The sequence below is a fragment of the Sorex fumeus genome, unplaced genomic scaffold (genome assembly GCF_029834395.1).
Source record: "Sorex fumeus unplaced genomic scaffold, SorFum_2.1 ptg000129l, whole genome shotgun sequence".
NCBI lineage: Eukaryota > Metazoa > Chordata > Mammalia > Eulipotyphla > Soricidae > Sorex > Sorex fumeus.
In genome coordinates, this window is record NW_026606186.1 from 1,865,445 (window position 1) to 1,937,533 (window position 72,089).

Consider the following 72,089-nt stretch of genomic DNA (forward strand, 5'->3'; position numbering starts at 1 on the left):
GGCAAGCTACTGAGAGTATTCAGCCTGCATGGCAAAGCCTGGCAAGTGGCTGTGATGTATTTGATATGCCAAAAACACTAACAACAAGTCTCACAATAGAGACGTTACGGGTGCCCAATCGAGCAAATCAATGAACAATGGGAGGACAAGTGCTCCAGTGCTCCAGTGGCCCTCCAAAATTAATATGTAGAGGAGCACTAAATGACAAGTACATAGATAGATGTATAAAATATGTATTTTTTTAGCTCACCAATTTGTGGATACTCAGGTTTTTGACAATTGATCCTGGTAATATAATGACATGCGTGATATTTCAAGCATAGCTCCTTCAATTACTCTTTGGGAAACCTGAATAGAGTTCTCAACTTATTTTTGTAGGACCCAGGTCTCTGAGGCATATGGTAATGCAGGAAGAATGGTGGAGTCAAAAAGAAACTCTGTCAATAAGCCTGAGGTTCTTCGTCCTCTTAACAACTTCTTCAACGCTCTTGAAGGCGTTCCACGCTGCTCTCTTCCTCCTGTTCTGCAGTTCTGGTGCCAAGTCGCTCATCAATGATCAAGGATCAGAGACGCTGCCTTTGTTTGCCAAGGTGTCGAAAATCTGATGGGCCGGACACGTAATGCGAATTGGAGACAACCACTGGACTAGAGTCATACCAACTGGATTCAGTCAAAAGAATGCCTGACCGTCCACCTATGAGATGGTCAGACTTCTTCGTCAAGACCCTGCAGGACAGTTTGATGCTCTTCGGGTTCTGGGAGCAAGCAGATGCCATTGGGCTATACTAGCACACGACAGGGACGAATGGAGACGTTACTGGTGCCTGCTCGAGAAAATCGATGAACAACGGGATGACAAATGATACAAGTGATACAAGTGAATATAATCACATAATACAAATGAAATAAAATTCTAATAACTGAAATATAAAAACACATCAGATTCAGCATTAAATATCTCTAAATATTATTATCTTAAATTCTGATATTTGCATATACAATAAGAAAATATTTTGATATTAGCTGAAATGTTAGTTTATAAAGTCTCCATATAGTAGATTCATTTGAAATAACAAATGCTTATATAGAAAAGTAACTCATACACAAAATCTTCCTGAATTAACTAGACAGAAATTATTTTTTCCTTAGACATCCTTCACTAAGAAAAACCACTTTCTTATTCTGTTGTACCAACTTCACTTGATAACTGACTGTGTATGTAATATAGTAATATCATTCAAATTCAGTATGACCTGATCTTGAGAAAGATGCAATAATAGTCTTTGAAAGATTGATGGAAGTGTATCTCAACAATTGCTTTAAAAAAATCATAAAGTGGGGTGCTACAAATCTTTGAGTCTCAGAAAAGAATACTAGAAGAAAGATGCTACTAGAAATTATGCTACTAAAAACAAAATAAAAAACAACCCCACCAGGCTGGGTCCAGAAGAAGCAGGATAGGGTATTTGCCTTGCATGCAGCTGACCTGGGTTTGACTGCTCGCATCCTATCTGGTCCCTGAAGCCCCATCAGCAATAATTCCTGAGTGAAGAGCCAGGAGTAACTCCTGAGCATTGCTGGATGTTACCTTCAAACGAAAAGAAAGACCAAAAGAATCATGATACTGCTGATCATTTAAGAAGATGGGAAAATTATTTTTTGGTAACTAATATATCACAACACCTATAGCAGTGCTTTCACATAGGAGGTTCTCAATACATTTGTTATATACAAAATTTAAAATGACCACTTTAGGGGCTAGAGCAATAGCACAGCTAGTAAGGCATTTGCCTTGCACGCGGCCGACCTGGGTTCGATCCCCAGCATCCCATATGGTCCCCTGAACACCAACAGGAGTAATTCCTCAGTACAGAGCCAGGAATAACCTCCCTGTGCATCGCAGGGGGTGTGACCCAAAAAAGCAAAAATAAATAAAAATGAATAAATGAATAAATAAATAAAATGACTACTTTATATGTCACATTACAATCATTTTACAAATCATCTTTTACAAATCCAGTTTCTTCTAGGATGAAAAAATATTTTTCCTTTTGACAAACCCAACCCACAGTTAAACCATACTTTTCTTCATGTCTTTATATCTTGATGTCATCACCAATCACGACGAAAATTTTAGAAAAAAGTTAGCTTAACTGACATCAACTGCTCCTCAAATTCCTCCTGAAGTTTGAATGCTTGTCTAGAACTTTATGGCATACATATTATCAATAAACATGAAAGCAAATAAAAACTCATGAATAGTTTTTCTTAAAAATTGACATTCTATGTTTAACTATTTACCCTCATGCAAATTTCATCTTGGACATATAATATTCATTTTTATTTGAAACCTTCATCGTTTCACTGTATTTCTCAAAACTACAATAGTGTTCCCCATACGCTTTCAAAGCTGCTTCTTCAACATTTACTCTTTTTGGCCTGGAAATAGCTCAGTGGCAAAAGTGCCTATCTTGAATCTTAGGCTACTTAGATTTTTTGTTTTATTTCCCAGACCTCCCCATATGTCTAAGTGTGAGCCCAGTAGCTCTGCTGTTGGGATACCAGATGCCATAGCAAACTGTGCAGCATCCAGCAAGCCACAACAATGTGTAAGCACCCCAACAAAGATGTGGCTCAAATCAAGCATGCAGTCGCTACAACCCTGTTACTCATGCTGTGAACTATAGCGAAGGGAAATGAAGTACATTTATTTTTCTTCACTTAATTAAACTAAATAAATCAAGGTTGTAAGTGGCTTCATCAGTTTAAATCTTGTAGTTTAACTGCAGTGATCATGCTCTAAGCGGTTAGTTTGGATTAGTACAAAATGGCTAATCAAACTTTCTTTTATATTTTTTATTCCCCCACCCACTCTCTTATTTTTATTTATTTATTTATTATTTTTTGGCTTTTTATCATCACACCTGGTGATACTCAGAGGTTACTCCTAGCTCTGCACTCAGGAATAAATCCTGGCGGTTCTCATGGGACCATATGGGATGCTGTGAATCGAACTCAGGTTGGCTGCATGCAAGGCAAACACCTTACCCACTGTGTTATTGCTCCAGCCCCTCTCGCTCCAGTCCCTCTCGCTCTCTCTTATATTTTTAAAGGCTAGTTTTTCTGTTTATCTTTTGGGTTGTTAAGCCTGTAGAGTGTCAGCATGGATGCTGATGCTGTCCATGCATTTGTCAAAATACTAAATTATTTCTTAAATGAATTTAAAATTTTGGCATTATTTTATAATTTTGATTAAGAATAGCACATCAACTCCTTTATAAATATTTTTATATAGTTGCTTATATTATGACATATTTTTAACATTTTAAAGTTTGTGTATTTTTTCTGTATATTTTCACTTGAAAGTTTTTACTACATTGCTACCACTAAACTATTATCCACTTCAAGCTTTGTTTTTGCTCATTGAGCTTAGGGGGCTTCTGTGTAACTTTCAAGTTTTAATCTTCTGTGTTCCTATTGGGAAGTAGACTGTGAAATTTGGAGATGCTACACAGTCCTAGTACACTACAACATTTGTGTCACTATGGTGATTCAGCAATAATAATTCTAATTATTGTTCATGAACTAAATTAATCTTTCAATTGTATTAATCCAGTTAGGTCAAACAGTTCTATTCTACTAATTCTACTTTATTCTATTAATTTTTTTTGAGAAATGTGTACAGAATTAAAAAGACTGCTCAGTCACATAAAAATCAATATGATGATCATGAGTTGAACTCAGTGACTTTAATGAAGGGCATTTTCATTGACCTTGTCTCACAGTATATCTTTAATTAGCATTACCTGGTCTTCATATTTTTGAAGACTGAATCTCCCCTAAAGAAATCCACTGATGTCCTCAAAGGAAAATCCCTTTAGCATCTGACAAAAAGTTTAGCTTTGTTGAAGAAAACATAATTAATGATACTGACCTATTAGTAGTCCTCTAGATACTCCTTCTTATAATCCCAAATGTTTTAAAGACAAAGCTTTATTTATTGCAATTCTGTGAGACCCAACATCATAGAGCAAATATTGAGGTCTTATAAAATTCTCCTCAGTGAAATCTAGGTAAGGAAAATATTTCATTTTATTCTTATTTTTAATATTGTCATCCACAAATACTTAATTATCAGAATTATTTAGAAATTTTTTTCTTCATAACATTAACTTAGTTATCTTTATAATAAATGCATGGGAAAATCCTATGCCATACTATAGTCACTGCTGATATTTCCTGATTTTAAGGCTGAATTTTAAAATACATAGGTAAGGACACAAATTAATTTTCTTAAATACATCAGATTCACACTCTGAAATATATGTATGTCTCACTCAGTGAAATATAGTGACTAATAATTTTATAAAATAAAAAAATCTATAAAATATTCAGCCAGTGCTTTTATTTTTATCTATTTTATTTAAAATAAACCTTTTGATCATCAAATTTTATATTTATACAAAGTAGTCTAATTATGCATATAGCCTAATTAATCACTTAATAATTATGAAGTACAGAATTTTATTTATTTTTATTTTATTTATTTTTTTGCTGTGCTAGAATTGTTACTAGGGCCTCATACATGCAAAGCAAACACTGTAGCACTGGACTATGAGTATGATCCCCAAAAGGAAATTTTCCAAAGTAGATAAAATAAAATTTCAAAAAGATTTTCTTTTTTCTACATATTAGAAACTAAAGTGAAAATGAATTTATTTTTATTTAATGGCTTTAGTCTACTTTGATGGGCCAGAGCAACAGCACAGCAGACGGCATTTGCCTTGAACATGGCTAACCTGGGTTTGATTCCTCCGCCTCTCTCGGAGAGCCTGGCAAGCTACCGAGAGTATCCCGCCCACACGGCAAAGCCTGGCACACTACCCGTGACATGTTCCATATGCTAAAAACAGTAACAACAAGTCTCATAATGGAGACGTTACTGGTGCCCACTTGAGCAAAGTCACGGGACAACAGTGCGACAGTGCTACAGCCTACTTTGATATACTTCAGAAAATCTCAGGAAACAACAAAATATTAGCAGAGTATTTTAGTTAAATGATACCTAAACTTTCATTGAAATATGTTTCTATTGACAAGTATTGAAATGTATTTGACATCATACATATAGCATATTGATGAAACAGTCACATACTTTAATATTACAGTCATTCAGTGTTGGCAATCACTCACAACAGATCCTTTCCTTTTTTGTGTGGGAATAATTAAGTTTTAGTATTGGTAAGCCTGATGAGTATAACACAATATAGTCTATATACATTATGCTGTGTATTACCTCTCCAGGTTTCTTCCCCTATCAGAGGCAACCTTGCATTGTTAAATTGCATCTCTGCCATTTTCTCCACACTTTCAGTGTCTGATAGTTGCCATTTAGTCTGTCTCCCGTTTATCTCACTTGCATAATGTCCTCAAGCTACTTGCGTATTATCACAAAAGAGATCACTTCATTTATTTACATTATTATCTACACGGCTGGTTATATGATTTATATCTAAGTATCATTACCATGATCATCATTAATAATCTTTTGAGAGTCATTTTGTTTTTTTCATACCTTAGCTATTGTGAACCATCTCCAATAGACATAGAAGTACAAATATATTTTTGAGAGTGTTTCAATTTATATTGCATGCATACCATGAAATGTTAGTTAACTTTATTTTAATTATTTTGTAATCTGTTTTTTCCCTATGACTCAAGCATAGCAGGTAGGGCGTTTGCCTTGCACGCGGACGACCCGGGTTCGATTCCTTCACCCCTCTCAGAGAGCCCGGCAAGCTACTGAGAGTATCTCGCCCGCTCGGCAAAGCATGGCAAACTACCCGTGACATATTCAATATGCTAAAATCAGTAACAACAAGTCTCACAATTTATTGTGAGACGTTACTGGTGCCTGCTCAAACAAATCGATGAACAACGCGAGAACAGTGCTACAGTGCTACAGTGCTACTTTTCTTCCCCTATAGTAACTAAACCTATTTACATTCCTACGTGGTGCACAGGGCTCACTTACCGTTTACTTAGTCACCATTTTTTGCTTCTTGATTATAGTGATTTTAAAATGTTTGTGATGAAATCTCCGTATCATTCTGATTTGATTTCCTTAATGATGCTGGGAAATTTTTTATGTGTTTGGTCATTTGCATATGTTCCTTAGAAAATAACTATCCAGTCTACAACTGTACCACATGGTGTTTCACTAATTAAAAAAAAAGTCACCAAAAAAAAAAAAAACTCTTAAAATGTGTAGAAGAAGTTGTAGAATTTCTTTTTTACCTGAGAGTAGGAATTATTTCTTAATACCAAATTGCACAAGTGAAAAAATGAATGTTTGTCAACATAATTTGGTAACCAAGCTTTTAAAATGTTTCACTCTAAATAGAATATTAAATATAAATTTTTATATATAATAAGGAGTGATAGCACAGCAGGTAGGGCATTTGCCTTTCATGCTGCTGACCTGGGTTCAATTCCTCCTCCCCTCTCGGAGAGCCCAGCAAGCTACCAAGAGTATCTTGCCCACATGGCAAAGCCTAGCAAGCTACCTGTGATTTATTTGATATGCCAAAAACAGTAACAACAAATCTCACAATGATGTTACTGGTGCCCGCTCAAGAGAATCGATGAACAACATGAGGACAGTACAGTGCATCTTTAATAAGAATACTGGGGGAATACTTATTTTAGAGTCTTAAAGGAGTTTTAATAAATTGTTTTATCTAAACATTAAAAAAAGAAAGAAAGAAAATAACCAGTTCCTCTTTCCATTTTTAATGACATTAGCTTTTACTATTGGGTTGTGTGAGTATTTTAAATATTTTGGATATTACATTTTTAAGTAATAAGTTTATAAGTTTAATGGGGCTGGAGTGATAATACAGTGGGTAGGGTACTTGCGACACACACGGCCTGCAGACAGAGGTCAGATTCCTGACACCCCACATGATCCCCTGAGCCTGCCTGGAGTGATCCCTGAGCAGAGCCAGGAGTCAGCCCTGAGCACCACTGGCTGTGGCCTCAAAGCTAAACAAATAATGAGTTTTAAATTATTTCTTTTACAAATTCTTCATAGTTTTCATATATATATATATATATAACATTGGGTTGCTTCCCAAATTTTACTCTAAGAAAATAAAATATATATCCTTAAATATATAGTATATATACAGTTGCAACGTTTGCCTTACACACTGCCAACTGGGCCAACCAGGGTTCGATTCCTCCTCCCTTCTCAGAGAGCCCGGCAAGCTACTGAGAGTGTCTCGGCTGCACAGCAAAGCCTGGAAAGCTACCCATGACCTATTCGTATGCCAAACATAGTATCAACAAGTCTCACAATGGAGACATTACTGGGCCCTCTGGAGCAAATCGATGAACATGGGAGGACAGTGCTACAGTACTACAGTGCTACAAATTTTTCAAAATAGTCTCAATTTGCAGTAGACAAAGAGGATCGCTGACAGAATACTAAAAAGATGTTTACCCATTCTAAGCATTCAGGTGGATGTAGGAAAGGAAGGAATCACTATTTCCATCAAAACGCTGCTTTCCTAAAACCACTGCATAGACCGAACACAAATGCCACTCAATGCCAATTTTGCAAACCACAGCACCCAAAAGGAGAGAGAGAACAAAAGGGAATGCCCTGCCACAGGGGTGGGGTGGGATGGTGGGGTAGGGGCGGTGGGAGGGATAGTGGGAGCATTGGAGGTGGGGAATGGGCACTGGTGGAGGAATGGGTATTTAATCATTGTATAACTAAAACCCAAGCACAAAATTTGTAAGTCTATAACTGTACCTCATGGTGTTTCATTAATAAAAATTTAAAAAAAAAAGAAGTCTAAGTTAGAGGCTGGAGAGATAGTTCAGCAGGTAGGGCATAGTTTTATCTCCTTAATCCTAACAATATTCAAAAAATTTAAAAAGATGAATTTAAGATAGATTTCATATGCTATTTTCAAGCACCCACTCAACTGCAAAAACAAAAACTTTTTGCACACTGCAAAATGACATATATACATGTATATTTTTACTTATACAGAACTTAATTAAAAAACAAAAATTATTGCCATTAATTAACAAATTTCAACCAAATATGTCATCCTAGATTTGTACACAATATTTGCAAAAGTTCATTCAGGGAAACCTTTCCTACTTTAAGCATCTGGTCTTAAAATGTGAATACTTTTTGTAATACTGAATTTTACATAGAAGGCTATAAAAGCAATATTTTAGAAGTCTCTTATAGGCTGGGTGCCTATATTCAAGAGACTAAGATCAACTTAAGGAAGCACCTTCATGTATGGTAAAAGGGTTGTGTTATGGATGAAAATTATACTGTACCAATTGCAATCTTTTTTCTCCACAATTGTTATCTCAACAGAGAAGACAGAGATGACCAAGGATAACTTGACAACTGAATTTATCCTCATAGGATTTACGGATCACCCAGAGCTGAAGACCTTTTTGTTTTTAATATTCCTTACCATCTATCTAATCACTATGGTGGGGAATCTTGGCCTAGTGGCACTGATTCTAATTGAGCGTCATCTTCACACGCCAATGTACATCTTTCTGGGCAACCTTGCTCTAATGGATTCCTGTTGCTCCTGTGCCATTACCCCCAAGATGTTAGAGAATTTCTTTTCTAGAGACAGACTGATAACCCTGTATGAATGCATGGCACAATTTTATTTTCTCTGCCTTGCCGAAACTGCAGACTGCTTTCTCCTTGCTGCAATGGCCTATGATCGCTATGTAGCCATCTGTAGCCCACTGCATTATCATACAAAAATGACAAAGAAGCTCTGTATTCAAATGACCACAGGGGCCTATATTGCTGGTCATGTGCATTCCATAATTCATGTAGCATTTCTATTTAGGTTAACTTTCTGTAAGTCTAATCAAATTTATCACTTTTTTTGTGATGTTCTTCCATTATACAGACTCTCTTGTACTGACCCTTATATTAATGAACTAATGATATTTATCTTTTCAGGGTCAGTTCAAACATTCACTATTACAATAGTAGTGATATCTTACCTCTGCATCCTTTTTACTATTTTCAGAATGAAATCCAAACAAGGAAAAGGCAAAGCCTTATCCACTTGTGCTTCCCATTTTGTCTCTGTCTCAATGTTCTATGGTTCTCTTCTATCTATGTACATTCGCCCAAGTTCACTTACAAATGGGGATAACGATATACCCATAGCAATTTTTTATACCCTAATAATTCCTTTATTGAACCCTTTTATTTATAGCCTTAGAAATAAGGAAGTAATAAATGCTATTAAAAAATACATGAAGAAAATGTCTTAATATCTTTAAATAAATATTTTCTGTTTAAAAGTTCATAAAACTTTTTCAAAATTAAGAAGTATTGAGCAAGTCAAAATTGGACACTTTGTAGATAGATAAAACTTTAAAATCCTAAAATATGATGACCTATGAGTAAAGAAGTTCTGCTAAAACTTACTTCAAACTAAGAAGATTCATTGTAGTGCACTAAATAACTCTCTGAAAGTTTCTAATTGTATCAAGATATGATTATTATAATAAGTAACTAATTCAAAGTATAAGTATTTTAAATTTGTAACAAATTCAAAAGATGTTTAAATGTTCCTACATTGTGTATACATATAGGTCACCTCCATTTAATATTGTATCAAGTTATAGAACCAAAGAATAATTGTACAAACGTGTGTCAGAAAGAAATTGTTCATTTACATTTAAATTTTAACTTTACTTATGCTCATCCAAGAGACTGGTTAAAATTGCTCTACATATAATATGTATTCTCTAATCAAAGACATTCTCTTCTTTTACTTTAATTTCTCCAAAATGAATTCCTTGTATAATGATAGAATATGTTTACAATTTTATATTTTTTAATTATGCCAATGGTAATTTGGCATGGGAAACCTCTATGGATTTTCATACTTTTGTGAAATCTTGCCACTTATCTATCATATATAACAATATAGTGCTGAATATACTGACCAAATAAATTTTTTCTGTAAATATTATTACGTATTTCTCGTTAAAAATAGCACTCACCTGTACTGATTCTAAAATAAAATTTTTAATATAAGTCTAACAATAAAAAGAAAAACTGAGTCTGTTTTCTCAGACTCATTTCAATTACAAATGAGCCTAAAGATAGTGAAAACTCTACCTAGATAAAACATATTTACTGATCATGTACATGTACAGATATGAAAGAAAAATAATTTTAAGTCCAAAATATCTACTATGTTCTGTCTTAATTATGTCATATATTAAATATTCTTAGATAGGTATTACTTTTCATGTTTTCCTCAAAATTCTATAACAACATACTAAGAGCTTAGTGAAGTTCAAGTAGGTCATCTGAATTGTTGTAGAATTTGAATTTGATTACAGGGCATCTAGTTCATAAGGAGAAACACAAGTAAATTACACTTTAATTAAAATATGTATATTTGTGGACAAGCAGAAATGATCCAGACTGCAGTCAATATTACTGGAAATCACCATGTGAATGGGAATGAAGAATGAGAGAGGTGACTGTTGGATAAAGTCAGAAAGAGGACAAAACTGTTGGTGAGCATTTGGTGAATGTGGGAACTCTGGATGTGAAGAATAGGGGAAGTAATAGTGGATATTTATGATCTTCAGTGCTATGATGCTAGGGAATCTGAATCTGACAGAGTCATCAGACATGGAAAGCGTCTGTGAAATGAGTACTATGATTGCATTCTTCAGAAAACTGATCTGTCAATTGAGTGAAAACTTGACACAAGTTGAGTTACCTCAATAATTCAGATAATTGATGATGGAAACTGAAACTAAGAATACTCTAGTACTTTTCTTTTAGACTCCAAAAGAAAGATGCACACAGGTAAGAAACTTTCTATAGAAAGAAGTTATAAATTTCGGCTCTTGAATAAAGATATAAGGTCCTGGCATCTCAGGAATATCAGCCCTATTACAATTTAATTTCTATCATTAAAAACTAAATGAGATGTCTGATACATTTGGTCATTTATAGAAAATTTCATGTGAATGGAATTGTTAATATGCAAATTAATATGTAATAATTTTTCTGCTTTTATTTTAAATGACTTAAGGAAAATCATATAGATTTGTCAGCTTTAATTTATTAAATTAAATAATAATAAATAGCATATGTGGTTAGTGATAGATATAGTCACATAAAATGATTTTGTGGTTCTCAATAAAGTTTCTAGATACAAACGAATTAGAGGTTTTATTCCAGTCTGTCATCTAATTTTCACTTATGTCAGCATCAGCAACTGTCAGTATCAACCAGTATAACATGTCTGTATCAATTCTTGTGATTATTATCATTTTTCATGGACTTTGAAACAAGATATGTGAGTTCTTCTACTTTTTTTTTCTTATTTAAGATTGACATTCTGAACTTCTGTCAATTTAGAATACTTTGTCAGTTTCTGCAAAGAATCAAGTTGAGATTTCGGTAGGGATTTCCTTGCATCTGTAAACAAATTTTTGGTGCATTGTCAATTTAACACTTGATCTTAGCCAAAAGGCTGAGAAGAGATCGACAAGCTACCGAGAGTATCTTGCCTGCACAGCAAAGCCTGGCAAGCTCTCCGTGCTGTATTCGATATGCCAAACACAGTAACAAGTCTCACAATGTTACTTGGCCTGCTCAAGCAAATCGATGAACAACGGGAAGACAGTGACAGTGTCTATTTAACGATATTAATTCTTTTAAGTCATCTATAAACCAGAGATGCACTCTAGCATTGAGTCATATCCTTGGCCATCATTATTTAATAAATGTTAATCCAAACATGCATGAAATAAACCCATATGGTTATGATGTACAACTGTTTCTATGTCTTGCTGAATTTGGTTTACTCAAGGATTTTGCATGTAAATATTCTCACACATATTGAGATATATGTGTATATATGTTTTTGTTATTGTAAATAACTTAGCTCTCTTTAATACAAAGCATTAACTGCTTCTGTATTCATAATATTTTAGTTGTAAAAAATTGGTGCTCCAGGGGATTGCCCTGCCACAGAGACGGGGGGATGGGGGGATGGGGGTGGGAGGGATATTATCCATGGTGGTGGAAAATGGGCACTGGTGGAGGGATGGGTATCTGATCATTGTATAATTGAAACCAAAGCACAAAAAATTGTAAATCTACAACTTTAAAAAAAATAAAATAAAATAAAGGGGAAAAAAATTGGTGCTCTTTTTCATTTAGTAGAATTTACCAATGAAACCCTCTTGGTTTGGGATTTTGCTTGGGTAGTTTCGTTTTTAAAAATAGGGACCACTTTGGCTGAGCTCTGGGTGCCCAAGACTTCTTGTCATATAGAGCAGTTGGTGAGAGCCTGATTGCTTTGTGCTCAGGCCCAGAAATGCAGTTTTGCTTGGGATACACCAGCTCCGAGGCCATGGTGCTCAGGGGCTCTGAGGAAGCAACAGTGATGCTCTGGAGGCCAGGCTGTGCCAACAACCCACATCGAGTCTCTCTTAAGCTAATCATGTGCTGAAATTGAGCCATCTCCCTGAACTGTGGTAGTTTTTTTTTTTTTTTTTGCTTTTCGGGTCACACCGGGCGATGCTCAGGGGTTACTCCTGGCTCATGCACTCAGGAATTGCTCCTGGCGGTGCTCAGGGGACCATATGGGGTGCTGGGAATTGAACCTGTGTGGGCCATGTTGGCTGCATGCAAGGCTAACGTCCTACCCGCTGTGCTATAGCTCCAGCCTCCCAGTGTGGTAGTTTTTAGTGTGGTTAGAGCCTCCCTAGTGTTGTTTGGGGTCCCAGGACAGATGCATCTGGCACAGGAATGTGTCCTTGACAGTTTTGATGCTCCGGCCTAGCATTAATGGATTTACTAGGATTCAGCAGCATTGACTTGACCCCTCCCTGTGGTCCTCAGGGACCATCATACATACAAGGTGTTCCTCAGCAGGTCACACTGATGCAGTGGAAGTGAAAGGGAGAAGTAACAGGGGAAATAGTTCAACTGTCCAGGTGTTTCAAATCTCTCCTGCCAAAAAAATGTATCCAGTCAAAATAAATAATCGGATGGTTTCAGGAGTGGGAGGGTTGATGTCAGCAAATAAAAGACTGCCCCAAGCCACACAAGCATTATTTGCTCCCCCACTTCACCTCTGCCCAGACAGATTTCAGGACAGCAGGATTCTCACTCCTGTGCATTAACCATGGTTGGAGACTAAAGAAAACTAAAGGAACAGGGAACTGCTGGGACAGAGTCCAAGAGAGGCCCAGTGATAGGTCACAGAGCATCAATCCACAAAACAACACAACAAAGGGACACAGGTGAGAGGGTTCTAGCTGTAGATTTTAGACTAGGGAAAGCATACACTGAATAGAGAACAGCATTGTACACTAGAGGTGAGCAGATGGTGGGCGACAGGATTTAGGACATACACTGGTCCAAGCATCGCAAAACAGAACAAGTGATGTTGTATATGAATAAAAAGGGAGGCCTGGACACTGGGGACAGACTCAGACTCATCAGCCTAAGCTCAACAATAAACCTTAACTTCTTAAGCATATTCTTAGTTATATATGGAAATCTTTCATACAACTCTCAAGAACCCACAAGCTTAGTGATAAACGCACTTTCTCACTAACAATATGGTGATGGGAGGTCGATGGAGTAATGAATTCAGAACCTACTCTGTGCAAGGCATGTTCTCCTCACCCTTTGAGGTATTTCCATGATCCACTTTAGGAGTTTATATTTTTTTAACCACTTATTTGTTTTGATTGTGAGACTTGTTACTGTGGGCCCGCTCAAGCAAATCGATGAACAATGGGAGGACAGTGACAGTGACTTGTTATGATACATTAAGATTTTCTATTTCTTATTTAATACCTTTTGTTTGTGTGTTTTTAGACCATACCTGGAGGTGCACAGGACTTACACCTGGCTCTGTGTTCAGGGATCATCCATGATGGTGCTCAAGAGACCATATGTAGTTTCAGGGATTGAACTCAGAGCTTTGTGCATGCTAGGTCAGCTACCTCCATACCTCACAGGCAATGATCTTCCTTTCCGGGAATTATACTTTACTATTTTTTTTTACATCAAAGAGCAAGAACACTCAGTTTTTGTGCTCTTTATTGTCAAGTTTGGCTTCTGGGTTCACTGCGAATCCACCAACAGTTCGGCTGAAGGAGCTCATCCCTTTCCATCCCCTCACCCAGGATAACCCTAACGTATCACAGCAGTGAAACAAAGCAGGAACACACTAATCAGGAGAGCCATGGCTGGGGCCATGCATTGGGTGATTGGTCATGGAAAATTTACTCTGGTGGAGGGACAGGTGTTCGATCATTGTATGACTGAAACTCAAACATGAAAGTTTTGCAACTGTAGCTCATAGTGATTCAATAAAATAAATTAATAAGAGAAAAAGGAAGGAAGAGAGGAAAGAAGGAAGGGAGGGAGGGAGGGAGGGAGGGAGGAAGAAAGAAAGAAAGAAAGAAAGAAAGAAAGAAAGAAAGAAAGAAAGAAAGAAAGAAAGGGACTTGAAACCAAGTAGACAGGGCAACCCAGGGGCTTCATCTCCTGAGAGTGTTTCAGCTCATCAGTAAAGAGTCACCAGGACCAGTTGTCACATTCGCCAGTATCAGTCAAGTTCATTAGAGTTCTGCAGTCCAGAGGCATCAAGAGGACAATGGAGAGACAAGGGATTTGAGGGATCCCTCGTCCAGGGGTTGGTCTGTTTCCACTTCCAATATCACAGAGTTCCACCACGTTTATGTCATAATTCTGTGACTCCATAAGCTCGACCTTCTTCCTACCGAAGAGCCAGTACCCGGTGCTGGCCCCGCCAGGATGGGCAGGGCGAGGAAGGCATGGTAAGACATTGCAATCAGCATCAGCAGGTAGCTCAGCACCACCTGGAGCACATGCAGTATTGTCTGCAGGAAATGACCAACACTCAGCAGCTGCTGCCAGATGTCTTGGGGCATCTCTGTGCTGTGCGGCAGGTTCCATCTGATCTTGAGAAAGGCAAGGACTGGGGACAGAGATCCTGGTGGGCTCTCTTGAGTGCTAGGTAGCAAAATAACAGCCATGAAAATTTACCTGGCTAGCAAAATAACAGCCATGAAAATCAGGACCATAGATGCAACCGAGTCCATCACCAGCCCTGCAAACAGCAGGTTCTTGTAGCCAAAGTAAAAGATCATGGCATTGTCATTGATATTTCTAAGCTGCTGCTGTGGGAGTGGGGCTTTGAGGTGACCGGGGACTGGTGAGGAGGCGCCAAGGCACTAGTGTGGCCATTGACACTAATTTCTGCATTATGGTGTGAATGAACCATTGCCCCTGGAAAAAGATGCATCATAGAAGATCTGGAAAGAAGATGGAGTCCAAAATTGGAGCTTCTTCTCTGAGTCTCGGAAGACACCAGACATTCTACTTTTCTTTTTTTTTCTTTTTTTTTTTATTAGTGAAACACCATGAGGTACAGTTGTAGACTTACAAGTTGTTGTGCTTGGGTTTCAGTTGTACAATGATCGAGTACCCATCCCACCATCAGTGCCCATTCTCCACCCCAACCAATTCCAGTATCCCTCCCACCCACCCATACCCCATCCCACCCTGCCTCTGTGTCAGGGCACTCCCTTTTGTTCTATCTCTCCTTTTGGGTGCTGTGGTCTGCAGAAGAGACATTGGGTGGCAATCATGTTCGGTCCATAGATTACTTTCAGCAGGCATCTCCCATCCGGGGGAAGATCTTCCTGGCACCCTTTATTTGATACTCCCTTTTCTATCTGAGCTGCCTTTACCCCTAGAGTACGTGGCTGGCCTCTAAGCCATAGAGTGAACAACCTGGTATTTATCACAGCTCTTCTCAGGTGTTAGTCTCTTGTTTTGTTACTTTATGTTACCCAGATGAATGCAATCTTTCTATGTCTGTGCCTCTCTTTCTGACTCATTTTGCTTAGCATAATATTTTCAATGTAGCACCACTTGTTTGTAAATTTCATGACTTCATTTTTTCTAACTGCTACATAGTACTCCATTGTGTAGATGTACCAAAGTTTCTTTAGCCAGTCATCTGTCCTAGGGCACTCAGGTTTTTTCCATATGCTAGCTATTGTAAACAGTGCTGCAATGAACAAACAAGTGCAGATGCCACTTCGACTATACTTTTTGGCCTCTCCAGGATATATTCCCAGGAGTGGTATTGCTGGGTCAAATGGGAGCTCAATTTCTAATTTTTTGAGAGTCGTCCATACTGTTTTCCAAAAGGGTTGAACCAGTTGGCATTCCCACCAGCAGTGAAGGAGGGTCCCTTTCTTGCCACATCCGCGCCAACACAGGTTGCTTTTGTTCGTTTGAATGTGGGCCAGTCTCTGTGGTGTGAAATAATATCTCATTGTTGTTTTGATCTGCATCTCCCTGATGATTAATGATGTAGAGCATTTTCTCATGTGCCTTTTAGCCATTCGGATTTCTTCTTTGAGAAAGTCTCTGTTCATTTCGTTGCCCCACTTTTTGATGGGGTTGCATACTTTCTTCTGGTGGAGTTCAACCAGTACTTTGTATATCCTTGATATCAGCCCCTTGTCGGATGTGTATTCGGCGAATATCCTTTCCCATTCTGTGGACTGTCTTTGTATTTTGTTCACTGTTTCTTTTGAGGTGCAGAAGCTTCTTAGTTTAGATAGTCCCATTTGTCTATCTCTGTTTTCACTTGCTTGGCCAGTGGCGTGACATCTTTGAAGATACCATTAGCTTCAATGTCATGGAGGGTTTTGCCAACTTTGTCTTCAATGTACCTTATGGATTCTGGTCTGATGTTGAGGTCTTTGATCCATTTTGATCTTACTTTTGTACATGGTGTTAGGCAGATATTTAAGCCCAGTTTTTTGCATGTAATCGTCCAGTTTTGCCAGCACCATTTGTTAAAAAGGCTTTCCTTACTCCACTTCGCATTTCTTGCCCCTTTATCAAATATTAGATGATCATACATTTGAAGGGAGATGTCAGTATATTCAACCTTGTTCCATAGGTCTGAAGCTCTACCTTTGTTCCAGTATCATGCTGTTTTAGTTATTACTGCTTTGTAGTAGAGTTCGAGGTTCGGGAGGTTAATTCCTCCCATTTTCTTTTTCCCAAGAACTACTTTAGGTATTTGAGGGATCTTATTGTTCCATATAAATTTCAGGAGTGTTTGCTGCATTTCTTTGAAGAATGTCATGGGTATCCTAATAGGGATCGCATTGAATTTGTACAGTGCTTTGGGAAGTATTGCCCTTTTGACAATATTAATTCTCTCAATCCATGAGCAGGGGATATTTTTCCATTTCCTTGCGTCCTCTTTTATTTCAAGAAGGAGTGTTTTGTCGTTTTCTTTGTACAGGTCCTTTACTTCCTTATTTAAACTAATTCCTAGGTAGTTGATTTTCTGGCGTACAATTGTAAATGGGATTGTTTTCTTCATGTCATTTTCTTCTCTCTCACTATTTGTGTATAGGAAAGTCATGGACTTTTGGGTATTGATTTTATAGCCTGCAACTTTACTATACAAGTCTATCGTTTCTAGGAGTTTCTTGGTAGAGGTTTTAGGGTTCTCTAAGTATAGTATCATATCATCTGCAAATAGTGAGAGCTTGATTTCTTCCTTTCCTACTTGGATGCCCTTAATATCTTTTTCTTGCCTAATCGCTATTGCAAGTACTTCCAGTACTATATTGAACAGTAGTGGAGAGAGTGGGCATCCTTCTCTCTTCCCTGATCTTAGGGAGAAGGCTCTCAGTTTTTCCCCATTGAGGATGATGCTTGCTGTAGGCTTGTGGTAGATGGCTTTAAGTATATTGAGGAAAGTTCCCTCTATCGCCATTTTGGCAAGGGTTTTCATCATAAACGGGTGCTGGATCTTGTCAAATGCTTTCTCTGCATCTATTGATATGATCATATGATTTTTATCTTTTCTTTTGTTAATATGATGGATTAAGTTGATTGATTTCCGAATGTTAAACCATCCTTGCATCCCCGGGATGAATCCCACTTGGTCATGGTGTATGATCTTTTTGATGAGGTGTTGAATTCTACATGCTAGTATTTTGTTGAGAATCTTTGCATCCGTGTTCAACAGGGATATCGGCCTGTAGTTTTCTTTTCTCGTGGTGTCTTTGTTTCCTTTTGGTATTAGAGAGAGATGGGCTTCATAGAAACCGTTTGGGAGAGTTTCTGTTTTTTCAATTTCCTGGAAAAGCTTGAGAAGGAGTGGCAGTCGGTCCTCTTTAAATGTTTGGAAAAATTCGCTAGTGAATCCATCTGGACCTGGGCTTTTGTTTTGGGGAAGACTTTTAATTACAGTTTCAATTACCTTAATGTTAGTAGGTCTATTCAAATATTCCATATCTTCTTGACTCAGCTTTGGGAGATTATAGGAATCCAGGAATTTATCCATTTCTTCTAGATTCTCTTGTTTCATGGCATACAGACTTTCAAAGTAGTCTTTGATGATCTTTTGAATTTCTTTGGTTTCTGTTGTGATATCCCCATTCTTATTTCTGATTTGGTTTATTAGAGTTTTCTCTCTCTGTTTCTTTGTGAGTGTTGCTAGTGGTTTATCTATATTATTTATTTTCTCGAAGAACCAGCTCTTGGTTTCATTGATCTTTCGGATTGTTTCTTTCGTTTCCATGTCATTGATTTCTGCTCTAAGTTTTATGATCTCTTTTATTCTGCCCGATTTGGGCTCCTTCTGTTGATCCTTTTCTAAGATGTTGAGCTGTGAAGTCAAGTTGCTTATGTACATCCTATCTCCCATCCTGAGATATGTTTGCAGGGCTATAAATTTTCCCCTTAATACAACTTTAGCTGCATCCCATAAATTCTGGTAGCTCGTGTCTTCATTCTCATTTGTTTCCACATATCTTTTTATTTTGTCCTTGACTTCCTTCCTGACCTACTCGTTGTTCAGCAGTGACTTGTTTAGTTTCCAGGTGTTTGATTTGGTTCTCCGTGTCTCTGTGTCTCCGTGTCTCCGTGTCACTTCTCTCCTTAGTGCATCATGGTCTGAAAAGATTTTTGATGCTATTTCAGTTTTCCTGATTCTATTAAGGTATCTTTTGTGGCCTAGCACATGGTCTATTTTTGAAAATGTTCTGTGCGCACTGGAGAAGAATGTGTATTCTTTCTTTTTGGAGTGTAAAGCCCTGTATAGGTCTTCAAGTGCTTTCTCTTCTATTTCTTCATTCAAAGCCAATGTTTCCTTGCTGAGTTTTGTTCTTGTTGATCGATCCTGAGGTGATAATGCGATGTTGAAGTCTCCAACTACTATTGTATTGCTAGCAATGTTCTCCTTAAAATCTGTTAGCAGTTGTTTTAAGTATCTAGCTGTTCCTTCATTAGGTGCGTATATCTTTAAGAGTGTGATTTCTTCCTGTTATACATATCCCTTGATGAAGAGAAAATGGCCTTCACTGTCCCTTCTAATCTTTTTCAGCCTGAAATTAATGTTTTTGGATACTAGTATGGCCACCTCAGCTTTTTTGAGGGAGCTGTTTGCATGCAGGACTGTTTTCCATCCTTTAACTTTGAATCTGTGTTTGCTCTGATTGTTTAGATGAGTTTCTTGTAGACAGCAGAATGTTGGTTTCAGTTTCTGGATCCATTTTGCCACTCTGTGTCTCTTGGTAGGTGCATTTAAACCATTGACATTAAGGGAGATTATTGTCATGGTGTTTTGTGCCATCTTTCTGTAGGAGTTGGTTGTGTTTATACGTGTTTTCCTTCTTATCTTACAGGAGTCCCTTTAGTCCTTCTTTTAGATTTTGTTTTGAGTCTATGAAGTTCCTGAGCTGTTGTTCATCTACAAAGTGGTGTATCCTTCCATCGAATTTGAGTGAGAGTTTAGCTGGATAGAGTATTCTTGGTGAGGCATTCATTTCATTGATTTTTTTCACTATATCCTACCATTGCCTTGGAGGGTTTCCTCCGATGGGTCTGCTGTGAATCTAAGGGATGCTCCTTTGTATGTCATTTCCTTCTTTGACCTTGCTGCTTGTAATATTGTGTTTCTGTCCACAGCATCCATTGTTCTGACTATGATATGCCTTGGGGTGTTTTTTCTGGGGTCTCTTTTAGCTGGTACCCTTCTGGTTCCTTGGATCTGGATGTCTGTCTTCCTTAACTCTGGGAACTTTTCAGCAATGATTTCTTTGACTGTAGCCTTCTCACTGGGGTTGTCTCCCTGTCCTTCTGGTATGCCAATGATTCTAATGTTGTTCATCTTGGCGTCATCCCCTAGGTCTATGATTCTCCTTAGAGCCATTTTGAGGTCTTTTCCTATTGCATGTTGTTCCCTATGGGATTTCTGTTGCTCATCTTCAAGCTTGCTGACCCTCTCTTCAGCTACACTTATCCTATTGCTAAGGGCACTTACTGACTTTTTGATTTCATCTACTGAATCTTTTATTTGTGTCACTTCTTTCTGTAGCTTTTTTATTTCTGCTCTCATTTCTTCCTGTATTTTCTCGACTATCTGTTCTATTGTTTCTTTCATTTCTTCTTTTAGTTTTCTGGATATCTCTATTCCTTTGATTCTTTGAGTAGATCCTTGAACACCCTCTGCATTTGATCCTGGAATTCTTTATCGAAGAGAGCATACCTGTGGAGAACCTCGGTTAAGGATTCGGGATTCTTTTCTTCGTGTTCTCTTTATAGTGGAGATTTGTGCTGTTTCTTCATGTTGTTTTGTTTGCCTAGAGGTAGAACCCTGAAATCACAGGTACTGTTCCCTCTTATGCTGGGAAAGGATTTTGGATAAGGTTGGTCGATGGTACCCACCCTTCTACCTTTCTGAGTCCGACCTTCTTCTCAATCAGGCGTTATTCTTTGTTTTATAACCGACATTGAGTGAAACTTTGGAGGAGGTGCTTTTTAGTACTGAGCTTATACAGCTCATTTCAAACAGGTCTTTTGTTAGAAATGGAGTAGGCGAGTGGAATGTTATTGTATTGTAGTACAGATGGTCAGAAATTTTTGTTCGGTGTTAGGTGACAAGGTGTGGGATGAAAGTCCTGAGTGCTCAGAGTGGGAAATACAACTGCGGGGGGCCACGCCCACTTTGGGTGGCCACGCCCCTTTGTAGTGTCCACGCCCCTAGCCCGTCCCAGGGTCAGTCCCATCTAGGATCCTGGAATGGATTAGGGGCGGTGGACAATCCCACGGAGCTGGAGCTGCGGCCTGTGTCCCCCCGCTGGGGTACGGCAGAAAAGGCACCGGCTGGGGGGGGAGGAGCGGCTCCCGGCTTGGGCTCTCCCTACCCACCTGGAGAGGAGGGGCTGATTAGGTGATGGACTGTCCCACGGAGCTGGAGCTGTGGCGGGTGTACCCCCGCTGGGGTTCCACAGGAAAAGGCCAACATTATTACTTTTTTTAAAATTTATTTATTTATTTATTTATTGAATCACCGTGGGAAAGGTTACAAAGCTTTCAGGTTTAGGTCTCAGTCATGCAAATATCAAACACATTTCCCTTTACCAATACTTACTTTTTACCATGAAGAACCCCAATAAAACCCCACCCCCCACCCCTCCCAGTCCCTGTGGGGCAGATGAATTCTAGTTAACACTCTGTCTGCTTTGATTAGATTCATTGTTTCAATAAAAGATTCACCACTATTATTTAGAGTTTACCCCCCCCCCCAAATCAGACATGCTGAAAAGCATTGTGAAGTGATTTGCTTTCTACAGCTGGGTTCAAGAATTAAATGCTGGTTTTGGATTTCGGCTATTTTACTTATTGACCCTGGAAGTATTTCTACTGAAAGTCAGATAGTTAAGAAATTGGTTTCTGTGCTCTGGAGTCGTGGCCGTGCTGGAGAGTCGCTAGTGGGGGGCAACTGGTGGCCTCGGTAGGGCGTGAAGGGCGGACCGAAATGCCCCCCTTCCCATGAGGTTTTAGTCGCCCCCACTCCCCCGGCTCATACCTGCTGTCCACAAGGCTCCCATGTGGCCGCCATCTTTCTTTCCAGAGAGGAGAAGGTGACTGGGGCAACACCCTTTCCCCTCCGGACAGACATGATGGCCTGGATTAACGCATAGTCCTTTCACTTTTCTGCTCCAAGCTGCCGGGTTCTGCATTAAGTCCTTGTGCTTCTGGGGCCGAGGCTGTGCTGGAGAGCCGCTCGCGGGGGGCAACTGGTGACCTCGGTAGGGCGTGAAGGACGGACTGGAACGCCCCCCTTCCCATGAGGTTTTAGTCGCCCCCACTCCCCCGGCTCATACCTGCTGTCCACAAGGCTCCCATGTGGCTGCCATCTTTCTTTCCAGAGGGAGGAGGGCAGAAGGGACCAACACCCTTTCCCCTCCGGGCAGACATGAGGGCCTGGATTAACGCATAGTCCTTTCACTTTTCTGCTCCAAGCTGCTGGGTTCTGCATTAAGTCCTTGTGCTTCTGGGGCTGTGGCCGTGCTGGAGAGCCACTCGTGGGGGGCAACTGGTGACCTCAGTAGGGCGTGAAGGACGGACCGGAACGCCCCCCTACCCATGAGGTTTTAGTCGCCCCCCACACCCCCGGCTCATGCCTGCTGTCCACAAGGCTCTCATGTGACCGCCATCTTTCTTTCCAGAGAGGAGAGGGTGAATGGGGCAACACCCTTTCCCCTCCAGCAGACTTGATGGCCTGAATTAACACATAGTCCGTTCACTTTTCTGCTCCAAGCTTCTGGGTTCTGCATTAAATCCTTGTGTTTCTGGGGCTGTGGCCGTGCTGGAGAGCCACTCGTGGGGGGCAACTGGTGGCCTCGGTAGGGCGTGAAGGATGGACCGGAACGCCCCCCTTCCCATGAGGTTTTAGTCGCCCCCACTCCCCCGACTCATACCTGCTGTCCACAAGGCCCCCATGCGGCCGCCATCCTTCTTTCCAAAGAAGAGAGGGCGAATGGGGCAACACCTTTTCCCCTCCGGACAGACATGATGGCCAGGATTAATGCATAGTCCGTTCACTTTTCTGCTCCAAGCTGCTGGGTTATGCATTAAGTCCTTGTGTTTCTGGGCTGTGGCTGTGCTCCAAACTTAACTATGATTTTCAGAGAGAAACGTTGGGTGGCTTACTTCCCATGGTTCACTTTGTATATAGAGAGATGTCGCGCGGCCGCATAAGCGGCCACGCGGTTTTGAGGAAAAGTCCTAGTTCCCGCATACTCGAGTTGTGCTTGTAGAGGCTTCTGGTCACCGGGGTTCCATCTGGGGGAGCCGGGATGCGGTACCTACTCCATCTGGGAATTCCCGATGATGTCGGCACTTTTTGGAACCTGTTTTTTTTTTTTTCTCCGGGATCTGTGGTTCCCGCCCTCCATGTGGTCCTTCTCTTCGGCTGAATGCTGTAAAGATGGCCAACATTATTACTTTTCAAATAAAATGTTTCCATTTGGTTATCTTTTAAACATTCTATGCACTTATTGGTAAGCTTTATTTCATGAAATATTATCAGGGCCTGAGTAATAGTGAACATAATGTGGTGTATTTTTTACAATTTTTTTCACTTATAATTACTAGAATGAAAAAACTTTTACTAATTTGGAAGTGCCAGTCACATACATCTTAATTTATTATTACTACAAACCACTCAAATTATTTTAATTGATACTATGAAAAATTCTTCAATTTAAAATGACTTTTTATTAAGAAACGCTGATTTAAAACTTATTTATAGTTCAGTGTTAGACATACTGTAACACCAGTCTCACCTCCAGTGTCAACTTCCTTCCACACATGGCCCCAGGTTGCCTCACATCTTACCCCTACCCCTCATCCTGCTTCCTTGACAAACACATTTTTATGTTTGGTCATTATAGTTCAGATCCCATGCTTTCTGGGTTTTGGCTCTGTGGTTTGGATACATAATAATGCCACTCCTCGCCACCACCAATTTACCCAAGTCCTTGATGAGCTACAATCTTACCCCATTACTTCCCATCTGGTTCTTCTTGCCACCTCCCTCAATTTCTTTTCCTCTCTGTCCTCCTTTCTATATTCTGGGGTCAATGGTAATCAAGTTAGCTCTCATTTAATGCCATGCTTTCCCTTGTCCAGTTATTCCATCTTATCACAGATAACTGAGATTATCTTGTATTTGTCCTTTTTCTGACTTACTTCATTTAAAATGACATCCTCCAGTTCCATCAGCCACGTTGCAGTGAATTACATGATCTTGTCATTCCTTGAAGCTGCCTAATATTCCATGGTGCACATAAATCACATCATCATAATCCACTCATCATTCATTGAACATATATTTGATTCCATAATCGAGCTATTGTACTCTGGTGCAATAAATAATGGTTGCATATATCTGTTTGAATGTATACTTTTGTGTCCTGGAAGTAGATAGCAAGAGGTGCAATCGCTGGGTTCTATAATAGCTCAATTCTTACTTAACTTAAAACTCTCCCTACTGATTTCAGTATGAGCTTCAGACAACATTCCTACTAGAAGCAGATGAGTGTTCCTTTTTTCACCACCAGCACCAACTATTCCAGTATTTTTGGTCACTTGATCACTTGACATCCCATTAATCATCGGTTTGCTTGAGCAGGTGCCAGTAACGTCTCCATTCGTCCCTGTCATGTGCTAGTGTAGCCCAATGGCGTCTGCTCATTCTGGGAACACAAACAGCCTCAAACCAATCATTCAGGGTCTTGACAGAAAAGTCTGATCATCTCGTAGGTGGACGGCCACGCAATCCTTTGACGTCCCGTGGAATCCAGTCAGTAATGGCTCTAGTCCAGGGGTCATCTCCAAATCTCATTACATGTCCAGCCCATCTGATTTTCCATGCCTTGGCAAACAAGACAGCGTCCCTGATTCTTGACCATTGACGGAGAATGGTCAAGAATCCATCCGGATTCTTTCTCTCATTTGAGTGAAGTGTGATATTCCAAGCTTAGCTCTTTTGATTCCTCTTTGGGAGACCTGAATAGTGTTCTCATCCTATTTTCGTAGGGCCCAGGTCTTGGAGGCATATGTTAATGCAGGAAGAACAGTGGAATTGAAGAGATATGCCTGGAGCCCGAAGTTCTTCATCCTCTTAGCTATTTCTTCGACGCTCTTGAATGCGTTCCAAGCCACTCTCTTCCTCCTACGCAACTCAGGTGCCAGGTCATTCACCATGTTGACTTCTCGACCTAGGTACACATAACTGTTGCATTCTGAGATGTTCATTCCATTGAGAGCGAATGGAACGTCAGGAACGAGGCGTTCTTGTAAAATCTTATCACGCCGAAGGTTGTATGTTCACGGGCTCACTGGATGGCACTGTTTCACCACCTGCGTTCGGTGCTCTTGAGCCACTGTGTGTGGCCTGGATCGGAACGGCTGTTGGCCAAGGGCAGACGGAAGAAAAAACGGGGGCCAGACCGGTCTATATCAATAGTAGTTTATTCCAATCCTCTTCAGTCCTGTCTTTCTCTGCCTCCTTCTCTCCTGGGCCCCAGTCTTGGAAGCTCTCTCCTTCTGGCTCTGACTCTGGATCTCTGGAGCCCGAGCTCTCTCACTTCTGACCCCTTTTCCGAGCTTACGTCTTAGTTTATATAGCAGTCACATAAGGCAGTGACATAAAGGTGGGTTGAATACTGAGGAATCAACAAAGAGAGGTAAAACCACTGCTCCAGGAGATTAACTCAAGGATAAAATCTCATCTACAGAGATTACTTCAGATTACTAGGAGATCCACCCAAGGGTGGGATCCCAACAAGGGTGTGTTCTTCCTTCAGTTAGTAATCTACTTAAATAGTTGTAATAAATCTACTTCGAATATTTCTAGCAATGTCATTCTGTATGAGCACAGTAAGAGATATAAATTTAGTTTGGTTCTTCCTGAGAACATCTCATTATACATTTCGCAGTCCTCAGGTCAGGTTAATCTTCCTAGCTCCAGCAGGGTCCTAGTCTCGTCGTTACTTACTTTTGGATCATGACAGCATTTGTCCATGATCATGCCCTCAACTTATAGTTGAGTATCGTGGCTCTTTGGCCTAGCCCATTTCGATGCCAGGGTAGCTCACTGCTTGCCCTGGGTCCATTCAGTCCCTCGTCGGGACCCTACTTTTGGGGTGCTAGGAACTAAGGGCAACTGAGTCAAGAAATCAGATGCCCAGGAGTAAATATTATTCGGAGTCAATCAACTCCCAAGTTACAAAGCATAATATTAACTGTCTTCCTGTGTCCACACAGAAAGGACATTGCTTACAATACAAGTTCAGTGTTCTTAGATGGATGTGACCTGACAAACCTAAGCTACCTGAGGAAGGACAAAAGAGTGTTATCCTACACTTTCTCATAAACATTGTCTTTGTGAGATTCAGCTGTAGTCCGACCTTTCCACATTCACGGTCAAAGTCGGCCAGCATTTGTACTGCTTGGCTGATGTTTGGTGTTATTATAATGATGTCATCAGCAAAGTGGAGGTGATGTAGTTGCTGACCGTCTACCTTCACTCCCATTCCTTCCCATTCCAGTTGTTGCATGACGTTCTCGAGGGTGGCAGTGAAGAGTTTCGGTGAAATGGTATCACCCTGCTGAACCCCTCTCTTTACATGGATAATCACTTCCTTATAGAATGGTGAGATCCTGGTAGTGAATCCGCAATACAGCTCACAGAGGATACTGATGTATTGAGTTTGAGCACCCTGTTTGGGTAGGGCTTCGATGACTGCTTCCATCTCACCAGAATCAAAGGTCTTTAAATCAATGAACGTTAGACAGAGCAGCATATTGAACTCCCGAGAAACCTCAGTGAGCTTGGTTATAGTGTGGATATGATCAATCATACTGAATCCTTTGTGGAACCCGGTTTGCTCGCATGATTTTCCTTCATCTAGTGTTCTGCCAATCCTATTCAGGATGACTCGAGTGAACAGCTTTAGACAACAGACAACAGGCAGATCGAGAGATAGTTGCCAATGTCGTGGATGTCTCTGTTCTTGTACAGTAGTACAGTCCTGCTGGTTTTCCATCGGGATGGAACCTTGCATTCAGACAGGTAGCATGTGAAGAGCCGAGCCAGTGTATTGATGAGTACCGACAGCAGATTCTTCAGGTGTTCGGGTCTAACCTTGTCGGGGCTGGGTGCTGTTCACTTCTTTACCCACAAAATGGTGTGTCGAATTTTGGAAGGGAGAACATTGGGAACTACATATCCATCCTGTGGAATTTGGTATGTTGGCAGGTAGACGTGGCTATTGAAGAGATCCGAGTAGAAGTCATGAATAATCTTCTCCAATGCCCTTCTGGAAGATGTGATAGATCCATCAGGATGTCGGAGGGCAGTCATCTTGGTCTTGTAGTTGGCAAAGGACAGGCAGGCATTGCGAATGCTTTTCCCAGTTTCTGACATGTCTGCCAGCACTGCTGCTTTTCTCTCGTTGAGGTCTCCCTTTATTGCTTCTCTGCACTGCTTTGCGAGCTCAGAATTTTTGGTATATCATCTTTACTTGAATTTCTCTAACAAAAATGATGCTGAGCCATTTTTCACATGTTTATTGGTTACTCATTTGTCTTTCCCTCTCTTTTTGACTCATTTCACTTAGCATGATATTCTCCATGACTGTCCACTTTTTAGCAGATTTCGTGACTTTATCTTTCCTAACAGCTGCATAGTATTCCATTTTGTAGATGTACCAAAGTTTCTTTAACCAGTCGTCTGTTCTTGGGCACTAGGGTTGTTTTCAGATTCTAGCTATTGTGGACAGTGAACAACTAATTTTTAACAAAGATGCTGAGAACATGAAATGAGTAAAGACAACCTCTTCAAAAACTAGTACTTGGTAACAAAGTATGAGATTAATACCCAAGAATAGCTGAGATCAGCACCAGGAGGATTACTCCATAACTTAGAGGCCAGCCGGGTATCCTAGAGGAAAGGGCAGTTCAGATAGAGAAGGGAGCACCAAATAAAGGATGTTTGGAGGATCCTCCCAGGAGGGGAGATGCATGTCGAAGGTAGACTATGGACTGAACATGTTTGCCACTCAATGCCTCTTTTGCAGACCACAACACCCAAAAGGAGAGAGAGAACACAGGGGATTGCCCTGCCACAGAGACAGGGGGGATGGGGGGATGGGGGTGGGAGGGATATTATCCATGGTGGTGGAAAATGGGCACTGGTGGAGGGATGGGTATCTGATCATTGTATAATTGAAACCAAAGCACAAAAAATTGTAAATCTACAACTTTAAAAAAAAATAAAATAAAATAAAGGGAAAAAAAACTAGTACTTGGAAAATTGGATAAACGTGAATAAAAAATTAAAGCTGGGTCCATACCTCACACCTACACAAAAGTCATCTCAAAATGGATCAAAGACCTTGAGATAAAACTGGAATCTATAAAGTACACTTAGGAAAATATAGGCAGAATTCTCCATGATTTGGACCTAGAAGTAATGCCACTGGCAAAGACAAAAGAATCAAAAACAAGCAAGCAAAACAAAGGCTTAAATTAAAAAACACCTAACTGAATTGGAAAAAATATTTGCACACTACACATATGATAAAGAATTGGTATCAAGGACAGATAAAGTACTCACAAATATCAACATATGCAGATTTTTTAGTGATGCATATCTGTAATTTATGTTACAGTGAAATGTAATTTTTTTAAATAGATAAAATAAATGTGGTTCTCATCCAAAATAATGTCATTGCTTTTAAAGTGACTTTTGATAAGATTTGTTTTGCTTTCTTTCTTTTTTATTTTAATTTTTTTTGGTTTTTTTCTTTACTGTGTCCTTGGGGTATAACCTAGAAATATATAATACTGATATCAATTAGGTTGTAATTAAACTGAAGAAGCATTATTTATGCCCATGAAAGTTAGCAGTCTATATAAAGGCAAATCGTGGGATTTGAGAGGTGTTGAAAGAGTTAAAAGAGCTTAGGAGAGGAGCTGAAGCAACAGTACAGAGGGTAGGATGCTTGCCTTGCACAAGGCCGACCTGAGTCCAATCCCTGGCATCCCATATGGTTCTTCAAGCACCTTCAGGAGTAATTCCTGAGTTACAAAGCCAGGAGTAACCCCTGAGCATCACTGGGTGTGACCAAAACAGCAAAAAAAAAAAAAAGGAGCTTAGGAGAATGGGAGGAAGACAGATGAGTTTGTTTGTAGGAAGTTGAGTAGATATTTCATCTGAACAAGAAAGGAGGGTTAGGATTTGGAGGGAAATGGTGAAAACACTATCCATAAAGTAATATAGAACAAATCAAAAAACAAAAGTGACTCCTTCAGAGAACTCAGGAGAAAAAACTTGACTTTAAGATGGTACAATGTGTATAAGAGAGGACCATCAAAATAAAAGTATTACTAAACAGATTGAACAATATAAATATTTATACTGTAAATGGTGGAAATCCTAAATATGGAAATATTTTGAAGAAAGGAGAAAAGAAGATGCATCTAAGCGCTAGTATATAACAAAAAAGGTTAAAGTTTACTTTAGTGGCTAAGATATAAGATATTATGAATGCCATTTCAAGGGGAAAATATAGGGCTTGTCTATGGATTATAAAAAGAGGTGGAAGGGTAAGAGACAGGACAAAACGTAAGTAATTTTCATTGCATGTAACCACTTCAGTGTGGACCAACGTGCGCCAGGCATGATCTCAGACCACTGTAAGGGCTCACTCCTAAGCAGACAGGAATAACTCCCCAGCACCAATGAGCGTGGGCCATCCCACACCCCCCAAAAAAGTTTTTTAAAACTATTTTACTTCACTAAAATAATTAAGAGGTGGAAAAAATGCTGTTCTATAACCTGTGTTTACAACATATCTTCTCTTTGTGGCCCCAAATTCTAGGTCAGTTGCCACCTCCTCTAAAACGCTTCTGATGAGCTAAGCTGCAAGAGCATTTTTTTCATTTTATATTCAGAATAATGATGTTGATAAATGCTGCAAATTCAAATGATTAGTATCAAAGCAAGTCCTTAAGATTTGTTTGAGAATGGGCATCTCTTTACCCTCCAGGTCTCAACGGATACATTTAACTATTCCAATTTAGTGTGTTTGTAATCTTTAGGAGATTAGGTCTCTTAGGTGATTCTGAATGTATATGTCACATAAATCCCCTTAGAATTACTTCAAATATTTGAATCATTCTCTACCAATGACATAAATATTATCACGGACCTTTTGGTAGACACATTCTCCTGTTCATTAGGAAGGCGTTTTATAGAAACCTTCAGACAACAAATTAGCTCTTATAATTTATTTTCCAAAATCCTGATGAGAAAGTAAGTAAAACATGTTTCTTTTAGAATTATACATATGTAAAAAGATAAATCTTTATTATTTAGGTTTTTATAATTATTTCTCCTATTTTTATGTAATTTAAGGTCTTTATGTTACCCTAAAATCTGCTGTGTAAGAACTAGATATGACTATACTTCATTTGTTTCACTTATGAATTCCAGAAAATATTAATCAAGATAAATAAGAGATACTTTTATAGTAATAACAAAAAACATTAGTGACCCTTCTAAGCTCCTTTGAAAAATTCAGATTAATACAGAATTTAACAGATGGAACAGTTTAATAAAAATATGTTTTACAGGTGTTTGTTGGATATTAGCAATATGCTAATAAATTACCTGAGAAAGGAATTTCAAACTGTTAATTCTTTGATCTGATTTTGGAGATTTCAAGTTTCTCTTCTGATTCTCTATCTATGATGAACATATGAAAGATAGATAATAGACATTTTATGAGCCTTAATTTTTATCTTCTCTATTCTCTTTTCCTCCCTTTTAAGTGGTGTGTGTGTGTGTGTGTGTGTGTTTGTGTATGTGTGTGTGTTTCCCAGAATCAAAGTCAGGTTTTATATATGCAACGTTGAAGTCTACCACTGAGACATAGATCACCAAAATTTTTTTCATTGTTTTGTCTAGGGGCTGCGGGGGCTGAGGATAACACTTTTCAGTGCTCAGGACGTAAACCTGGCTCTTAGTTCAGGCATCACTCCCAGCAGGGTTCATGGCACCATATACAGTGCCAGAGATCAAACCTGGGTCAGTCATGTGCAATACAAGAGTCTTACCCACTATACTATCTCTACATCTCCTATGGAATTTTTTTAAGCTTACAGAAAGTTTAATACATTCAACATCATATAACATTAGAATATTATGAAAATATTAAAAAGAGAAAATTTTGACCCTAAAAAATTACTTCTTTTCTTGAAGCAAGTAAAAAATGCATAATCACAGACCTGAATATATTCTTTAATAATTTGCTCTAGGGGAAAAAGTGTAAGCCAATTGTTACAGTTTTTAATTGCAAATGTCCACATAAGGAGGGAACAGAACCTCCCTCAATACATCCAACGTTGCAGAATCCACTATAGGATTGAAAAAGTATAAAAAACTTTAATTGAATCCCCAATGATTACTGTGGAGCTAACAAGTTAGAAACATGGCAGGCTTAAATGCTTGTCATTCTATTTATTTAATAAAGTACCTTTTTTCTTATCAAAGTAATATTCAGCACAGGGACATAGTTCAGAGGGTAGGAATGCATGTTTTTTAGAAAATCAAGGTTTGATCCCTAGCCATACTAGTCCCTTAAATTCCAGAAGCAAATCCCCAAACACCAAATCAGAAGTAGCCCCAAAGCAATAGCCAAGCATGGGTCAAAAAAAAATAAGGAGGAAAGAATAATACTCATCGTGGAGAATTTGAAATAGAGTAAAAGAAAAAAGAAGAAAAAATTCTATTTCATGTAGAGTTCATTTCCAATTCGGTTTAATCAATGACTGAATAAATAGCATTAAAAAAGAAAAAATTATATTTCACATACTAGTATCAAAATAGCATTGTAATATTTCTGTGCTGTTTTTTCATTTACAATCCATTCTGTTTTTAAAAAATAGGACTATGCTGTGCATAAACTTATAGCTTATTTTTCACATAATTTCTTCTGTTTTGTCGTTACATTATTTAGAGCAAAAGACTATTTTAATTATTTTGCAATATGCCATCAAATGAATTTTGCTTAATCATACTGATCAAGTAACTACCACTTATTTATTTTGAATACCTCACTATTACAAATCGCATTACCATTACATCATTATTTGTACATTTTTGAGTTTTTAATTATTTATTTTTTTAGAGACATTGCTACTCTTACAGGATATAAACAGTTAAGATTTTCCTGAATTTATTGCCAAAAATTGTTTCAATTACTGTAACAATTTATACTTCTCCCAGGAATACAATTTATAGCATGTAAGAGTCCCATTTCACTGCATCTTAGACAATACTTAGTATAATTTTTTCTTTTTTAATTCTTGTTTTGGAAAAATCAAAATAAATACATCCTCATAGTTTTCTGTTTATACTGCTCTGAGAGATAGCTGGAGAGATAGCACAGTGGGTAGGGCATTTGCCTTGCACACGGTCAACCCAGATTTGACTCCTCTGTTCCTCTCGGAGAGCCTGGCAAGCTCCCTGTGGTTTATTCAATATGCCAAAAACAGTAACAACCAGTCTCACAATGGAGACGTTACTGGTGCCCGCTCAAGCAAATCGATGAACAACAGGAGGACAGTGCTACAGTGCCACTGCTCTGATTAGTAGTGAGGTTAAACAATTTTAATTTCTTAAAGAATTATACTTATTACTTTTCTCTTTTGGTCTTTATCTCTTTTCCAGTGGTGATTCGTACATAGCTCTTTAAATAATAAAACACAACAACATCATCTTTATTGCAATAATGTCCCATTTTGCCATTTGATTTGACTCATGATTTTAACCCTTGGGAAATATCCCAAGGCATACAATCGAAGGCAGCTTCGACACACAGTTATGTCATTTAGTGATCTTGTTTAACCCTTGGGATATTTCCAACTTAGTTGAACAGCATTTAAAATTCTTTAAGCACATAAAAATTTCTTTATATGCATTGCATGCATAAGTGGTATTACAAGTGATTGGAAGGATCTCATTGCTGTTTTTTTCTCTTTCCCCTCCTTTCTCATTATTTCACCGCTACGTCTATATGCATCACTTTGTGCAACCCACAGGTTTGTAAGTACCTTGTAAATCATTCTTTTCCCCCAAAGCATCTTTTTTTCAATACCATTGTTTACAAAGTTATTCATGGTTAAGTTTTAGGCATACAGTGGTCCAGCGCCTGTACCATCACCAAGAGTCATTTGTACCAACTATGAGTCCCTCTACCAATTTCCCTCCACCACTCACCCCAGCCTGCCTCCTTGACAGGCACATTTATAAGTTTGGCTTTGTAGTTTGGATCTCATGCATTTAGTGTTGTTGTCTTTGTGGTTCGGATATATACCTATACTACTACTCTATACTACCACTGTCTCCCGGCCCTTGACACCTGCTCCATGCCCCCTACCTCCCATTCCCCATATCCTTGTTGACCTCCTTCATTTCTTTCCTTCTCTATTCTCTTTCCTCTACTCTGGGGCCAGGATGGTCATATTATTTCCCTTCCTCCTTCAATATCTTGAATTCTCTCTCCCAGTTATTGTACATGCCACAAGTAAGTGAGATTATCCTGTATTTGTCCTTCTTCTCCTGACTTATTTCATATAAAATGGTATCATACAATTACCTCCAAGTTGTGCATATTGCATGGCTTTGTCATTTCTTGCAGAAGCAGAGTGTATTTCATTGTGTATTTATATTGTAAATACATATATGTCAAACACAGTAATAAGTCTCACGATGGAGACATTACTGGGCCCGCTCGAGAAAATCGATGAACAACGGGAGGACCGTGACCGTGTTATATATGTCTTTGTGTATTTTACCACACCTTCACAATTCACTCAGTGTATCATTGGACAATTCCATACCTTAGATATTGTTCTCTGTGCTGAGAGAACAATACATCATTATACATAGTGATGTGCATATGCTCTTTTGAATGAATGTTTTGTGTTCAGGGGCAGATACCCAGAAGTAGAATTGCTGGGTCATAAGGCTGCTCATTTCCTACAAAGAATTTTATTTTTAAATGTCATGTAAAAAAGTTATGGTGGTAAATTATATGTAACAAAAATTACCATTTAAAACATACTTAGGCATAGTAGTGTTAAAGTATATTTATATTTTTGTAAAATGATCATCACCATTAATACCAAAATTTTTCATCTTCCTGAAATCAAATTAAGTGCCTATTCAGTAATTAATCCACATTTCCTTCCTTCCACTATCAACTGCCATTCTACTTTGTCTCTATGAAATTGCCTACTTTAATGAAAGGTTTAATATAATCTATGATTTAATGTCAGAATTTCATTTCTTTTTAAAGCCAAATAATGTGCTTCTGTGAAGTTTTCTTTTTATTCACTGATAGATGTTTACTTGTTTTCCTCTTTTGACTATTACTAGTAATGCTGCCATTAGTATGGACAGAACTTCAAAAAAATTTCTTTAACAAGCATTGTTAATTAGCATGTATCATCACTCTTGGGGACCAATGATTCCAACTGCTAAAAAAATTATGAGTGGGTTTTATATAGTCAACTCATATAAAAAATTTTTGTCTGACTAAATATTCCTCTCAGGAAATTAAAAATTATCTTTGTGGATACTACTTGATGTTTTTCTTAAAAGTATAATGGAAAATGTTATTAGGTCACATGTAATAGTTTCAATAGATTGATACCACCTCTCTGTCCCCAGAACTATCCATGCATCAAACACAGGTGATGCATGGAAACATTATGGAAGATGTTTACTGTTCTCAGATCACAGAAAGCAAGTAATGGCATTGGCATTTTATGAACTAATGTTTTTTTCTTCCCACTATTTTTCCCTCAACAGAGAACTTAAGAATGGCTGAAGAAAATAATACCTTTAACACTGTGTTTATTCTTGAGGGATTTACAGATCACCCAGACATGAAACCCCTTCTGTTTGTGGTATTCTTCATTATTTATCTGATCACCATGGTGGGGAATCTTGGCCTCGTGGCAATGATTTGTATGGAACGCCGTCTTCACACGCCAATGTACATCTTTCTGGGCAACCTTGCTATTATAGATTCCTGCTGTTCCTGTGCCATTACTCCAAAAATGTTAGTGAACTTCTTTTCTGAGAACAGAATGGTTTCCCTCTATGAATGCATGGCACAATTTTATTTTCTTTGTACAGTTGAAACTGCAGATTGCTTCCTCCTTGCTGCAATGGCCTATGATCGCTATGTAGCCATATGTAACCCATTGCAGTACCACACCATGATGTCAAAAAAACTCTGTGTTCAGATGACCACAGGGGCCTATATAGCTGGAAACTTACATTCCATGATTCATGTAGGGCTTTTATTTAAGTTAACTTTCTGTGGATCTAATCATATCAACCACTTTTATTGTGATATTCTTCCTTTATACAGACTCTCCTGTGTTAAACCTTTTCTCAATGAATTAGTATTATTTGTATTTTCTGGTTCAATTCAAGTCTTTACCATAGGTAGTGTATTAATATCATATCTCTACATTCTTTTTACCATTTCCAAAATGAAATCCAAGGAGGGAAGGATCAAAGCCTTCTCGACCTGTGCATCCCACTTTTTGTCAGTTTCCTTATTCTATGGATCTCTTTTCTTCATGTATATTAGACCAAATTTGCTTGAAGAAGGAGACAAAGATATACCAGCTGCTATTTTATTTACCATAGTAGTTCCATTACTAAATCCTTTCATTTACAGTCTGAGAAATAAAGAAGTAATAAATGTGTTGAAAAAAATTCTAATGAAAAAAACATCTCAAGAAAGTTTCAAACAAAGGACATCTACTGTGGCTTAAGGTGATTTCTTTGTTGCTGTTGTTTTTAGTTTTTTATCTTAGTGATTTAAATGTAAAAACCTTGAAGAGAAGCTAGAAGGAGAATATGAACAAAACTTAACTACAAAGTTAAACTATCATAAAACAAGCAGAAGTATATAAGGGAGAAAATATATAAGGAAGAAATAAATAGAAGTACTTAAGTCTTTCACAAATAACAAATAATAAAACTAAATTTTGAATTCATTAAAGAAGTAATTATGTTCCCAAGCTCACAGATAGTATCCACAGGTAGCATCAGAGATGAACAGCACTCAAAAGATAAACAATAAATCTAGATATTCCAAACATAAAGGAAAATTCCACTAACCATTTTTCAGCAGTCAATTTTAGTAGCTTGGAACATGATCAATCCAACTAAGCTAAATTAGTATAAGGGTATATGAGGCTTAATCACTTACAACCTTAAATGTTGAATTTGAGACTAGTAATTTGTGAATAAGTTAAAGGGAATACATTGTTGTAGTTTGGAGAAAGGTAGTGAAGAAGTGAAGATTTCAAATAAAAGTATTATTTAAATATCCAAGTTGAAGTTTGTATGAGGGTGAATAATTAAACATGTAAAATCAATATTCAGTAGTATCTGTCTTCTAGAGTTTATTTATACTCATGTGTTTTATTTATAGATATGCCATAAAATTCAAACAAGTAGTTTAATCCATCTCAGGTAGGGTTTAAGAGAATTTGTTGTCAATGAGTAATGCTAACTTTTCAGATCTTTCCTACAGAATGAGGATGTGCTTCACAGTAGGGACACTAATAGATAGATAGATAGATAGATAGATAGATAGATAGATCTGAATAAAAGCATAATTATTGAACTGTGTATAAGGTTTATACAAAATAAAACTTTTTTAACCTAGCAGAACCCAAAATTGTGAATTGTAAGAACGATTGATCTTAATCTAACATATTGAAAGAGTTACTTTCTAGTTATCCATTCAACAAAGACTTACTGAAAACTGATGTGTGGAAGTATGCTATAGGTTCTAGTAGCTAATTGCATTAGTTACTAAAATATCAAATTTCATAATAGGACATTACTATGATTTTTAATGAACAATGTGTTGAATAAGGAAGATTCATATAAAGTTAAAAGACAAACTTCTCCTTCTTCATTTTCCTTTGATGTTATGAGGTGATATCTAAATTCCCAGAAGTTAACTGTCAAATTGAAACTATGATCCAGGCCAGCCAGCCAACCCGACTTCACATTTCTTCTCTAGTGAAAATTTTTTTTCATTAACCATTTTCATCAATTTTACAAGTCTGTTACTTCTTCTTCAAGATCATGTCACATTGAATTTAAACAACATTGCTATATCACAAATAATTATCTAGCAAGAATTTGGCACAAATATTTGTTGGAATAGGCAATATAAAGTAAATTTGTTATGTGTCTAAAGGGGCAGATTAAGACTGATAGGGAAACTGGGTTTATTAGTGGAGGGAAGGTCACACCACTGGTGCCAGAACACTAAATGCTTGAAACCACTGTCTAATGAAAAACTTTGTTAATCATGGTCTTTTTAATAAAAATTTATTGAAATAGAAAAAATGGCAGAAAAGATAAAGACAGTAGTGCTTCTCAAGAAAGGATATTTTAGAGGAAGTATATCTATCGAAGATTAGTTCATTCAGGCATATTTGTGACAGAAATTCTTACTTCTCTACCAAAGCATTGTCAACTTCAAAGACATGTACATTGACCCAATCATATGAAGAACCTATTGGATGATTCACTGGTTAATGTCAAAATGTTTCCTCAAATGTGCACAGACTGACATTTCAGTTACTCTAGACAAGTGTAAAGCTGACAGTACTGTATTTAAAATTTCAATTACTGAGGTTTTTCTTCAGTCCCAATATTCTATTTTCTATTACCATATTGAATTATTAACTCACCAGGTACCCAGACTGAAGAACATTTGTCTTTTATAATATATCTATATGCATGTTATAGTATATCTATATGCATTCCTCTAGAGATAATTCATTCTTCAAAAATAGTGTATTAGAAAAATATAATAATAAGAGTGTATTAGTTCTAATGTCCTACCAAAGTCTAGACCAGAAAGATTGTTCTGAAATGAGCATTGATTTTGGTGCATAACTGCTTTATTAACATCCAATCTCAGAAGTTTTACTTGCTTATTCATAAATAATGCTGATTAAACACTGGTGAGGCAGAATGTAAGATCTATAACTCTTCAGCTCTAGAAGTTGTAGTAAATATTAAATTTTTTTCATGGTAATACCCTAACTACCATTGTATCTATAAATTCTTCACGTAGGTATCTATCTCAAATGCACTAATTCAAAAAAGACATAAGCACACTTATTGATTGCATGTTTATAATAACCAAAATTTGGAAACAACTCAAGTGCCCAAGGATCAATGATAGAATAAAAAGAAGCTGTGGCATACTTAGATACAGTGGAATATGATCTAGCTATAAGAAAATCTGGAACTGGTCCTGGAGAAATAGTACATTGTTAAGGTCTTACGTACAACCAAACCCTGGTTGGATCCTTCGCAATACATATGGTTCCCTGAGCACCACCAGGAATGATCTCTGAGCTAGAGCCAGTACTAAATCCTGAAAACTGCTGAGTGTGGGGACAAAAAATAAATTAAATTTTTTTAAACAAAGGAAAATTTAAATAATTTTTAAAATTCTTTAAACACAAAGGAAAATTGAAGTTTTAGTTTATGCTACAACATGGATGGAATTGGAGGGTGTCAAACTAGGCAACATAAGTCAGAAAAAGAAGTTCAAATAATAGATATCACTGATATATGGTATATAAAGAAAGAAAAAAGGGAATAGGCGCTTCCTCTGGGAAAACAGCCATTGACATGAGAGGAAGGGAAGGGTTCTAAGTACAATGATGGGTATTGGCATTTTGGTCTTAAGTATAATATGGTAACATAAAACAAACACTGTCCCCCTGTTGTTCATTGATTTGCTCGAGCGGGTCCAGTAATATCTCCACTTTGAGACTTGTTTTTACTGTGTTTGGCATATCGAATATGTCACGGGGAGCTTATCAGGCTTTGCTGTGAGGGCGAGATACTCTGGGTAGCTTGCCGGACTCTGAGAGGGGCAGAGGGATTGAACCCGGTTCGGCCAGGTTGACTGCGCGCAAGGCAAATGCTCTACTGCTGTGCTATCACTCTAGCCCATGGTAACATCATACTGCTAAAATACACAAATGCTTATACACATAAACTAATATTGCACTGTAGCACTGTCCTCCCATTGTTCATCAATTTGCTCAAGCGGGCACCTGTAATGTCTCCATTGTGATAATTGTTACTGTTTTTGGCATATGAAATACACCACAGGGAGCTTGCCAGGCTCTGCCGTGCGGGCGGAATACTCTCAGTAGCTTGCCGTGCTTTCCAAGAGGGGCGGGGGAATCGAACCCAGGTCAGCCGCATGCAAGGCAAACACCCTACCCACTGTGCTATTGCTCCAGCCCTAAACTAATATTATAAACTAATATTATATCTATATATTAAGAACTAGAAATGAAACAAACTAGCAAGCAAAATGCATTACTTTATTTTTTAAAGGAAAATACTTTAGACAATTAACTTTTCATCTGTATATTCTTTTATAAATTGTTTTATTGGACAGGATATTTAGGTGAATATTTTATAGATACAAGGTGAAATTGTATTCAATTCAATTTGCCATGGGCTGGAGCGATAGCACAGCGGTAGGGCGTTTGCCTTACAAGCGGCCAACATGGCCGACCCGAGTTCGATTCCTCCGCCCCACTCGGAGAGCCCGGCAAGCTACCGAGAGTATCTCGCCCGCACGGCAGAGCCTGGCAAGCTACCCGTGGCGTATTCGATATGCCAAACACAGTAACAAGTCTCACGATGGAGACGTTACTGGGCCCGCTCGAGCAAACCAATGAACAACGGGAGGACCATGATGATGATGATGACCAATTTGCCATAATCAATAGTAAGTCCTCACTAAATATAATTAACAGATTCTTAGAACTTAATAGAGTTTCAGAAATTAAAACAAGATATATTGTGAAACCAATTTTATCATAGGCTAATTGATATAAACAAAAAGTTAGTTTCTACAGTCTATTTCTGGTTATAAATACATCCCTCAATTTTCCAAATAAAGGTTCAAAATCCTTGTGATATTACACTGTCACTGTCACTGTCTTCCTATTGTTCATCGATTTGCTCGAGCAGGCCCAGTAACGTCTCCACTGTGACAATTGTTACTGTGTTTGGCATATCGAATACATCACGGGTAGCTTGTCAGGCTTTGCCGTGCGGGCAAGATACTCTTGGTAATTTGTTGGGCTCTCCAAGAGGGGCGGAGGAATCAAAATATCTGTCACTGTCACTGTCCTCCCATTGTTCATCGATTTTCTTGAGTGGGCCCAGTAACATTGTGAGACTTGTTACTGTTTGGCATATCAAATACGTCATGGGTAGCTTGCCAGGCTTTACCGTGCTGTTGAGATACTCTCAGCAGCTTGCCAGGCTCTCCAAGAGGGGTGGAGGAATCGAACTCGGGTTGGCCATGTTGGCTGCGTGCAAGGCAAACACCCTACCTGCTATGCTATCACTCCAGCCCTTGATATTACACAATCAGTTTTATTTAATCATTCATTTTCCACTCTACTTATTTCATTCCTGGTCATAAATTACTAAAACCTATACAACAACTCAGGGCACAAGAAAGGCACCATGTCTGGACAGGACCTTCTTGCATCACACTCAGGGACACTCACATTCATTCTGACTGGGACAATTTAGACCCACCAGGAAATCTCTTGTGTGTGCCTCTGGGATGTGAGAGGCACAACACTGAACAAAAAGCACTAAGAGCTTTCATGGCACTCTTAATCATAATCTTTATCAAAATTCATAAACTGAACAAAACCAACAGAGACATGAAAAGTACCTGCACACTCCACCCAGACGGGCCCAGCCAGGAATAGGTGCTGTTCTCTGATCAGTTATAACAAAAGAGCTTTGAAGAAAATGATATTGAGTACCAAGTATGAGCCCAGGGGCTCCGCTGTTGGGATCCCAGATGCTATAGCAAAATGTGCAATATTCAGCAAACCACATCAGAGTATGTGTGAGCACCCCAACAAAACTGTGAGACTCAAACCAAACATGCAATCACTACAACCCTATTACTCATGCTGTGAACTATAACAAAAGGGAAAGGAAGTGGAGTATATTTTTCTATAATTCACTTAATTCAACTCAATATATCAAGGTTGTGAGTGACTTCATTGGTTTAAACTTGTTTTAACTGCAATGATCATACTCTAAGCTATTATTTGGTTCATAAAAAATCGTTAATCAAACTTCTGATATATTTTATAAGTTAGTTTTGTTGTTTTTCTTTGGGGTTGTTAATGCCAGATCATGTTTATGCATCTGCCAAAATACTAAATTATTATTTAAGTAGATCTAAAGTTTGGTTTTTATTTTATAATTTTTATGAAGAATAGCACATCAATTTCTTCATATATATACACACACATACATATCTATACATATACGTATCCAATATATAATATACACATCTCTAAGCCTGCGCGAATTGGGACTGGGCCTCCTTCACCCAGATCCCCCATCTTCCAGCATGTAGGCATTATACCCACCAACTGTTCCCGGCACCGTGTAATCCCATCAACAGCCAAGACCCAGAGACTATAAAACTCAGCTCCCGGAAGAAAACAGCACAGAGTCTCCCGCCTCCGCGCCTGGCTGTCCTCACCAGGACCCCTTAGAAGAAGGTGGGTTGAGTTTCCCTCCCCACCCCAAGCAGAGCCCCGGCAGCTGAAGACCTCTGGTTCCAGCCACAGCCATGCTTAAGACCACGCTCCATACATTCAGACGAGCCTCACGCATGAAGGAACCGGCAGAGAAACACAGGTGTGTGGGACCCGAGGTGTAGATCTCCAAGCCTGATCGGATTGGGACTGGGCCTCCTCCACACAGATTCCCCATCTTCCAGTATGTAGGCATTACATCCACCAACTGTCCTTGGCGCTGTGTAATCCCATCAATGGCCAAGACCCAGAGACTATAAAACCCAGCTCCCAGAAGCGACATCTTATTATCTAGATCTTACTCTGGAGAACCTGGCAGGCTACCAAAAGTATCCTGCCCACACGGCAGAGTCTGGCAAACTCCCCATGGCATATTCAATATTCCAGAAACCAGTAACAATGATGGGTCTCATTATCCTGACCCTGAAAGAGCCTCGAATGTGGCACTTTCTAAAATCTCAGGAATAGGACGGAGACATTACTGGAGCCTGCTCGAGGAAATCGATGAACAACAGAATGACAGTGATAAAGCCCGTCCTCTCTATACATGCTAATATTATGATGGGCTGGGAGTGATCGCACAGCAGGTAGGGTGTTTGCCTTGCATGCAACTGGTGGAGGATTTGATTCCTCCACCCATTTTAAAGTTTGTGTTTTTTTCTCCATGTTTTCATTTGGAAGTTTTTACTGCATTGCAATCACTAAACTACTATACATTTCAAGCTTTCATGGGACTCTTAATCATGATTTTTATCAAAATTTATTAATTCATTATAAGATAATAAAAGAGTTTAGTAAGATAATTAGTACTGTAAACAAAATCTTTAGAGAAGGGATCACTAAGTCAATGATGGTTGAAGGGAAAAGCAGATAAAGGGCTAAACATGATGGCCTCTAAGTATCTGTATTGCAAACTGTAATGCCCCAAAGTAAAGAGAAAGAGGGAAATTATCTGCCATAAATGCAGGGGAAGGGGTGGGAGGGGTTGGATGGTGGGGGGGGGGGGTGGAGTGGAAGGATACTGGGGACATTGGTGGTGGAGAATGTACACTGGTGAAGGGATGGGTGTTTGATCATTGTATGACTGAAATTCAAACATGAAAGTTTTATAACTATAGATCACAGTGATTCAATTAAAAAAATTGAAAAAAATCTTTATCCTATTCTCCAAGCAAAATGATCTAACATACATGAAAAAGGGGGTTCATAGAATAAAAAAAACTAAAAAAAAATAGGATGCATAGGAAAAAATGTTTTTTGACTCTTCCCTTCTTATATTTTATTTTGAGATGGTAAAAGTGAATTAAGTGATATTAAGACACTTCTACAGTGATAACTCAAACATGAAAAGATAAATTGTGCCAATTCGTTGACATAGTGTTCAACTATTGACATAATGTCCAACATGGGACAGTCTATGTAAAGGAAGAAAATCACTATAAAACTGATGATTGATGTGATTAAAAACACATAAATATAAACTTAAACAGAGGCTCTACATAAATCATGGAATAGAAGTGTCTAGCTACAGAAGTCCCTATGGTCATTGGTGTGTAAACACACAAAAAATAAAACGGCCGGCGGTCTTGCCGTTTCCCCACTCCAGGGAGGTCGAAAAAATAAAACGGCCGGCGGTCTTGCCGTTTCCCCACTCCAGGGAGGTCGAAGGCGATGGTCAGGTGAAGGAAGGAAACGAGGCCAAGCTAGTTGGTCTTAGTAGCCGTTTATTACATGGAAGAGATGTATGTCATGGAGGCCTCAGGAATCCTCGAGCACGTGCGCCTTTGTTCTCTCAGCTTCTGTCCTCAGCCCCATCTTCCCAGGTTCTCTGATGCACGTGTCCCCCCGTTCTCTGGTGCACGTGTCCCCCGAGAGAGCCCTGGAATCTCCCTTATATAGATCATAGTACCTCTAAAGGGCGCAATATAATGATGTCATCAGAAGGAGTTACAGAAAGAACGTTGAGGCGGCAAACCATACATTGTTTCCTTACATCCGCAGGCCAGTAATCCTGGCCTCACCTTTTCACAAGCTACAAGTACTTAGATTAGCACAACAAAGACCAGTCTGCTAGAGCTTGGAATCTACATCTCCAAAAAAGCAGTCTCATCCAAGCTAGTCAGGACACACAGAAAACTGCTTCTAGGACGTGTTTCTCCTCTCCTTGTCCAAACAACATATAAGTATACATAATATTAATCATTTCGTATGGACACAGTAAGAAATACTTTGAGCTTATAGAATTGCTCTCCTAGGGCCATCTCGATCTCAGACTGCAGTGCTCAGGCCAGATATCTTTCCTATTCCTAGCAGCAGGGCCCTAGTCTCGTCGTTACTTTTGGATCATGACATCATTTGCCTATGATCAAACTCTTAACTTATAGTTAAGAATCGTGGCACCTTGGCCTGGCCCATCGCGATGCCAGGGTAGCACATAACTTACCGGCTTGCCCTGGTTCCATCCAGTCCCACGTCGGGACCCTGCCCTTGGAGTGCTAGGAAGTGAGGGCAACTGAGGCTTAAGTTGAGAAGGCAGATGCCCAGGAGTGAATAATATTCAAAGCCAATCAATTCCTAAGTTACGGAGCATATTAATTAATTGCCTTCCTGTATCTATACAAAAGGACATTGCATTAAAGTAAACTGCTCAAAAGACATAAGGAGAGGAGAAAGACAATATTAACTTACAGTACAGCTTCAGTGTCTAAGAAGGATGAGACCTTACAAATTGGTTGGGGAAGAGAGCATAGAAGAGGTTACAGACAGACAAAGTAATGGGAGTGACTCGGGAGCACTGTGATGGGCACAATCTGATAAACCTAAGCTCCGTGTACTCCAACAATTGGGATACATTTTTTGACATGGTGTGGTATTGAAGTGGGCTCTACATGGTCATATAGCAATCATAGGCCATTGCTACAAGGAGGAAGCAGTTTTCAGTTTCAGCAATAAAGATAACATAAAAGTGTGTCATGCATTCATAAAGGAATACCATTCTGTTCTCAGAAGCATCCTAATATCTTAGTACTAATGCCACAGGAACAGCAAGAATCCACAATAGCAAGATTACCGAGAAAATCCAATCCAATTCTGAACAAAGTGTAAAGATGTTATTTTTATTTTAATTCTTTAAAGTTTATACCATTTGTGAGCATCAAAAATATGAATGTAAAATCCTAAATAGGAGGAAAGACTCCTACTGGACTGCTCATTTAAGGTTTCAGAGAGGAAGTGGTAATTCGGCAAGAATTTGTTGCTTCAGCTGTGGTGGGAACACACATCATAAATTAGCACTTTTCTACCTCTTTTTAAAGTAAACAGGCAAATTCTAGAACTTTTTTTACATTATCTCCAAAATTCCCTAATATCATGTTAATTTCTAGAATGAACTTCATTTTGGCTTTAAAATACAGAAGCAGAAAATAAAATTTTACCATTTGGGTTTTTGGGTTTTATTTTTTTGGGTTTTTTTTTCAAATCCAGGAGAAGCTTCTTTTAAAGTGTTCTTTCCTCAAAATGTTACCTTGTTTAGGACTCTCCAACCACTTGTCACAAATCACAAATCACAAATCATCCTGTTATTCGTTGATTGCCTCAAGCAGGCCCCAGTATCGTCTCCTTCATCCTAGCCCTGAGATTATATTCAAGGCTCTTTAGGAGAATGAAACCCATCATTGTTACTGGTATTTGGCATATTGAGTACGCCAAGGGGAGTTTGCCAGACTCTGACCTGTGGGCAGGCTACATTCGGTAACCTGCCACTTTGTCCAAAGTAGGAATGAGATAATAAGATGTTCGACTATACTTTTTGGTCTCTCCGGGGTATATTCCCAGGCGTGGTATTGCTGGGTCAAATGGGAGCTCAATTCCTAATTTTTTGGGAGTCGTCCATACTATTTTCCAAAAGGGTTGAACCAGTTGGCATTCCCACCAGCAGTGAAGGAGGGTCCCTTTCTCGCCACATCCACGCCAGTTCTTTTGAATGTGGGCCAGTCTCTGTGGTGCGAAATGATATCTCATTGTCATTTTGATCTGCATCTCCCTGATGATTAATGATGTAAAGCATTTTCTCATGTGCCTTTTAGCCATTCGGATTTCTTCTTTGAGAAAGTCTCTGTTCATTTCGTTGCCCCGCTTTTTGATAGGATTGGATGCTTTCTTCTTGTGGAGTTCAACCAGTACTTTGTATATCCTTGATATCAACCCCTTGTCGATGTGTATTTGGAGAATATCCTTTCCCATTCTGTAGACTGTCTTTGTATTTTGGTCACTGTTTCTTTCCAGGTGCAGAAGCTTCTTAGTTTAAGATAGTCCCATTTGTCTATCTCTGTTTTCCCTTGCGTGGCCAGTGGTGTGACATCTTTGAAGATACCATTAGCTTCAATGTTATGGAGGGTTTTGCCAACTTTGTCTTCAGTGTACCTTATGAATTCTGGTCTGATGTTAAGGTCTTTGATCCATTTTGATCTTACTTTTGTACATGGTATTAGGCAGAGATCTAAGTTCAGTTTTTTTGCATGTAGTTGTCCAGTTTTGCCAGCACCATTTGTTAAAAAGGCTTTACTTTCCCCACTTCGCATTTCTTGCTCCTTTATCAAAGATTAGATGACCATATGTTTGAGGGGAGATGTCAGTATATTCAACCCTGTTCCATAGGTCTGAAACTCTACCTTTGTTCCAGTACCATGCTGTTTTAATTATTACTGCTTTGTAGTAGAGTTTGAGGTTCGGGATGTTAATTCCTCCCATTTTCTTTTTCCCAAGAACTGATTTAGGTATTTGACGGATCTTATTGTTCCATATAAATTTCAGGAGTGTTTGCTGCATTTCTTTGAAGAATGTCATGGGTATCCTAATAGGGATCGCATTGAATTTGTACAGTGCTTTGGGAAGTATTGCGATTTTGACAATATTAATTCTCCCAATCCATGAGCAGGGGATATTTTTCCTTTTCCTCGCATCCTCTTTTATTTCCAGAAGCAGTGTTTTGTAGTTTTCTTTGTACAGGTCCTTTACTTTCTTAGTTAAACTAATTCTTAGGTAGTTAATTTTCTGGCATACAATTGTGAATGGGATTGTGTTCTTCATGTCATTTTCTTCTCTCTCACTAAATAGTATGAAAGGAAAGCCATGGACTTTTGGGTATTGATTTTATAGCCTGCAACTTTACTATACAAGTCTATCGTTTCTAGGAGTTTCTTGGTAGAGGTTTTAGGGTTCTCTAAGTATAGTATCATATCACCTGCGAATAGTGAGAGCTTGATTTCTTCCTTTCCTACTTGGATGCCCTTAATCTCTTTTTCTTGCCTAATCACTATTGCTAGTATTTCCAGGACTATGTTGAACAGTAGTGGAGGCAAGGGTATCCTTGTCTCCTCCCTTATCTTAGGGGGAAGGCTCTTAGTTTTTCCTCATTGAGGATGATGCTTGCTGTAGGCTTGTGGTAGATGGCTTTAACTATATTGAGGAAAGTCCCCTCTGTTCCCAATTTGGCGAGGGTTTTTATCATAAACGGGTGATGGATCTTGTCAAATGCTTTCTCTGCATCTGCATTGATATGATTATATGATTTTTATCTTTTCTTTTATTGAAATGATGTATTATATTGATTGATTTCCGAATGTTGAACCATCCTTGCATCTCCGGGATGAATCACACTTGGTCATGGTGTGTGATCTTTTTGATGAGTTGTTGAATTCTATTTGCTAGTATTTTGTTCAGAATCTTTGAATCCGTGTTCATCAAGGATATCGGCCTGTAGTTTTCTTTTTTTGTGGTGTCTTTGTTTCCTTTTGGTGTTAGAGAGATAGGGCTTCATAGAAACTGTTTGGGAGAGTTTCTCTTTCTTCAGTTTCCTGGAAAAGCTTGAGAAGGACTGGATGTATGTCCTCTTTAAATGTTTGGAAAATATCGCTAGTGAATACATCTGGACCTGGGCTTTTGTTTCTTGATGTTAATAGGTCTATTCAGGTATTCTATATCTTCCTGACTCAGCTTTGGGAGATTATAGGAATCCAGGAATTTATCCATTTCTTCTAGATTCTCTTGTTTCGTGGCATACAGACTTTCAAAGTAGTCTTTGATGAACTTTTGAATTTCTTTGGTTTCTGTTGTGATATCCCCATTCTTATTTCTGAGGGTACTTATCAACTTATTGTTGATAACAATACAATACAATAACAACTTCTAACTTTAGTACTTTCTTAGTAGTCTTTAGTACATTTAAAGCTACAGCAACTGAACGGCTCCAATTCCAACAGGTACAGCCCGCCCCCAAGGGCCTGGGTCCCTCTCTGGGCATGCGCAGCTAGAACCAGCCCCTAGAAAGCCGGTTTTCAACCCCTGATCTGCGTGGGACGGGCACATAGGCCCAGCTCTGGGCAGCAAAGCTGAACGGCTCCAATTCCAACAGGTACAGCCCGCCCCCAAGGGCCTGGGTCCCTCTCTGGGCATGGGAAGCTAGAACCAGCCCCTAGAAAGCCGGTTTTCAACTCCTGATCTGCGTGGGACAGGCACAGAGGCCCAGCTCTGGGCAGCAAAGCTGAACGGCTCCAATTCCAACAGGTACAGCCCGCCCCCAAGGGCCTGGGTCCCTCTCTGGGCATGGGAAGCTAGAACCAGCCCCTAGAAAGCCGGTTTTCAACCCCTGATCTGCGTGGGACGGGCACAGAGGCCCAGCTCTGGGCAACAAAGCTGAACGGCTCCAATTCCAAACAGGAGACGTTCCCAACTCCTCGCCACTGCCAGGGAGTCTTTCCGGAGCCGCGGCCGCATCAGCGGCCGCAAAATATTTTCCCACTATGTATCCCATAGGAACCATAAGCTACCCTCTTAGATGGAAACTTCTCTATTTTAGCTCAGCCACTAGAAACACAGAAGCCAATAACTCATAAGCCTATCTTAACTCACACTGCATATCAAGCAGAATAGTAACAGTGAACGTGAAGGACTAAACCACACCTCTCACAATGGTAAAGCAACGCAAAAGCCCACCAAACTTTCATATTGAAGAGTCTAGCCCAGATGACACCAACAGTACTGTAGAGTTAGACAACCTCTCTGACAAGGAATTCAGAAGGGAGCTACTTAGGATGCTTAGGGAATTAAAAGAAACAATGGAAAGCAATGCCAATAGAAGACAAGAGGATCTGAAGGCAGAAATGAGGAAAATGCAATCGGAAATGTCAGACCTGAAAAATCTCGTAGGCGAATTGAAAAGCTCAGTGGAAGGCCTCAGCAGCAGAGTAAGAGCGGCTGAGAACAGAATCAGTGAGCTCGAAGATGAAGTTCAGAGACTCTCCAGAAAAGAGCAGAAAATGGAAAAGAGACTCACAATTCGGGAACAGATGGCAAGAGAAGATTGTGATGAAGCCAAGAGGGGTAACATAAGAATTATTGGAGTCCCAGAGGTACAGGAAGAAAACCTCGATGAAGAAGAAACTGTCAAAGAAATCATTGCTACAACATTTCCAGAGCTGAAGAAAATTGTGACCACATTCAGGAGGCCCGAAGGGTACCAGCTAGAAGAAATCCGAATAAAAATACCCCAAGACACATTCTTATCAAAATGACCAAAACCTTAGACAGAGACAAAATTCTGAAAGCAGCAAGATCCAAGAAAGAAATCTCTTACAAAGGAGCATCCTTAAAATTCACAGCTGATTTTTCTGATGAAACCCTCATGGCCCGAAAACAGTGGTGGGACATAGTAAAAAAACTCAATGAAATAAATGCTTCCCCAAAAATACTTTTCCCAGCAAGACTCTCATTCATAATAGAAGGAACAACACACAGTTTCACAGACAAACAACAGCTCAGGAACTTCATAGACTCAAAACCGTGGTTACAAGAACAACTAAATGGGCTACTTTAAGGCAAGAAAGGCCCCTCAAATACACCAAATTTTAACAGAACAATGGGACAAAATCCCATAACAATAATCTCTCTCAATGTCAATGGGCTAAACGCACCAATTAAAAGACATAGAGTGGCAGGATGGATTAGAAAATTGAACCCAACATTCTGCTGCCTGCAAGAAACGCATCTCAATAGTCAAAGCAAAGACAGACTCAGAGTCAAAGGCTGGAAAACAATCCTACAGGCAAACAGCTCCCATAAAAAAGCTGGGGTAGCCATCCTTATATCCGACCACATCGATTTCAGAGTGAGGAAGGTCATAAGAGACAGTGAAGGCCATTTCTTATTGATCAAAGGATCTGTAAAACAGGAAGAACTTACAATAATAAATGTATATGCACCTAATGAGAGACCACCAAAGTACTTAAAACAACTACTCATAGATTTGGAAAAAGACATCAATAGCAACACAATACTAGTGGGAGACTTCAACACTGCTTTGTCACCTCTTGATAGATCAACCAGACTCAAGCTTAGCAAGGACATACTTCATTTGAGGGAAACAATGGAAGAAAGGGACTTAGTAGATATATACAGGACACTTCATCCACAAAAAGCTGAATACACATTCTTCTCAAGCGTACATGGAACATTCTCCAAGATAGACCACATGCTGAGCCACAAAACATGCCTCCATAAAATTAAGAATATAGAGATTGTATCAACAATCTTCTCAGACCATAATGCGCTGAAATTAGAAGTAAATCACACACAAAAACAGAAAACTAAATCAAACACCTGGAAATTAAACAGTGCACTATTGAACAACGAGTGGATTAGACAGGAAATCAAAGAGGAAATCAAAAGATTCCTAGAAACGAATGAAAATGAGAACACGAGTTACCAAAACTTATGGGACACAGCAAAGGCTGTGTTAAGAGGAAAGTTTATAGCTCTACAAGCATTCCTCAGGAAGGAGGAGCGAGCACACATAAGTAACCTAACCTCACAGCTTAAGAGCTTGGAGAAGGACCAAAAAAAGGAGCACGACCCAAACAGGAGAAAGGAAATAATAAAACTCAGAGCAGAGATTAACAAGATGGAAACCCAAAAAACAATCCGAAAGATCAATGAAACCAAAAGCTGGTTCTTTGAGAAAATTAACAAGATCGATCGGCCTCTAGCAAAACTCACAAAGAAAGGGAGAGAGAAAACCCTAATAAACTGAATCAGAAATGAAAAGGGGGTCATTACAACAGAAACCACAGAAATTCAGAGGATTCTCAGGGAGTACTTTGAGAAGCTTTATGCCACGGAACATCAAAACCTCGAGGAAATGGATAAATTCCTAGACTCCTACAGACTCCCAAGGCTGAACCAAGAAGACCTGGAATACCTAAACAGACCTATCACCATCAAGGAAATTGAAATGGTAATAAAAAGTCTCCCCAAGCACAAAAGTCCTGGCCCAGATGGATTCACTAGTGAATTCTTCCAAATCTTTAAAGAGGACTTACTCCCAATGCTCTTTAAGCTTTCCCACGAAATTGAAATATAAAAAACACTTCCGAACAGTTTCTACGAAGCAAATATCACACTGATACCAAAAGCAGACGAGATCCCATAAAGAAAGAGAATTACAGGCCGATATCCCTGATGAACACAGATGCAAAGATCCTCAACAAACTACTAGCAAATAGAATCCAACTACTCATCAAAAAGATCATAAACCATGACCAAGTAGGATTCATCCCAGGGATGCAAGGATGGTTTAACATTCGGAAATCAATCAACATAATCCACCATATCAACAAAAGAAAAGATAAAAAGCATATGATCATATCAATAGATGCAGAGAAAGCATTTGATAAGATCCAGCACCCCTTTATGATGAAAACCCTAGCCAAAATGGGTATAGAGGGGACCTTCCTCAACATAATTAAAGCCATCTACCACAAGCCTACAGCAAGCATCATCCTCAATGGGGAAAAACTGAGAGCCTTCCCTCTAAGATCAGGGACAAGACAGGGATGCCCACTCTCTCCACTGCTGTTCAATATAGTACTGGAAGTACTTGCAATAGTGATTAGGCAGGAAAAAGATATTAAGGGCATTCAGGTAGGAAAGAAAGAAATCAAGCTCTCACTATTCGCAGATGATATGATACTCTACTTAGAGAACCCAATAACTTCCACCAAAAAACTCCTAGAAACAATAGACTCATATAGTAAAGTTGCAGGTTATAAAATCAATACCCAAAAGTCCATGGCTTTCCTATACGCAAACAGTGAGAGAGAAGAAAGCAACATGAAAAAAACAATCCCGTTCACAATTGTGCCCCAGAAAATCAAGTACCTAGGAATGAGCTTAACTAAGGAAGTAAAGGACCTGTACAAAGAAAACTACAAAACGCTACTTCAGGAAATAAAAGAGAACATGAGGAAATGGAAAGATATCCCCTGCTCATGGGTCGGGAGACTTAACATTGTCAAAATGGCAATACTACCGAAAGCATTGTATAAATTCAATGCAATCCCTACAAGGATACCCATGACATTCTTCAAAGAAATGGAGCAAACACTCCTGAAATTTATATGGAACAATAAGCCCCCACGAATAGCTAAAGCAATTCTTGGGGAAAAGAAAATGGGAGGAATCAACCTCCCGAACTTCAAACTGTACTACAAAGCAGTAATAATTAAAACAGCATGGTACTGGAACAAAGGCAGAAATGCAGACCAATGGAACAGGGTTGAATACACTGACATCTCCCCTCAATCATATGCTCATCTAATCTTTGATAAAGGTGCAAGTAATGTGAAGTGGAGTAAGGAAAGCCTCTTTAATAAATTGTGTTGGCATCACTGGACGGCTGCATGCAAAATAATAGGCTCAGAACTCTGCCTAATACCATGTACAAAAGTAAGATCAAAATGGATTAAAGACCTCAACATCAGACCAGAAACCATAAGGTACATTGAAGATAAAGTTGGCAAAACCCTCCATGACATTGAAGCTAATGGTATCTTCAAAGATGCCACGCCACTGGCCGAGCAAGTGAAAACAGAGATAGATAAATGGGACTATCTTAAACTAAGAAGCTTCTGCACCTCCAAAGAGACAGTGACCAAAATACAAAGACAGTCTACAGAATGGGAAAGGATATTCACCGAATACACATCTGACAAGGGGTTGATATCCAGGATATACAAAATACTGGTTAAACTCCACAAGAAGAAAACATCCAACCCCATCCAAAAATGGGGCAATGAAATGAACAGAAACTTTCTCAAAGAAGAAATCCGAATGGCAAAAAAGCACATGAGAAAATGCTCTACATCACTAATCATCAGGGAGATGCAGATCAAAACCACAATGAGATACCATCTCACACCTCAGAGACTGGCCCACATTCAAAAGAACAAAAGCAACCGATGCTGGCGTGGATGTGGCAAGAAAGGGACACTCCTTCACCGTTGGTGGGAATGTCCACTGGTTCAGCCCTTCTGGAAAACAGTATGGACGATTCTCAAAAAATTAGAAATTGACACAGAGGCCCAGCTCTGGGCAACAAAGCTGAACGGCTCCAATTCCAACAGGTACAGCCTGCCCCCAAGGGCCTGGGTTCCTCTCTGGGCACGGGCAGCTAGAAACAGCCCCGAGACAGCCGGTTTTCAACCCCTGAGCCGCGTGGGACGGGCACAGAGGCCCAGCTCTGGGCAACAAAGCTGAACGGCTCCAATTCCAACAGGTACAGCCCGCCCCCAAGGGCCTGGGTTCCTCTCTGGGCACGCGCAGCTAGAAACAGCCCCGAGACAGCCGGTTTTCAACCCCTGAGCCGCGTGGGACGGGCACAGAGGCCCAGCTCTGGGCAACAAAGCTGAACGGCTCCAATTCCAACAGGTACAGCCCGCCCCCAAGGGCCTGGGTTCCTCTCTGGGCACGCGCAGCTAGAAACAGCCCCGAGACAGCCGGTTTTCAACCCCTGAGCCGCGTGGGACGGGCACAGAGGCCCAGCTCTGGGCAACAAAGCTGAACGGCTCCAATTCCAACAGGTACAGCCCGCCCCCAAGGGCCTGGGTTCCTCTCTGGGCACGCGCAGCTAGAAACAGCCCCGAGACAGCCGGTTTTCAACCCCTGAGCCGCGTGGGACGGGCACAGAGGCCCAGCTCTGGGCAACAAAGCTGAACGGCTCCAATTCCAACAGGTACAGCCTGCCCCCAAGGGCCTGGGTTCCTCTCTGGGCACGCGCAGCTAGAAACAGCCCCGAGACAGCCGGTTTTCAACCCCTGAGCCGCGTGGGACGGGCACAGAGGCCCAGCTCTGGGCAACAAAGCTGAACGGCTCCAATTCCAACAGGTACAGCCCGCCCCCAAGGGCCTGGGTTCCTCTCTGGGCACGCGCAGCTAGAAACAGCCCCGAGACAGCCGGTTTTCAACCCCTGAGCCGCGTGGGACGGGCACAGAGGCCCAGCTCTGGGCAACAAAGCTGAACGGCTCCAATTCCAACAGGTACAGCCCGCCCCCAAGGGCCTGGGTTCCTCTCTGGGCACGCGCAGCTAGAAACAGCCCCGAGACAGCCGGTTTTCAACCCCTGAGCCGCGTGGGACGGGCACAGAGGCCCAGCTCTGGGCAACAAAGCTGAACGGCTCCAATTCCAACAGGTACAGCCTGCCCCCAAGGGCCTGGGTTCCTCTCTGGGCACGCGCAGCTAGAAACAGCCCCGAGACAGCCGGTTTTCAACCCCTGAGCCGCGTGGGACGGGCACAGAGGCCCAGCTCTGGGCAACAAAGCTGAACGGCTCCAATTCCAAACAGGAGACATTCCCAACTCCTCGCCCAGTGCCAGGGACTCTTTCCGGAGCCGCGGCCGCTAACGCGGCCGCGAAATATTTTCCCACTACATATGCCATAGGAACCATAAGCTAACTTCTTAGATGGAAACTTCTCTATTTTAGCTCAGCCACTAGAAATACAGTTGCCAATAACTCATAAGCCTATCTTAACTCACACTGCATATCAAGCAGAATAGTAACACTGAACGTGAAGGACTAAACCACACCTCTCACAATGGTAAAGCAACGCAAAAGCCCACCAAACACTCATATTGAAGAGTCTAGCCCAGATGACACCAACAGTACTGTAGTGTTAGACAACCTCTCTGACAAGGAATTCAGAAGGGAGCTACTTAGGATGCTTAGGGAATTAAAAGAAACAATGGAAAGCAATGCCAATAGAAGACAAGAGGATCTGAAGGCAGAAATGAGGAAAATGCAATCAGAAATGTCAGACCTGAAAAATCTCGTAGGCGAATTGAAAAGCTCAGTGGAAGGCCTCAGCAGCAGAGTAACAGCGGCTGAGAACAGAATCAGTGAGCTCGAAGATGAAGTTCAGAGACTCTCCCGAAAAGAGCAGAAAATGGAAAAGAGACTCACAATTCGGGAACAGATGGCAAGAGAAGATCGTGATGAAGCCAAGAGGGGTAACATAAGAATTATTGGAGTCCCAGAGGGACAGGAAGAAAACCTCGATGAAGAAGAAACTGTCAAAGACATCATTGCTACAACATTTCCAGAGCTGAAGAAAACTTGTGACCACATTCAGGAGGCCCGAAGGGTACCAGCTAGAAGAAATCCGAATAAAAATACCCCAAGACACATTCTGATCAAAATGACCAAAACCTTAGACAGAGACAAAATTCTGAAAGCAGCAAGATCGAAGAAAGAAATCTCTTACAAAGGAGCATCCTTAAAATTCACAGCTGATTTTTCTGATGAAACCCTCATGGCCCGAAAACAGTGGTGGGACATAGTAAAAAAACTCAATGAAATAAATGCCTCCCCCAAAATACTTTTCCCAGCAAGACTCTCATTCATAATAGAAGGAACAACACACAGTTTCACAGACAAACAACAGCTAAGGAACTTCATAGACTCAAAACCATGGTTACAAGAACAACTAAATGGGCTACTTTAAGGCAAGAAAGGCCCCTCAAATACACCCAATTTTAACATAACAATGGGACAAAATCCCATAACAATAATCTCTCTCAATGTCAATGGGCTAAACGCACCAATTAAAAGACATAGAGTGGCAGGATGGATTAGAAAATTGAACCCAACATTCTGCTGCCTGCAAGAAACGCATCTCAATAGTCAAAGCAAACACAGACTCAGAGTCAAAGGCTGGAAAACAATCCTACAGGCAAACAGCTCCCATAAAAAAGCTGGGGTAGCCATCCTTATATCAGACCACATTGATTTCAGAGTGAGGAAGGTCATAAGAGACAGTGAAGGCCATTACTTATTGATCAGAGGATCTGTACAACAGGAAGAACTTACAATAATAAATGTATATGCACCTAATGAGAGACCAGCAAAGTACTTAAAACAACTACTCATAGATTTGGAAAAAGACATCAATAGCAACACAATACTAGTGGGAGACTTCAACACTGCTTTGTCACCTCTTGATAGATCAACCAGACTCAAGCTTAGCAAGGACATACTTCAGTTGAGGGAAACAATGGAAGAAAGGGACTTAGTAGATATATACAGGACACTTCATCCACAAAAAGCTGAATACACATTCTTCTCAAGCGTACATGGAACATTCTCCAAGATAGACCACATGCTGAGCCACAAAACATCCCTCCATAAAATTAAGAAGGTAGAGATTGTATCAACAATCTTCTCAGACCATAATGCGCTGAAATTAGAAGTAAATCACACACAAAAACAGAAAACTAAATCAAACACCTGGAAATTAAACAGTGCACTATTGAACAACAAGTGGATTAGACAGGAAATCAAAGAGGAAATCAAAAGATTCCTAGAAACGAATGAAAATGAGAACACGAGTTACCAAAACTTATGGGACACAGCAAAGGCTGTGTTAAGAGGAAAGTTTATAGCTCTACAAGCATTCCTCAGGAAGGAGGAGCGAGCACACATAAGTAACCTAACCTCACAGCTTAAGAGCTTGGAGAAGGACCAAAAAAAGGAGCACAACCCGAACAGGAGAAAGGAAATAATAAAACTCAGAGCAGAGATTAACGAGATGGAAACCCAAAAAACAATCCGAAAGATCAATGAAACCAAGAGCTGGTTCTTTGAGAAAATTAACAAGATCGATAAGCCTCTAGCAAAACTCACAAAGAAAGGGAGAGAGAAAACCCTAATAAACCGAATCAGAAATGAAAAGGGGGTCATTACAACAGAAACCACAGAAATTCAGAGGATCCTCAGGGAGTACTTTGAGAAGCTTTATGCCACGGAACATCAAAACCTCGAGGAAATGGATAAATTCCTAGACTCCTACAGACTCCCAAGGCTGAACCAAGAAGACCTGGAATACCTGAACAGACCTATCACCATCAAGGAAATTGAAATGGTAATAAAAAGTCTCCCCAAGCACAAAAGTCCTGGCCCGGATGGATTCACTAGTGAATTCTTCCAAATCTTTAAAGAGGACTTACTCCCAATACTCTTTAAGCTTTTCCACGAAATTGAAATATCAAAAACACTTCCAAACAGTTTCTACGAAGCAAATATCACACTGATACCAAAAGCAGACAGAGATACCACAAAGAAAGAGAATTACAGGCCGATATCCCTGATGAACACAGATGCAAAGATCCTCAACAAACTACTAGCAAATAGAATCCAACTACTCATCAAAAAGATCATACACCATGACCAAGTAGGATTCATCCCAGGGATGCAAGGATGGTTCAACATTCGGAAATCAATCAACATAATCCACCATATCAACAAAAGAAAAGATAAAAAGCATATGATCATATCAATAGATGCAGAGAAAGCATTTGATAAGATCCAGCACCCCTTTATGATGAAAACCCTAGCCAAAATGGGTATAGAGGGGACCTTCCTCAACATAATTAAAGCCATCTACCACAAGCCTACAGCAAGCATCATCCTCAACGGGGAAAAACTGAGAGCCTTCCCTCTAAGATCAGGGACGAGACAGGGATGCCCACTCTCTCCACTGCTGTTCAATATAGTACTGGAAGTACTTGCAATAGCGATTAGGCAGGAAAAAGATATTAAGGGCATTCAGGTAGGAAAGGAAGAAATCAAGCTCTCACTATTCGCAGATGATATGATACTCTACTTAGAGAACCCAATAACTTCCACCAAAAAACTCTTAGAAACAATAGACTCGTATAGTAAAGTTGCAGGTTATAAAATCAATACCCAAAAGTCCATGGCTTTCCTATACGCAAACAGTGAGAGAGAAGAAAGCAACATGAAAAAAACAATCCCATTCACAATTGTGCCCCAGAAAATCAAGTACCTAGGAATCAGCTTAACTAAGGAAGTAAAGGACCTGTACAAAGAAAACTACAAAACGCTACTTCAGGAAATAAAAGAGGACATGAGGAAATGGAAAGATATCCCCTGCTCATGGGTCGGGAGACTTAACATTGTCAAAATGGCAATACTACCGAAAGCATTGTATAAATTCAATGCAATCCCTATAAGGATACCCATGACATTCTTCAAAGAAATGGAGCAAACACTCTTGAAATTTATATGGAACAATAAGCCCCCACGAATAGCTAAAGCAATTCTTGGGAAAAAGAAAATGGGAGGAATCAACCTCCCGAACTTCAAATTGTACTACAAAGCAGTAATAATTAAAACAGCATGGTACTGGAACAAAGGCAGAACTGCAGACCAATGGAACAGGGTTGAATACACTGACATCTCTCCTCAATCATATGCTCATCTAATCTTTGATAAAGGTGCAAGTAATGTGAAGTGGAGTAAGGAAAGCCTCTTTAATAAATTGTGTTGGCATCACTGGACGGCTACATGCAAAAAAATAGGCTCAGAACTCTGCCTAACACCATGTACAAAAGTAAGATCAAAATGGATTAAAGACCTCAACATCAGACCAGAAACCATAAGGTACATTGAAGATAAAGTTGGCAAAACCCTCCATGACATTGAAGCTAATGGTATCTTCAAAGATGCCACGCCACTGGCCGAGCAAGTGAAAACAGAGATAGATAAATGGGACTATCTTAAACTAAGAAGCTTCTGCACCTCCAAAGAAACAGTGACCAAAATACAAAGACAGTCTACAGAATGGGAAAGGATATTCACCGAATACACATCTGACAAGGGGTTGATATCCAGGATATACAAAATACTGGTTAAACTCCACAAGAAGAAAACATCCAACCCCATCCAAAAATGGGGCAATGAAATGAACAGAAACTTTCTCAAAGAAGAAATCCGAATGGCAAAAAAGCACATGAGAAAATGCTCTACATCATTAATCATCAGGGAGATGCAGATCAAAACCACAATGAGATACCATCTCACACCTCAGAGACTGGCCCAAATTCAAAAGAACAAAAGCAACCGATGCTGGCGTGGATGTGGCGAGAAAGGGACACTCCTTCACTGTTGGTGGGAATGTCCACTGGTTCAGCCCTTCTGGAAAACAGTATGGACGATTCTCAAAAAATTAGAAATTGAGCTCCCATTTGACCCAGCAATACCACTCCTGGGAATATATCCCAGAGAGGCAAAAATGTATAGTCGAAGTGACATCTGCACTTGTTTGTTCATTGCAGCCCTCTTTACAATAGCCAGAAACTGGAAGAAACCTGAATGCCCAAGAACAGATGACTGGTTAAAGAAACTTTGGTACATCTACACAATGGAGTACTATGTAGCTCTTAGAAAAGATGAAGTCATGAAATTTACATACAAGTGGTACAATATGGAAAGTATCATGCTAAGCGAAATGAGTCAGAAAGAGAGGGATAGACATAGAAAGATTGCATTCATCTGGGGGATATAAAGTAACAAAGTATGAGATTAATACCCAAGAATAGCTGAGATCAGCACCAGGAGGATTACTCCATAACTTAGAGGCCAGCCGGGTATCCTAGAGGAAAGGGCTATTCAGATAGAGAAGGGAGCACCAAATAAAGGATGTTTGGAGGATCCTCCCAGGAGGGGAGATGCATGTCGAAAGTAGACTATGGACTGAACATGTTTGCCACTCAATGCCTCTTTTGCAGACCACAACACCCAAAAGGAGAGAGAGAACACAGGGGATTGCCCTGCCACAGAGACGGGGGGATGGGGGGATGGGGGTGGGAGGGATATTATCCATGGTGGTGGAAAATGGGCACTGGTGGAGGGATGGGTATCTGATCATTGTATAATTGAAACCAAAGCACAAAAAATTGTAAATCTACAACTTTAAAAAAAATAAAATAAAATAAAGGGGAAAAAAAAAAAAAAAAAAAATATGAATACAAATAAATGTGTTTTCAAGTTGCAAAAAAAAAAAAAAAAAAAAAAAAAAAAAAAAAAAAAAAAAAAAAAAAATTAGAAATTGAGCTCCCATTTGACCCAGCAATACCACTCCTGGGAATATATCCCAGAGAGGCAAAAATGTATAGTCGAAGTGACATCTGCACTTGTTTGTTCATTGCAGCACTCTTTACAATAGCCAGAAACTGGAAGAAACCTGAATGCCCAAGAACAGATGACTGGTTAAAGAAACTTTGGTACATCTACACAATGGAGTACTATGTAGCTGTTAGAAAAGATGAAGTCATGAAATTTACATACAAGTGGTACAATATGGAAAGTATCATGCTAAGCGAAATGAGTTAGAAAGAGAGGGATAGACATAGAAAGATTGCATTCATCTGGGGGATATAAAGTAACAAAGTATGAGATTAATACCCAAGAATAGCTGAGATCAGCACCAGGAGGATTACTCCATAACTTAGAGGCCAGCCGGGTATCCTAGAGGAAAGGGCAGTTCAGATAGAGAAGGGAGCACCAAATAAAGAATGTTTGGAGGATCCTCCCAGGAGGGGAGATGCATGTCGAAAGTAGACTATGGACTGAACATGTTTGCCATTCAATGCCTCTTTTGCAGACCACAACACCCAAAAGGAGAGAGAGAACACAGGGGATTGCCCTGCCACAGAGACAGGGGGGATGGGGGGATGGGGGTGGGAGGGATATTATCCATGGTGGTGGAAAATGGGCACTGGTGGAGGGATGGGTATCTGATCATTGTATAATTGAAACCAAAGCACAAAAAATTGTAAATCTACAACTTTAAAAAAAATAAAACAAAATAAAGGGAAAAAAAAAAAGAAAGATTGCATTCATCTGGGGGATATAAAGTAACAAAGTATGAGATTAATACCCAAAAATAGCTGAGATCAGCACCAGGAGGATTACTCCATAACTTAGAGGCCAGCCGGGTATCCTAGAGGAAAGGGCAGTTCAGATAGAGAAGGGAGCACCAAATAAAGGATGTTTGGAGGATCCTCCCAGGAGGGGAGATGCATGTCGAAAGTAGACTATGGACTGAACATGTTTGCCATTCAATGCCTCTTTTGCAGACCAGAACACCCAAAAGGAGAGAGAGAACACAGGGGATTGCCCTGCCACAGAGACAGGGGGGATGGGGGGATGGGGGTGGGAGGGATATTATCCATGGTGGTGGAAAATGGGCACTGGTGGAGGGATGGGTATCTGATCATTGTATAATTGAAACCAAAGCACAAAAAATTGTAAATCTACAACTTTAAAAAAATAAAACAAAATAAAGGGGAAAAAAAGAAAGATTGCATTCCTCTGGGGGATATAAAGTAACAAAGTATGAGATTAATACCCAAGAATAGCTGAGATCAGCACCAGGAGGATTACTCCATAACTTAGAGGCCAGCCGGGTATCCTAGAGGAAAGGGCAGTTCAGATAGAGAAGGGAGCACCAAATAAAGGATGTTTGGAGGATCCTCCCAGGAGGGGAGATGCATGTCGAAGGTAGACTATGGACTGAACATGTTTGCCACTCAATGCCTCTTTTGCAGACCACAACACCCAAAAGGAGAGAGAGAACACAGGGGATTGCCCTGCCACAGAGACAGGGGGGATGGGGGGATGGGGGTGGGAGGGATATTATCCATGGTGGTGGAAAATGGGCACTGGTGGAGGGATGGGTATCTGATCATTGTATAATTGAAACCAAAGCACAAAAAATTGTAAATCTACAACTGTAAAAAAAAATAAAATAAAATAAAATAAAGGGAAAAAAATCTACAGCAACTGTTTCTTTGAATGTGTTCTCTGTTCCCTTCTTTATCTTCTCACCTACTTATATGCTCATTATTTTTATATTTCCTCCTCTAATGGAATCTAATAACATCTATATGATTTCTTAACTTTTCCTAAATCTTATTTCTCCCTTGTTCATCTCCAGAATAATTCTGTGTGGCTATTGTCTTTGGACACTTTTTCACTGGAAAAGCAGACAACTTTTATCATGGAGACTGAACTAGGTGTTTACTAAAGAGATTTAAATGTCTGTCTGAATATTATTCTGTTCCCCTACTAGGAAATTATGTAACGATACCAACCATGATTACTCCTTATCACACTGATCATACTAGTTCATGATGAAGGCATTTTTTCTGAGAAAATATAAAGTATTTAGTGAGACATAAGATATTTGCTCTAGAAGTTTTAATAGTTCTGAAATGATCTTTCTTTACTATTAGGTGAGAAACAGTAAAAATCCTTCCCAGAAAAGCTTGCTTGATTCCTACATTCATGATGATGTACAGTGATTTGGAATGACAATTGCATGCTAAACATCATAATAAATAGGCTATGAAATTCCATTTAAGACACAAGATAATCTGAATATCAGTTCCTTACGGAATCTTCAAACTGTAGGAAAAGATTACCGTTCTATGCTTAATCCTTTTCTCTAATGTAATATGCATAGTTTTTATTGAAAATAATACTTGAAAAATTAAAATATCATAAGAGTATAAAATTATAACACATAGTTGCTTTTGTAGACACCATAGACAAAACATGTTTATTGGGAAATAGATGAACTTTAATTTATATTTACAGATAAAATAATATTTACTAGTCTTAAAATACCAATAATAAATTGCAATAGAAGGGGTTTCACTAGAATATGCAAAAATGTCAAGAAAAGAGATTCTTTTCACAGTGCTTACAAAATGAGTTAAAAAGATTGTAAAATTGTTAAAATTTGACTGCAAAAATTTGACAGCATTTAAAAGGACAAATTTATAGGCATTATATTAAATGATTTGAATTTCTTTTTATTCTATTTTTTTGGGTCACACCCAGAAATGCTCAGGGGTTTACTCCTGGCTCTGCACTCAGGATTACTCTTGGCAGTGCTCGGGGGACCATATGGGATGCTAAGGATTGAACCCAGGTGGGCCGTGTGCAAAGCGAATGCCCTACCCACTGTACTATCTCTCCAGCCCCTGATTTGAATTTCTTTAATAGGTTAAAATCAAATAGCAATAAATCATCACAAATTGACTTCTATTGTTTTTTTCTTATAATTTTATTTTTCATAAGGCCCAGGTTTCTGAGGCATACGTTAGTGCAGGGAGAACAGGAAAACAGGATGAGAATGTTATTCGGGTCTCCCAAAGGGGAATCGAAAGAGCTATACTTGGAGTATCACACTTCACTCAAATGAGAGAAAGAATCCGGAGTTCTGACTTCCATTGACGATCGAGAATCAGGGGCGCTGTCTCATTTGCCAAGGGGTCAAAAATCAGATGGGCTGGACACATAATGCGATTTGGAGACGACCACTGGGCTAGAGCCATTACTGACTGGAGCACCGCCAGGAGTGATTCCTGAGTGCAGAGCCAGGAGTAACCCCTATGCAAGGCCAGGTATGATCCAAAAAGCAAAAAAAAAAAAAAAAAAGAAGACAGAAGGTTTCATGGCCGCCCACCTTCGAAATGGTCAGACTTCTTTGTCAAGATCCTGAACAATCGGTTTGAGGCTCTTCATGTTCCTGGAGCGAGCAGAAACCATTGGGCTACACTAGCACCACGACAGGGATGAATGGAGATGTTACTGGCTTCCGCTTGAGCAAATCAATGAGTAATGGGATGTCAAGTGATCAAGTGATCAATTTTATTTTTCAGTCCTTTAAGCTTTGTTGGAGCAAGAATATGAAATAAATTTGTCATATACTTACCAGAGGAGCAGGTTGGTGGGTGGAAAGGAACATGGGGACATTGATGAGGGGAAAAAGGACACTTCTGATGGGACTGGTGTTGGAAATTTTTTAATATGTGAAATAACTTTATTATGAACAACTTTGTAAATGACAACGTCTTAGTAAAAAATTCAAATAAAAATAAAATTCACTAAACAATGTAATAAAAAACAAAAGAACAAATTTAACCATGTGGGAATCTTGAATTTTATGTTGAAGATGAGTTAAAATTGACCTTGAGATCATAAAGACAAATTTACTTCTCCCAATAGTGGTTTTTTTGTTGTTGTTGTTGTTTGCTTGGTTGGTGTTTTTTCAGTGAGGGAGTTGGGGGTTTTCTTTGGGGGTTTTTTTTGTTTGTTTGTTTGGGTAGCCACACCTGGCAGTGCTCAGGAGTTACTCCAGGCTCTACACTCAGGAATCACTCCTAGTGGTACTCTGGGGATCATAAGGAATGGGGGTAACGAATTCAAATTGTCAGTATGCAAGGGAAGAGCCCTCCCCTCTGTGCTATTTCTCCAGCCCCACTTCGTATGATAAATAATTTATATGATAGTCAAACAAGATAATTACCTTATACCATGCCTGAGCTTTTTGATAATGCTTTTAGTAATATTTATTGAACTACTGACTTGACAAAAATCCAAGTGCTTTTAAAATACTTTGGGACTGGAGAGATATTGGACAGCAGATAAGGTGTTTGCCTTGCAAGCGGCCTACTTGGGTTTGATCCCTGGCACACCATACAGTCCCAAGATCTCCACCAGGAGTAATCTTGAGTACAGACCTGGGGAACTTCTCAGAAGTAAGCCCCAAGCACAATTGGATGTGACCTAAAACAACAAAATAAACAGAACAGTACACATGCTTACATTCTTCAAGAGCTTAAATTTAATTCTCATTTTGTATCATTATTTTCCCTAAGTAAACATGTTAGGGAATTTTTTTAATTGTTTTCCTAAAGAGGAATTGAAGCATCTATGTAGGTATATATATTCTATAATAAATTTGAACATATATTTAAGTAATGATATTCCTAAATTGAAAGTCAATTAGTAGAAGAAAATTTACTGACACAAATTTTCAACTATACCTTAATATAGTAAACCAGTTTTTTGTCTTGAATTTGACTTTTATTCCTTTTGCCCTCAAAAAACCTGGTAAAATTGATAAGAATAGTAAAGCAATGACAAGGCTGGTATTTGAAAATGGCTTGTTTTAGATTCAAATATTCTAAATTTATATCAGTAGATATTATTCTACATGAAATGTTCCTGTTAATATCAATATTACAATTAGAAATATGAGTTGTGATGAATTTTGATTCACCTTTCATTAATTCATTTGCTTCCATTTGCTTTCCTCAGACCCACCAGATTTTTAAAACACCACTCTTTTTCTGATTTTTATCACTAAAAGATAAAAATATATGTATGTATAGAGATAGAAAATAACTAAAAATATAGAGATAGAAAATAACTAAACATATAGAAAATAACTAAACATATAGAACATATAGAGATAGAAAATAACTAAACATAATTAGAAACATAATTAAACATGATTAGAAAATAACTAAACATAATTAACTTGTAATTTCAGAGTGATGGACTATGTCCATTCATGAAGTAAATAACTGCTCCTATATGCTGTCTCAGTTACAATCATTTCTTAGTTTCAAAAAATTCAAATTATTACCTATAATTTTGAAATTGCCTAGAAAATTTTTACTTTGCAAACAATAAAATTCCCAGATAAAAAGTAACTTAGTGTTTCTAAGTAAGCTAATTATAGATAATATTACCAAATTTCACCCATCACACCTGACAGCAGCATGAATTTCTGTCCAAATTGCTCAGGGTCCACCTTCACCACTTGCCCTCAGGGTAAAATGGCAGACCCAGGACTAATCTTGGAACATTAGGTTTTTTTTTTTTTCCAGCAGAAGATAAGGAGAAGACAGTTTGAAAATTACATGACAGCTATTCACTTATTCATTATTCTTCTCAGGGCACCTATAACTTCTTTGTTTCTCAGGCTGTAAATAAAAGGATTTAGCAGGGGGATTATTATTGTGTAAAATATAGAGTACAGTTTGTCATGATCTTTAGCAGGCCCAGACCCAGGGCGCACATACATGAAGAAGAGAGTGCCATAGAACAAGGACACGGAGAGCAGGTGGGCACTGCATGTGGAAAAAGCTTTGCTCCTGCCCTTTTCAGACTTCTTTTTCAGGATGGCAAAGAGAACACAAGTGTAAGAGATGATAATGGTCATAAACGTTAAGACTTGTATAAATGCCGAAAAGATAAACACCAACAGTACATTAATTGTAGGATCCGTGCAAGAAATTTTAAATAGTTGTAAAATTTCACAGTAGAAATAATGAATGACGTTGGACCTACAGAAACTTAATCTAAATAACAAACCCACGTGGATTGCTGAATGTAGAAAGCCAACGAAATATGAAACACTTATAAATTGAGCGCACAGATGATTAGACATCACCACTGGATAAAGTAGGGGGTTGCAAATGGCTACATAGCGGTCATAGGCCATCACTACCAAGAGAAAGCATTCTGTGGTGGCACTGGAACCAAAAAAATAAAATTGAGCCATGCACTCAAAGAGGGATATCATATGATTCTCAGATAAAAAATTTACTAGCATCTTGGGAGTCACGGAAGATGAAGAACAAGCATCTGCAATGGCTAAACTGCCAAGAAATAAGTACATAGGGGTGTGAAGGTGGGGGTCCTTCCAAATGAGAGCAACCAATCCAAGGTTGCCCATCATTGTAGTGAGGTAGATGATCAAGAACACTAGAAACAGGGGCACCTGGAGCTCTGGTGTATCTGAAAGTCCTGTGAGAACAAACTCAGTCACCTGTGTCTTGTTTCCTTCATTCATTCCGAACTGTTTCAGTACTAAAATGAGAAAATAATAGAGACACTAGTTATAAGGGGGTTAGCAGTCAGATTTCTGTTTGACAAACATATGCCCCAATCCTACATCTCATTTAATTAATGACTCTTGATGTCTAGCTTCAATTGCCTACTTTTTATTCATGGTTATCCATATAAATATCCATCATAAAGGGTTTAAAAATTATATTCACCTAAAATGACAAGTAAATTTAATGCAAATTATTTTTATTTATCAGAGGTTTTGTAACCATACACATATACTCTACTTTTATTTTATTTTTTATTGTCACCAGAATTATAAAGTTGTTAATGATTGTGTACAAATTCATTTTATATTTCATACAAAATAAAAAACAATTTTCCATTTTCAAAGGAAACAAACAAATGGTGAGAATAGTCATGAGTACCTTAGTTGATGCTAAGCTGAAGTATAAAGACGTAATAATCAAAACTTTAGTGGCATAAGAACTAATAAAATAAAAGAATTCATGCATAGAAGAGAGTCAAGAAATGAATTTCCATATATACAGGAATTGATGTAAGATGGATAAAATATTTCAATTCAGTAGGAAAAGAAATTCAATGGATTATGTTGGTACTTGTCTATGATGATAAATAATGTTAAGATCTTATATTTTCAAAGAAATTTGAGAGGCAAAAATGTAGGTTTGGAATTTTATATAAATCCTTGGTATCTAAGGATAGAAAGCCAATATCGAAATATAGCCACTATATAAAATTGATGGACAGCAAAAGAATTCCTAACAAAGTCAAAAGACACATACAGTTTTGGAAACATATTTCACCATGTGTATGAAAGATTAAGATTTCCATGTTTTTTAAAATAAATGTCAAAATTAGAAAATGAAGAAAAACATACTAAAAGAATGAATAAAAGATACGAATAAGCAAATTTGCAAAGAGGTGAAATGACAATAGTAAAAATAAAAGTTGTCCAAACTCACAAGTACACACTCGCCTACATATGCACAGATTTCTCTTCCTAGCAGATTAGTAGAAATTAAAATGAGTAAAAATGCTACTGGTTGAAATAATATGTTTTCTTTGAAATGTGATTGTAACAACCTTTTTGCAAAATAATCTTATATGATCTCATTTAAAATTTATGTATGTGTTCCTTTCGAGTATTTCCCTTTATAATGTATCATTGTTAAGGTTTTGTTTCCGGTGTTGTTGTCATTTATCTCTTCATGTGCAGGGTTATCTCACCTCATCACCACTCAAGTGTCCAAGACCATCCCCCACCTCTATACACACACACACACACACACACACACACACACACACATCTATGCTTTTCTGTCACCTCCAATCAGGAATAAGAGCAATGCACCATACTGGCCATTACCAGGGGTAGTCCTTAAGGCCCCCTTACCCATAGGTATGGTCCTGATGCCTCTTGTTGGAACCTTCTAGTTTTATCAAGCCTAGTTCCAAGTGTCACAGGGAATGGCCCCTGAGCTCCTGAGATTAAGGATGGGGTTCCCCATCCCCAAAGAAAAACACACTACACAAAGATAAATAGGCAGAGATATCCAATATATTATTGGTGAAGGTGACAAAGATCAGATATATCAGCAGTGAGATGGTTAAATAAATCACAATATCTTACTAATATGAAGTTATTCCATTACTATAAAGAGTGATGTATTTTAAAATCTCTCTTTTGTAAGGAGAAAACTATAGACATTATTTATAACACAAGTTTTTCTGAATTAGGAGTAGAGCTGGGTTTGGGATATGCGGAGAGAAGAAGAGGATAAATTAAAGAAGAGCATTGTGACAGAGCTAGGGAATTGGCATCCTTGTATACATATGACCTGGGCTCAACCCGTGGCATCATGCACCCAAAAAGTTTCATAACAAAGCTAACATATACTTTGCTATTTATTTGACATAAAATTCTGCAACTGACTTCAGAAAACTGTGATGAAATCAATTCTAATATGAAAGGAAAGAACAAAAAACAGTGAAATCTTAATGCTAACTTTTTAGAGATGTTTTAACAATGCTAATTCCATTGTAATTATGCCCTAAATTTTGTGCATAAAGATCAGCCACATGCAAAAATAGCTTCCCCTAAAAAAGAAAAATTATTTCAGATACCATCAATAGAGTCACCTTTTGGCTATTGAGAGCTGACAGTACTTTGAAAAATATTCCTAATTTTAAAAACAATTAGCTGGAGCGATAGCACAGCGGTAGGGCATTTGCCTTGTGCGCAGCGAGCTTGACTGAGCCAGGTTCGATTCCTCTGCCCCTCTCAGAGAGTCTGGCAAGCTACCGAGAGTATTCAGTATCCCTCTCGGAGAGTCCGGCAAGCTACCGAAAGTATCTCGCCTGCACGGCAGAGCCTGGCAAGCTCCCCGTGACGTATTCGATATGCCAAACACAGTAACAACAAAGTCTCCAATGGAGACGTTACTGGGCCCTCTCGAGCAAATATTTAAATTGAGCAATAATAAAGTTTTTAGGATTTCTTTGTAATTTTAGTTACTTCTGTATTCACGCATCTTTATTGCTTTTTCACTGTTGTAAATATATTTAATGTCTGAATAAATACATTAATTTTATTTTCATCTGATTCCTAAGTTATTTCTGAAAGAATTACAAAAGGAAATTTTCAAGTTGATATAGACACTTTTATAAAAGGCCCTCCCGTTGATCGTCGATTTGCTCGAGCGGGTCCAGTAACGTCTCCATTGGAGACTTTGTTGTTACTGTGTCTGGCATATCGAATACTCTCGGTAGCTTGCCGGGCTCTCCGAGAGGGGCGGAGGAATCGAACTCGGGTCGGCCATGTTGGCCGCGTGTAAGACACTTTTTTTTTTTTTTTTTTACCAGTCATACATTAATTTTATTTTATTTTATTTTATTTTTTTTTTTTTTTATTAGTGAAAAACCATGAGGTACAGTTATAGGCTTACAAATTTTGTGCTTGGGTTTCAGTTATACAATGATCAAGTCCCCATACCTCCACCAGTGCCCGTCATCCATCCCCATGGGTCCCAGCATCCCCCCCCCTCATCCCCCCCCCCCCGTCCCATCCTGCCTCTGTGGCAGGGTATTCCCCCTTGTTCTCTCTCTCTTCTTTTGGGTACTGTGTTTTGCAAGAGAGGCTTTGAGTGGCAATCATGTTTGGTCTATCGACTACTTTTAGCATGCTTCTCCCACCCTGGGAGGGCCCTCACAACACCCTTCATTTGGTAATCTCTTCTCTATCTGAGCTTCCTTTTCACCTAGAGCCTGTGGCTGGCCTTCCATTCATGGGGCAAAATTCCTGGTACTAATCTCAGCCATTCCTGTGTGTCACTCTCACTTTTTGTTGCTTTATGTTCCCCAGATGAATGCAATCTTTCTGTGTCTATCCCGCTCTTTCTGACTCATTTCGCTTAACATGATACTTTCCATGTAGTACCACTTGTATGTAAATTTCATAACTTCATCTTTTCTAACAGCTACATAGTACTCCATTGTGTAAATGTACCAAAGTTTCTTTAACCAGTCATCTGTTCTTGGGCACTCAGGTTTTTTCCAGATTCTGGCTATTGTAAAGAGTGCTGCAATGAACAAACAATTGCAGATGTCACTTTGACTATACCTTTTTGCCTCTCTGGGATATATTCCCAGGAGTGCTATAGCTGGGTCAAATGGCAGATCAAATTTTAATTTTTTGAGAGTCGTCCATACTGTTTTCCAAAAGGGTTGGACCAGCCGGCATTCCCACCAGCAGTGAAGGAGGGTCCCTTTCTCGCCACATCCGCGCCAGCACCGGTTGCTTTTGTTCTTGTGGATGTGGGCCAGTCTCTGTGGTGTGAAATGATATCTCATTGTGGTTTTGATCTGCATCTCTCTGATGATTAGTGATGTAGAGCATTTTCTCATGATCCCAGCAGACGCCTGGAGAAACGCAGCCGTGAGCGGCTGCCGTCCCCGTCCCCTCTCCGGCAGTCACGCGGCGCTCCTCTCCTCTCAAACCCAGGTCAGACCTGCCACCGGTGTGTGGCCCCGGGACTTCCATCTCTCCCTTCGGGACCTCAGGCATCCCAGCAGACGCCTGGAGAAACGCAGCCATGAGCGGCTGCCGTCCCCGTCCCCTCTCCGGCAGTCACGCGGCGCTCCTCTCCTCTCAAACCCAGGTCAGACCTGCCACCGGTGTAAGACACTTTTATATGACCTTAAAAATAAAAATTCAGATATATGGATTCCTATAGTACGAAAGTATATAGAAAACATTTTTATAATTTTATAATCAAACTTATCAAACTTCTCAAACTTAAGAAATAATAAATATTACTATGAGAATCTACTAGAAATCCTGAATTTATCAACTTTAAAAATATGAATAAATGTTTCTGTTCTAAGAATCAGTGACCAGGCTGAAAGCTCATTGTTTTATATTCACTAAAATAAATAAAAACTGAGTTTTAGAATTTTTACTTTTAATGCTAGCAGCTCCAGTGTACACAATAAATTCTTTGAAAAATAAGAAATTTCAGCTATTTTACCTTGTATAAATTGGTCTAACTTTCTTTATAACCCTAATGAGCCAAATTATTGTTATTACTAGTTTTAGTTCCAACAAAGTTTTTCTTATCCCCCAATAAATAAACTGAGATTTTTCTCCAGATGTGTGATATATAGCAGTCTTTCAAACTTCAATGACTTTAGGTTGTATTCTAATGATCACATGAAAATAAAAATTTTTTATGGTACTCCACTCCAAATCATAGGGCAAAAATTTCCCATCCTGAACAGCTATAAATTGTTAATGCAAAGCTTATATATCTTCATACCATAATAAATACTTAATATATTTCATGTTCTTATACTCAATGTCCTTAAATTAAGTTATTTAATTTTATCTATTTTATGTTTATGTTATCCAATTCATAATTTTAAAGATTTCCAATAATTTTACTTACCTGTACAGGAAAAATTCTAATTGAAATATTCATATAGATAGACTTTTTTCTTGTCTTTCAGATTTTTGTTACCAATTTAATAAAGAGATCTATGCAGGATCTTAATCTTACTTTGACATAGTACCATACTATAAGTTATAGATAAATTACAAATTATAATAATAGTAATAAAATTTTCTGTATTCTCACCCAGGGCCTGTAAAATACTGGAAAACTCTAAATGTGCTAGTTTTCTCAAAGTAATGTAAAAGGTACAAAAAGGAAGCAGTATTATTTATACAATGATTTTTAGACACTCCAAACTGGAGGGATGTAACATTTTCTTTTGCTACTTTCAACCCCATACTTAAAAATTTTTTGAAATCCCCTTAATGTTTCCAGAGGACTCCCAGTAGAATAAAGTCAAAGTTGTTCTACTGGGCATTGTGAGTTAATCACCAAATCATTCATTCACGGCTAGTTATAATAATTAAAACTATGTATTGTGTCCTCAGGGTTCACTATAGGGATATGTTTATAAACTATCACTAGAGCTTAAAATAATTATTGTTTTCTTCATAATTCTCTTA

At 39.1% G+C, this 72,089-nt stretch overlaps 3 protein-coding genes across 3 annotated transcripts; 2 read left to right on the plus strand and 1 right to left on the minus strand.

Annotated features, from left to right (window-relative positions):
• Positions 1–8,415: 8,415 nt before the first annotated feature.
• LOC130045710 (olfactory receptor Olfr180-like) lies at positions 8,416–9,339 on the plus strand. The gene has a single exon (XM_056138552.1). The coding sequence runs from the start codon at positions 8,416–8,418 to the stop codon at positions 9,337–9,339; it is 924 nt and encodes a 307-aa protein (XP_055994527.1).
• Positions 9,340–26,062: 16,723 nt separating this feature from the next.
• Positions 26,063–35,845, plus strand: LOC130045692 (olfactory receptor 5K1). Its single transcript, XM_056138538.1, has 2 exons — positions 26,063–26,070; positions 34,876–35,845. The coding sequence occupies exons 1-2, from the start codon at positions 26,063–26,065 to the stop codon at positions 35,843–35,845; spliced, it is 978 nt and encodes a 325-aa protein (XP_055994513.1).
• A 29,788-nt stretch (positions 35,846–65,633) lies between these two features.
• LOC130045815 (olfactory receptor 5AC1-like) lies at positions 65,634–66,557 on the minus strand. Its single transcript, XM_056138698.1, has one exon. The coding sequence runs from the start codon at positions 66,555–66,557 to the stop codon at positions 65,634–65,636; it is 924 nt and encodes a 307-aa protein (XP_055994673.1).
• Positions 66,558–72,089: the final 5,532 nt, after the last annotated feature.

What these genes read in the sequence shown, in the direction of transcription:
- LOC130045710 (XM_056138552.1), top strand. Translation starts at nt 8,416, where the DNA reads ATGACCAAGGATAACTTGACAACTGAATTTATCCTCATAGGATTTACG.
- LOC130045815 (XM_056138698.1), bottom strand. Translation starts at nt 66,557, where the DNA reads ATGAATGAAGGAAACAAGACACAGGTGACTGAGTTTGTTCTCACAGGA.